This window comes from Canis lupus, chromosome 19 (genome assembly GCF_048164855.1).
Source record: "Canis lupus baileyi chromosome 19, mCanLup2.hap1, whole genome shotgun sequence".
Lineage (NCBI taxonomy): Eukaryota > Metazoa > Chordata > Mammalia > Carnivora > Canidae > Canis > Canis lupus.
The window spans coordinates 43,936,148-44,008,236 of NC_132856.1; the positions used below are offsets into that span (position 1 = coordinate 43,936,148).

Sequence of the window (72,089 nt, forward strand, 5' to 3'; positions counted from 1 at the left end):
TCTCTCTTTTTCTTTCTTTCTTTCTCTTTCTTTCTTTCTTTCTCTTTCTTTTCTTTCTTTCTTTGTTTCTTCTTTCTTTCTTTCTCTCTCTTTCTTTCTCTTTCCTTTCTTTCTTTCTTTCTTTCTTTCTTTCTTTCTTTCTTTCTTTCTTTCTTCTTTCTTTCTTTCTTTTCTTCCTATGGCAGTATAATTTAGATGCAGCTAGTGCACCAATCCTAGGTACACAACTTGGTCAAGTTTTGATATACATATACTCACATAACCAACCCCCCCACATCAAGATGATAGAGAATCATCCTGTCACCCCAGAACGTGCCCTTGCACCACACCCAGCGGTAAGGGCTGCTCTGACTTCTATCGCCACAGATCATCATGTGCCTCTCCTTTAAATTTATATACATGGGATCATAGACGCTATTCTCTTTTGTGTCTGGCTTCTTTTGTTCCATATAATACCATAACCATACCTGACAGAGTTCTGTTATTAGACATTCATGTTCTTTCCATTGATCAGGATTATGGACTGCCTATGTATTTTCAGTGCAGCGGGCAGTGCTCTGATACCACACCAAGGAGGATGCTCCCAGTGTCCCCAAAGTCATCTTTTCCAAGACAGTCAGAGAATCCCCATGGTCCACAAGAAAGAGGAAGAATCCCTCTCGACCATGAGTGTCACATTTGGTCACCTGTGTGCCTTAGCAATGATGCTAGGGGACATGGCTCCCCTTGCCTCTTAACCTTTAGCCTCAGATAGAGTTCATGGCAAGTGGGGCTGGAGACCATCATGCTGTCTTCTCTACCCCCAGTGTCTCTGTCCTCCAGGTCCTTCCTGGAATGACCTCCTTCCTGGCCTCTGCACCACAACCCCCAGGCCCTGTGCAAACCACCAAACCAAGTAGACATTTGCGAATTGTCTACCTCCTTGCTACTTAGCTGTGTCCACATGTGGTGGAAACCCTTTAACTCATCTGGAAAGTCTGTTCTATGCATTTTGGGTATTTCTTTCAAATCAGAGCCCAGACATGGAGCTTTTGCAATGCAGTGCACTGATTCAGGTGTGCAATAGGCCCATTGTGACTTCGGATTGGATCCACCTGACCTCTGTATTCAACTCTGTGCAAAACAGGATATCATGCAGGACCTTTCCTGTTGCCCTAGAACTGGCAGTTATGGCCTGAGGCTGAGGGCAGAGAGGTGTTAAGCACCTTAGAGTTCTAAGGAAAACCACTGACACCTGGGGTCACACATCTTCCTAGAGGTTTCCTAGGGTGAAAGAATCAGCTCTGTGCCCATGGTTGCCATGTCAACTTCTCCCACCCCTGTCCTATAAGGAGACAAACGTGTGCCGGAATGGGTTGTAGAAATGGGTGGGCTTGATGCGGAAGGTGGGTGGCAGGGAGTCTTCTCCTCTAATCCAAGGGCACAGAGTCTGAGACAATCAGGTGAAGGATGGGGACTTGCAAAAAGGGGAGGCCAGCATCTCCTTGCTGGGAGGGGCGTCCACTAGACAGCAAGCTGGCTGAGCAGGCGAAGAGGTTATTGGAGAGAGGAGAGAGAGGAGACAAGGCATAGCAGCAAGGCTACAAGGAGGTCCTGAGGACAGGAGAACACCCCTGGGTCAAGTCACAAACATAGTGTCAAAGTAACAATGTCTGAAGACATTTCTAGCCTCAGTCACTCACCAAACGCAGGGCCAGTCCTTCCCTAGATTCCTAGTGATCATCTTCATGCCAGCCCAGAGACTTCTTCTCTCTGACCAGCTTCCTCTTGGTGCCCATTGCTGCTGCTACTGGTAATCCACCCCGAAGCCATTTCAACTTGTTAGGGAAATCCTAATAATGTGAAAAGGCAAAGCCGAGAAGATGGGGTCTGGGTGGCTCATTCCCAGGAGGTGGCTCCACCAGAAGTCTTAAGCCACCCATCCCTGGGGATGCTTATCTTCCCTGATATCTGCTTGATTCAGCCCACTCAAACATTCACCTTGGGATAAAGAAGACCAGGCTCCCACTGCTAGAAATGGAGATAGTAGGCAGCTTTTATGTGGTGGATTCTCTGGTGGCAATAAAACCTATGGTAGCTATTACTATGGTGATGTAGGACCTTCATTGAGTTAGTGACTCTCTCCTCTGGGCTCCCCTTTCTCTGCCCCTCCTACTCTCCCTGTCCCTGCACTTAGAGGGATCTAAGAACATGGGAATTAACACAGCCATCTTTATGTACCGGACCCAGACCAGTACAGGATAGATCCTCAGGTGTGTTTGCCACACCAAATTCCATGATGGAATGACAAATGGATACTTTTCCAATTTGCATTTATGAAGCCACTATGCACTGTATGTACTAATTGGCCTCTGTGCTTCTCGGCAAGCAGCCACCACAGTGGCTTAAAAGAGCAAACATGGACCTCTTGTGTTCAGGGCTCTGGTTCTGTTCTCTGTGTCTTCTTGATGGCTCTTTATGGGACCTGGCGTTGCCTGGGGTGGACCTTCCCGTGGCTGAGCATGGAGAGTAGAGCCTCAGCCCAGTCACTTCTACTACTCTGTGTAGATGAAACAGATGGCACTTCTGCTCACTCTTTGGTGGCCGAGCCTCCCATGGATAGGGCAGGGGAGGACACCTGTAGGGCACACTGCAAGTCACACCGCAAGGACAGACATGTGTCATCACACAAGGGAAGGAGTGAAAAGTGATGAACAGTAAGACAATCTACCACACCACAGAATAACAAAATAGGCCGTTTTTATTATTATTATTATGGTTAGAATGCTTAACATGCCATTTACCCTCTTAACAGATTTTTAAGTGTACAATACAGTATTGCATCAACACGTACAACGTTGTCAGCAGGTGTTTGGAATGTTTCACCTTGTATAACTGAAATTTTATGCACATTAATAAATGTATAAACTAGATGCAGCATATACATGCAATGGAATATTTTATTTGCCCTTATAAAGAATGATGTCCTGCCATATGCAGCAACATGGGTGAGCATTGGGGACATTATGCTGGGTGAAATAAAACCATCATAGAAGGACAAAAGCTACACAATTCCACTTCTATGAGTTATCTAAAATAGAATCATGGATGTATAGAACAGAATAGTGGTTGCCAGAGCCTGTGGTGGGGGTGCAGCAGGGGGGAGTCCTAATCAGATAATTTTGTAAACAACAATGTAGTTAGGGCATTACTTTATTTTCCAAATCATAGCTTTAAAAAACCCCAAGATTGGGACCCCTGGGAGACTCAGTGGTTGAGCATCTCCCTTCAGCTCAGGGCATGTTACCGGAGTCCTGGGATGTGTCCCAAATTGGGCTCCCTGCATGGAGCCTGCTTCTCCCTCTGCCGATGTCTCTGTCTTCCTCTTTGCCTCTCATGATAAATAAATGAAATCTTTAAAAAACAACAACAAAAAACAAAAAACAAAAATAACCCCAATATTTACATTTCATCATCCAAACAAACTTTCATGCATTCATTAGGATGCTACAGATATTGGAAAGTGAAGCATGCTCTCCCTAACCCCAAAGATACACACTTCTTTCTGAAACCTCTAGCCACAAAGAAGGAAAGGGGAACCATTGTCACTTACAGTTCCCAAGCTGCCAGGTTCCAGAAGTCCTGTGTTTCCTGCTTGGGTCATATCAGAAATACACTGGGTAACATGTGTGCCCGTTCTTAACTTGGTTCAGCCAAGACAAAAGTCTTTGCTGACTTAGTGACCCAACTCCCTTCCTTTACAAATCGAGTTTAAAAGTTTGATTAGGGGTCAGTGTGATTTAGGAGTTCCCACACCCAACCAGACAGTTTGTACATGAATGGTCTGCAAAGCACTGAAGCATTTGAACATGATTAGATCCATGACTTCCTAGGCATCATAATGACACACAAGGATTGAGGCAGCAAGGCCAAGATACGACCTGTGGAGTGCGTGCTACGATCCAAATGGTCCCAGTTAGACTCTACGTCATCATAAGCTAGTAGGCAGTAGACCGCAGACACCGGACTCTCTGATCAACTATTTATGTTGAATTGGTAGTCTCCCAAACATACCACAGGCTCCAACATTTTAAGCTCACAACCAGAGTTCTCTCTAGGACTAATATGGTATTTTCAGGCTGGACATAATAGCAACTCTTAAAATGATACTCTGCCCCATTTGTAAGTTATAGTTTCAGCTTTACTTCTGTGTTTTACTTTATTATGATTTTTTTAACATATGCAAACTCTATGTCTGTATCCAAAAATGAGGGGCTCGAAGGGAGTTTGAAAAACACTTCCCCGACCCATCCAGAGTCTTTCTTGTGTAGCTTTGCCCCATCTGGTTAGATCCCGAGATTCACAGGCTGGCATATGACTTCTAAGGCAAGGACTTCTCTCACGTCTTGGCTCCTTGTCCAGCCTGGCAATACATCCCAGGGCCCCCACATATTTGCCCCCCTCTCCAGGGCCCCCTGAGGGTTCTGGCTGTACCGTTTTATACTCCCCAAGGCTACTCTTCTGGACCTCCACGAAGTGGCTCAGGTGTAGGGCAGTCCTCTGGGCAGGAGATGGGGCTGGGGGCTGGGGGTGAGGTGACAGATGGGGCCAGGGTGGCAGGAAGCAGGCAGATCCAAAGACCTGGGGCTTCTATGGTTCTGACGCATCCTTCCTGGCCTCTTCTCCTAGCTGATTCTGGAAACATTGCTGGGCTGGGCCTCACACATCCTCCTGAGCTCTCACTACAGCCCCTGCCCTCCTGAGGCAGGGTCTCATCTGCCTTCACGCCTTCTCCCCATCACTACCAGCAAACCTCTCCTTTCCCTGGGCACAGCAAACAAGAGCTTATTTTTCATCTCATCATAGCTGACACCTATTTTATAAACAAAACTGTTCATACATTTTTACATAGGGGGATGTGGCTTAAAGACGCACGTCAACAGTAGTGCCTGATACTTAACACATTTCAAATGTAGGGTGCGTGGTTGTCACAAATAAATCACCAACAAAGAAAAAATGGATCGTGTATTTACACAGAAGAGGACGATCAGACCCAAATGAAGCTGTCAGAGAGTTTTGCAGTCCCCAAGCTCTCCCTGAGCAGGTGAGGCCTTCCAAGCTAACAAGGGTGGGAGGCGGGGCTGTCTGGCTGGGCTCAGGGAAGCCCTTGCCATCCTCCTCTCCCAGGCTCACACCTTGACCACACCCCCCTCCCCCTGGCACTCAGCCCTGACCCCACATGCCCTCATGCCATCCGTCAGTGTCCAGCTGGGCCCCTGACCAAAGGTATAACATTGCCGAGCCAGAGAAGCAATCAAAGGTGAAGGCTCAGGGAAGCACAGAAGCGTTTTCCAGATGTGGTGTTTTCCAGATGTGGTGTTTTCCAGGAACTGGGAGGAGCTTGCTGGAGAAGTCAGTCTCTATCCACGGTTGTTCTGGAATATCCCCTGAGTGCGCATTGGCTACACAGCGAGGGACGAAGTCTGTAGGTGGTGCTCCATACCCTGAGGCCCCGGGGACTCACTTCAGAGACTCACAGGCCTCTCTTCAGCAATAGACCGTCGAGGCTTATTATGTACAGATTGCCATCCCCCCTTTAAAGTAAGAAACAAACTGCTACTCATTTACAAGCCAACCCAGACCTCTTGCTCCCCTGTGGAAGGCGTGTATGTGGAACTCACTCGATCTGCAGTCTCTCCATAGAAGACAGGGCACTGTTTGCAGAGGTGTTTGGCGATGTGCCTTCGGAAAAACAAGGAGAGATACCTTCTAAACTTCTCCCCGACGAAGGCGTAGATGATGGGGTTGACGCAGCAGTGGGTCATCCCGAGGGTCTCTGTAACCTGCATGATTTGGTCCAGCTGACTGGTGCTCTTACAGTTGCTCACGTTAAAGGACTCCTGGAAGGTGCTCAGGAGAAGGACGATGTTGTTGGGAGCCCAGAAAAGGAAGTAAACAATCATGATCACGAAAATGAGCTTCACGGCCTTGTGCCTCTTCTTTTCGTTTCGACAGCGGAGCAGGGTCTTGAGGATGGCCGAGTAGCAGATGACCATGACCAGCAGGGGCAGGACCAGGCCCAAGACGCTCCTCATTATTGTATGGAAATTCTTCCATGCTTGTTGAAACTGAGGACTGCAGGAGGAAAAGGAATCTTCTATCTGCACTGTAGTGAAGATGATCCTGGGCAGAGAGGCAAACACGGCCACCATCCAGGTGACCCCACTTGTCACCACCCCAAAGGTGACCGTCCTGGCCTTTAAAGCAAACACAGCGTGGACGATAGCCAGGTACCTATCTATGGTCAGGAGGATGATGAAGAAGGTCCCGCCAAAATACCCAATGTGATATAGCCCCGTGAATGACTTACACATCACCTCCCCCAAGAGCCACCCGTTCGCGGCGTAGTGGGCCCAGAATGGGATGGTGAGAAGGAAGAGCAGGTCCGAGATGGCCAAATTGAGCAAGTAGATGTCAGTCATGCTCTTCAGCTTTTTGCAGTTGATGAGGATGAGGACGACCAGCATGTTGCCCACGAAGCCAAAGATGAACACCAGTGAGTAGAGCGGAGGCAGGAGCCCGGCGGCGACCTGTCTCACGCTGCTCTTCTGGCAGGGCGCGCTGTAATCATAGTCGTAAATGGTGGTGGGTTCATCGCTGCCCTGGATGTTGGTTGTGAACAGAGAATGCGATGTGGACAGCATGTTGTGGCTGACCTGGGAGAAGGTGCCATTGTCACCCATCTTCCTCCGACCTGTAATCAGGGAACAAAATGATAACACGTCACGTAAGGGCTGCCATCCCTGACCTGCAAAATAGCCTGGCTCCGCTTCAGCGATGGCCCAGTCTTTGTCTTTGCTCTGCAGCCACAGCCTGGAAAGCTCTCATGCTGGCTGGTCACTTCCCTTTACTCCTGGGAGCAGATGCTCGTTGTCTCTCCCCACCAGCCATTTCTCAACAGGCTGGGCCTTCTTGGAGGATCCGACTTCTCATGATACAGTTCCCCCGCGCTGCACACTTGCCTCTCTGCCTCCTCTGCAGGGGGCACACAGGCCTGTGACCTGAGGAAGGGCGATCTGTGAGGGGGCCTCCAGGAATGCTCTGCTCTGACAGGAGAGATGCACCGGAAGCCCGGGCCTGACCCTTCTGCTTCTGGCGCTTGTCTAGTGAGGGCTTGGTGTTGGGGGCCCTGAACAAAAGACTCAGAGAACTGGAGCAACAACACAAGGCTGAGTCCCAACACCACCAAGTCGTAAGCCCAGCCTTGAACTGCCCATCCTCTGAGTTTTTGAAAAAAAAAAAAAAAAAAAAAGTCCTTGTTTTTAAGCTCCTGTGAATCCTGTGTTCTGTTACTTGCAGCTGAAAGCCTTCTCACTGACTCCCCTTTCAACTCTCTGCCTCCACATCCCCACCGAAGCTTTCTTTCCTGGAACGTTTGCAAACACTACCCAACTTCTGACTGCCCTGGCTCTGCTTCAGCCTCATCCTCTGCGAGACATTGGATCCTTCTGCGAAGTTCTTCCATTTAAAACTCATTTGGCTTCTAGGAGGTTAGCCCCTGCCTCTTGCCTCATTCATTTTCTCTATTGGTGTCTCCTTCACCTGCCCGCACTGAGAGAAGCCCCGGGCACCACCATCCTTTGCTGCCACCTCTTTACCTGCTACCTCTTTATTCTCGCTCTGAAGTGCTTGCTGGGTCCTGTTGTCTAATTGCAGGGTGTCAGGCCCCCTGAGTGCCAATGCAGCCCAAAGCTCTGCTTTCCGGTCCCACCTTTCAACCCCTACATCTTGAAGTTGAATTCCCCATCACTTCCTCTACAGCCTCCTGCATAGCTCCCCATTTAGCCAGTGTTACTGAGCATCTACCGTGAGCCCTACTCTGTTCTAGGTAACTAGCGATACAGCAGTGAGCAAAGTGGGTATCACACAGGTACCTCCAATTAAACCCACCCTAAACTCAACATCCCCAGAAATGTGCTTCAGCTAATGGACTCTTTATCTTGGCTAATGTCCTTGACTCCAGCGTCTAGGAAGCTAGACTGGGCATTGTCTCGGGTCCCCTCCTCTTCAGAAGGTTAGGGGCAGACTTTAGGGGCCAACAGACCCAGATGTGAACCCTCCGGCTTACAAGTTGTGGCATTTGGGGCTAATTACTTCTTTAACCCCTCCCCCCTTTTTTATGTCTAAAACATTAATTATGCTGAGTGGCCATGAAGATGGACGGAGATAAGGACTCAGTGCAGCACCTGGCATGACAACGTGCTCTGTGCTACTGTCACTAATATTGCCACATGAATTCTGACTCATAAACACCTCCAGGTTCAGCCCCTCTACATTTCTGTCAGCTGCCACTGCCTTGCCTTAAATGCTCCCCACTTTCATCTTTGCTATGGTCTTGCCTTGCTTACAGCTTATTCTTGACCATACTCCTTTCAACCTGCCTTCCCCAACACTGCAATGGGACTGTGCGGGTGCTTCTCACCTGAGAACTGCAGTGGTCCCATGCATTTGAAGTGGTGGACCTCAAAGGCAATGCCCAGACCACTCGTCCGTCTTTTCTACACTCACATCTTCCCAGCTTTATCGCCAGTCACTTCTCAAACCCCAGGTCCTGTGCTCCCACCCTGACCATCTTCTGTCTATTTTCCTGCAAACTCACCAGCTTCTGTGGTTTTTGCATACACTTGCCCGCTCTGTGTAAAATGCCTGGTGAGCTCCTAGTCATCCGCCAGTGCCTCTTGCTCAAATTCTCCTTCTCTGTGGAGACAAGCCTGCCTCCTCTAATCAATCGAATCATCTCTTAACACCGTGCATGCCTTTAAACAAGCCCTTATCACATGATCTCCCACACACTGTGTGCCCCTTGAAGTCCAGATTATGTTTCTGTCTCTGGCTCTTATGATATTATCTGGCTGAAGGAAACACCAATAAATATTCATTGAAAGAATGCATGAAAGCCTTTATACTAAGTATGACATCTAACATCATTAGGCTTGATTCTCAAGAATATTCTTTGGGGGGGGGCACCGGGGTGGCTCAGTGGTTGAACGTCTGCCTTTGGCTCAGGTCATGATCCTAAGGTCCTGGGATTGAGTTCTGCATCAGGCACCTTGCAGGGAACCTGCTTCTCCCTCTGCCTATATCTCTGCCTCTCTCTCTGTATCTCTCATGAATAAATAAATACAATCTTTTTTTAAAAAAAGAAAAAAGAATATTCTTTTTTTTCTTTCTTGTTAGTGACTGTGAATTGGTTTTTATCTTTGTACACACCTTATTCTCCTATTTTTCTTATGATTGATTCATCTCATAGATCTTGCATTTCACTGAGCCAGATTCTTGGAAATCTGCAGAAACTAAATAAGACCTCTAATCAAGGTCTGAGGGGCGGGGTAGTATCCACCTAAAGAATTACAGCAATGATCATTAATTATGTGCACCTAAAGCTCCAGGTGCTGTGCTGAATACTTTGCATACATTAATTAGTTGAATATTTGCAAAAATTTTGTGAGCAAGTGTTTATACATTTTACAAGTTAAGTAATTCAAAATTTAAACAAAGACAAGTTAAATGACTTTCCCAAACTCACAAAACAAGCAATAGCTAAGCTGGATTTTGGATCTGGGGTTTTCTGTTACAAAAGACCTCAGGAGCTCCTATCTCCAGTCTGGGAGAGCAGGGATGGATATAGAATAGATAACAATTTTGTAGATATGCTTCCATGCCCTCAACAGAACTTCTTTGGCATTTAGACTTAAAACCCACATATTCACCCATACAAGCATTCCCCACCTATGTGTGCAGAGGTGTGTGCGTGCACAGCACACACACACACACACACAAATAAGCTCCACAGGAGCCAAGACCTTTGTCTTGCAATAAGGTGTCTTGGTGCCCCAGAGTCCGATCTGGCACTTAGAGGCTGCTAAATAAATACCATTTTAGTAAGTGATTGACAGAGAACCAGCAGGCTGCAAGTTACCAAGAAACACAATGTCCCACTGTGGACTAGCCTCCCAGGTAATCCAGTGTGAGATCGTATAAAGACTAAAATTTTGGGTATCCTTGCACATATCCCCTTAAGTGCAGCACACCCTCTGGGCTGCTCTGTAACCAACCACAGGGCTAACCTCCACATCTGGACGGGAAAGTATGCACTGGACCAGTGGTTTTCAAATGCTGGGCTTCAGTATCACAGGAAGTCTGATAGTCAGAAATGCACAGCCTAGACCCTCTGGTGATTCAGATAGGGGGAGAAGGTATGGTGAGAGGGGGCGAATTGCCCTGACCACTTCCACCGTGTGTTCTCTCTGCTTTGTTGTTTACCTACACTGGTTTCTCAACCACCAGCCACCTCCTCCTCTACTACTTTTCCCCAGTCCCTCCAGCACATCTAACTCCTGGCACAGCAGACACTTGCAAGGTGTCACTTTTAAGTGTCAGAATACTTCCTTAATCAATTCAAAGCTGCCTGTCGGAAAAGTAGATTCCTCACTTCAGACCCTGTGGGCCTTCTCAATTGAGGCAAGAAGTCCATTTTGGTTTAGGGCCTGGACCATCACATATATGGACTGGAGGAGGGAGGGGGAGTATTTTGGATAGAAAGTTCCAGCTCTTTAAAGCCCTAAGGGGCTGGCAGGGATTGAGTGAGAGGAGAAACTGCTGAGAAGCCTGAGTGTCCTTACTTTCCTGACTGTCCTCTTTAGCATACTGTCCTCTCACCTGAGCCCTATGGGATGGTCTCACTCTGCTCTGCCCTTGTTCACTGCCATCAGGGCCTCTACAACATTTCTGATACAGACACCACCCTCCACCCTTTTCTACCCCCAAGAACCATCCCTCAGGGTCCGGAGCTATGCAACCTTCAGGGTGCTCCCAGTCCCTGCTTCTCCAGTATTGGGATACTTTGAGCCTGTGATTCATAAAATAATGGAAAAAGCACCCACAACTCACCAGTGGATGGCTTCTTCCAAGTGGCACTGGAAGGTCAGGCTTCACAGCAACTGAACAAACAGATCTAGAGGTAGAAACTTGGTGTGCAGAAGTAGGAAATAATGTTTCCTGCAGAAAAGAAGGCGGAGATACAACGGCAAGTAATGGTAAAGATCTGAGAAAAAAAAAAAAAGAATGATATAGTTCTTCTTTTCCAACCAGGAGCATTGTACACTAGGTTGAGGTCTCCAGAGTAATATTAATTTTGAAATCTTACTTATGCAACCGTGAGTGTGAGTCAAGCAGATGTACAGGGTACATCTGCTCCTGTGTCTAATGACTCTGGGCTTCTTTATCTTGTGAGTCCCTCTATCAGGAAATCTTCCTTTCTCTTCTACAAGTGATAATTTGCATGAGATGAGCAGAACTTGATTTTAACAAGGGGACTGTTGTGGAAAACAAGATGAGTTTTATGTGACCATGCACACTGGCTTCAGCGACATCATGGATTTGGGGTCTGATTGGAAATTTTATTTAGGCAGAGATTTTTATTGAAAAGGGAATGCAAAATGGTCTCTTGTATCAGAGATGTCCTTATTGAGAAGGGCCTCAGTTATTATAGGTCCCACTTCTCAGAAAGAAGTTTTTCTAAAAGAAAACAGCACAGAGATTCTGGGAAGGTGGTGGCATAGGAAGCATCAGAAGTCTCTCTCCCTACCCAGACAACAAATGCACTGACAGCATCTGTCTAATCTAACTATTCTGGAACTCTGGAATGTACTAAAAGCCACAGCTGTCAGGGGAAGGCTTGGATGATCAGCTGCAGTTAACTTTGGTAGATTATAGTTTTTGGCACATTAGCAGCTACCAATCCCCCAACTCCTCCCCTTGGCACACAATATATAAAGATGTGTGAGGTGAAGGCAGAGGACAGAGCTGTAAAGAGCAGAGTATTGTGTGTTGTTGACATTAAGGTGGTATAAATTTAAATTAGACTACTATTACTTTGAGTTGGTATATGCTATCCCTATGGTAATCACAAGGAAAATAGCTTTAGAATATACACAAAAGAAAATAAAAAAGAACTTAAGCATTTCACTACAAAAAAAAAATCAACCAAACACAATAGAAGACAGCAGTGCAGGAAATGAGGGACAAAAAAGCTGTAAGTATGCACATAGAAAAAAATGGCAAAATGACAGAATTAAGTCCCTCCTGAACAGTAATTACTTTAAATGTAAATGTATTAAATTCTCCAATCAAAAGATAGAGAATGGTAGAATGAATAACAACAAAACAAGACAAAACAAAACACAATCTAACTATATGTTGTCAACAAGAGACTCATTTTTGATCCAAACATACAAATATATTGGAAGTGAAAGGATGGAAAAAAATATTTACCAAAAGATGTGAAACAAAAGAGAACAAGGATAACTATACTAATATACTAATATAACTATAATAATAAAATAGATTTTAAATAAAAAAAGATTGGGGACGCCTGGGTGGCTCAGCTGTTAAGCACCTGCCTTCAGCTCAGGGTGTAATCCTGGAGTCCCGGGATCGAGTCCCACATCGCTCCCTGCATGGAGTCTGCTTCTCCCTCTGCCTGTGTGTCTGCCTCTCTCTCTGTACGTCTCTCATGAATACATAAATATAATCTTTTAAAAAATCAGTAAAAAAGATTATGAGACAAAGGCAGATATTATATATTAATAAAGAGTTCAATACAGCCAGAAGATATAACAGCTACATTTACACCTAATGACAGATCGTCAAAATATATGAAGCAAAAACTGACAGGACTGAAGGGGAGAAAAGACAGTTGCACAATAACAGTTGGAGATTTCAACACCCCATTCTTGATAACAAATAGAACACCCAGATGGAAGATAAGTCAGGAAGCAGAGGGCTTGAACAGCACAATAAGCCAGCTGGATCTGACAGACAGATACAGGATACTCTACCCAAGAACAATAGCACATGCACTCTTCTCAAATGTATGGGATATTTTTCAGGAGAGGCTGTAACTGAACAAAAACTCAATTCAAAACTAGACAAAGGACCTGCCTCGAAAATACATTTCTTCAAAGAAGATACATGCATGGCTAATAAGCACATTATGCTCAACACCAGTGATCATGAGGGAAATGCAAAACAGCGCTACAATGTGATACCACCGCACTACCTTTAAGATGGGTGCAATCCAAAAAACAGAGAATAACAAGCATTGGAGAGGATGTGGAGACACTGAAACTCTTGTGTGCTCTTGTGGAAATGTAAAATGGTACATTTGCTGTGCAAAACAGTATGGTAGTTTCCCAAAAACGTAAAAATAGAATTACTATGTGATCCAACAATTCCACTTCTGATTGTATACTCAAAAGAAATGTAAGCAGAGTCTTTTTTAAAAAGATTTTATTTATTTGAGAGAGAGAGAGCACAGAGGGAGAGTGAAAGGGAGAAGCAGACACCCTGCTGAGCAGAGAGCCCAATGCGAGACTCAATCCCAGGACTCTGAGATCATGACCTGAACTGAAGGCAGATACTTAACCAACTGAGCCACCCAGGTGCTCCAAAAGCAGAGTCTTGAAGAAATATTTATATACTCACGTTCATAGCCATATTATTATTCACAATAACTTAAACATTGAAGAAATCCACTGTCCACCCGTGGATGAATGGATGAGCAAAATGTGGTACATGCATACAATGTACAATGAATATTATTCAGCCTTACGAGAAGATTCTGACACCTGCTACAACGCAGAAGAACCTTGAGGACCTTATGCTGAGTGAAATAGCCCGTCATAAAAAGACAGGATGATTCCACTTAGAATCATATGTGAGACACTTAGTCAAAATCATAGAGATGGAAAGTAGAATGGTGGTTGCCAGGTGCCAGGGTGAGGGGTTAATGGGGAGTTAGTGCTTAATGGGTACAGAGTTTCAGTTTTACAAGATGAAACGAGTTCTGGAGATAGACGGTGATGATGGTTGGAAAAATTACAAATGTATTTAATGCCACTGAACTTTACACTTAAAAACGGTTAAAATGGTAAGATTTTATGTTATATAAACATAATATACTTTATGCTTATTTTATCACAATAAAAAAAGAAAAGAAAAAGAGAAATTGCCATTAACAGTACAAATTTTGCAGTTTAGGGAGCCACACTTAGGAATATTCCTCAGATCCTACAGGAACATTGAGTCACTTGACTTGGCTCCAAAGATTTTCTGGAACTCAGATCTTGGGTCAGGATCCTTATGCTGTGACCTTGGCAAATTTCTAAGCTTTGATTTCCCTAACTATAAAATAGATATAATAAGGCCTCTGGGGTCTGTGGGATTTAAATGGATACAAAGCAGCTAGTACAGTGTCTGGTACAAAGAAGGTATTCAACAAATAGGAATTAACAACAACAACAACAACAACAACAACAACAACAACAAAATACTCAGTGCAAACCAGGAGTCCTTTCTAGATTTCTATTTGTTGTAACCAGCTATCAAGTCTAACTTTTTTTTTTTTTTTTTGGTCACTATATTCTCACCTGGTCCATGCAGATAATCAGAAAATTGGGAACCAGGGTAAGTACACCTTAGAATTCTTTATGCACACGAAGAGAGTTAGGAACAATGCTTTCCAGCAGTTTGAAAGCTTCATGTTCACCTGTTGGCACTGAAATTCTCAGTATGGGAGAAAGGTATGATCTTTTGAGTAGAGTTGAGGGAAGGCGTGTCATCAGCCTCTTATCTCAATAGCAGGCATGGCTGTGGTCACCTTTAGGTGTCCTGGGGCAGGGATAAGGGGACACTTGTTTCTGTAAATCAAAGAAATAAAAAAAGGTCATGCTTCCTGAATGAAGAGGGAAGAACCAGACCAACACCAGTCATGAGAAGGTTAAGAGTTCTTATTTATCTGTAGTCTGAAGGTCAACAGCAAATTAGGGGTCAGACATTTGAAGCTTAAAGTTAGTCCTAAGAATCTCTTTCCCCTTGCACAGATGGCAATATTCAGCTAAAGAAAAACATGGGGAAAAGTGTGGCTGGAAAGAATTGCTGCCAGGGCAAGAAGTCAGGAAATGTTTATCATTCGCCTCAGGTTACATTGATGACTCCCCTTGTTTCTAACTCCCTTACTTATCTGTGATGGATTTGTTCAGTTGGCACCTTTAAAAGATAAATTCTTGCCTTTTTTTTTTTTAAACACAGATGCTTTGGTTGATTGTGGTTTCTATGGTTTTCATGCTTCCGGTGACCTACTAAAATAGATTAGCGTGTTCTAGGATTTTACATCTTCAGTTTTGGCTAAGAACATTAATCTCGACAAATAGGATACCCACAGAAAAAGCACATTTATACATTCCTACATGTTCTGGTCATGTTTCCTTAATAAAAAGAATATGAAATATTTCCGCTATTGTCCCAAGTGACATAGTAACACAGCAGCAAGAAAGTCCAGAAACCAAATGTTTTTGGAAAGGGAAGGTGCCAAGTAACAGAAGATGGGCACTTATTTTTCTCCTTCTCAAAGTTTGCCACCATCTCCAGTGAACCAAGAACAAACAAGGATAGATAATTTAAAAAAAAGAAAGAAAAAAGTCATAAAAACAAGTAATTTAAGTCTCCATTAACTGAAAGTGTAAAGGTAGCAGATGGGATGTTTCTATACCTTGAGAAAAAATCAACTTTGGAAAATAGAGGTGAAGTCAAGATCTTTAATACATCCAGTTGCTGAAAAGCCCTCTCACGTGACTTAAGAGGATGTTGTTTGAACCTGTAGTAGAGAGATAATCTTCTGTTCTTCTACAGCCCAGAAGAACTACTACTAAACTACTCTGTGACTAGACTCAGACCTTAGCTCTGGGGAGGAAGCCATGGCTGGGGATGAGTCAGGACATAGCATTTTGGAAGGCATTTTTAGAGACCCCCAGGACATGGCAGTAGTGGGTGGAGGGCTGGTTCTGGGGAATCAGAAACTAGAATTCACTGTCACCGCCATCACCTGCCCTCCACCCAAGATGTGGTAAGAGGAGGATGGGGTGACTGCCTACAGGATGAGGTTTCAGATATGGCATTAAGGGCTATAGTCACTCTTCTCCCACCTCTGACATCATCTACCTTCTGACTATAGCTTCTGAGGTGTCCTTGGGAGGGGCACAATGCTGTGGTCATCTGCAAAGAGCCCACATAGTGTTCTTTGAAGGTTCTGGTGTCATGACAAGAAACCCACAAATCTGGATGTGGCAGAGATTCTGATTGGAGGGCATCACTGAGGCCTCACCCTGAGTGGGCAGTGAGTGATGGAAGATAGACTCTTCCCAAGTATGGTTAGTTGAAGATGTGCCTAACTGCTGTTGGCTTTGCAGGAACCATAAATTCTTGGTAGTGGGGAAAGATAAGTTTGGGGAGGACAATTCTTGTAATGCAATGCAGGTATATTACATATATTTAAAATAATGCATGCTGAAAGCAAAGTTAGCTCTTGGAAAAGATCAACAAAATTGACACGCCTCTAGCTATGCTAACTATGAAAAAAAGAAAAGACATAAATAGCTAAAATCAGGTGAAAGGGGGATATTATTAGTGAATTTACAAAAATAAAAAAGATTAGAAGAGATTATATACAATGTTCACTAACAAATTCACTAACATGGGCAAATGAAATGAAATAGAAAAATTCCTAGGAACATAAATTACCAAAAAGTGACTCAAGAAGAAGTAGAAAATCTGAAATGGTTTATAAAAAAAAAGAGAGATTAAATTAAAAATTTTAAAATCTCCCAACAGATAGATGTCCAGGACTTGATGGCTTCATTGGTAAGTTCTACCAAACATTTGAAGAAAAATTAACATCAGTCTTTCTCAAATTCTTCCTAAAAATAGAAGAGGAGGGGGCATTTCCTAACTCATTCTATGAAACAAGAATTACCCTGATAGCAAAGCCAGACAAAGACACCACCAGAAAACTGCAGACTTATATCTTCTGAATATAGAGGCAAAACTCTCAACAAAATACAAGTAAATTGAATCCAGCAGCACTTTAAAAAAATTATACTCTGGGGATCCCTGGGTGGCTCAGCGGTTTAGCACCTGCCTTCGGCCCAGGACATGATCCTGGAGTCCTGGGATTGAGTTCCACATCAGGCTCCCTGCATGGAGCCTGCTTCTCCCTCTGCCTATCTCGCCTCTCCTTCTCCCTGTCTCTCATGAATAAATAAATAAAATCTTAAAAATAAATAAATAAAAGAGTTATACTCTATGGCTATGTAGGATTTATCCAAAGAATGCAATGGTGGTTCAATATAGGAAAAATCCCCAATGCCATACACAACATTAACAGAATGAAGAAAAAAATACGTTCATCTCAATCAACACAGAAAAAGCATTTGACAAAATTCAATCCTCTTCTGTAGCAAAAGTGCTCAAAATAGTAGAAATATGAGAAAACTGCCTCAACATCATAAAGGATTTGTAAAACTTCACAGCTAGCATCAGACTCAATGGTAAAAGACTAAAAGCCTCCCCTCTAAGAGAAATCAGGAAAGAAAAGGAACTACTGGGCATCACTGAGGCCTCACCCTGAGTGGGCAGTGAGTGATGGAAGATAGAAAACTATCTGTATTCTCAAATTGGAATGGAAGAAGTAAAACTATCTGTATTCACAGATGACATGGTCCTATATATAGAAAATCTGAAGGGATCCACAAAAAAATCTCCCAGAACCAATAAACAACTTCAGCAAAATTGCAGAAAATAAAATCAAGGCACAAAAATTAGTTGTATTTTTATATACCAGCAATGAACAATCTTAAAAGGAAATGAAAACAATTACATTTACAATAACATCAAAAAAATTAAATATCTGGAAATAAATTTAACCAACGAGGTGAAATATTTGTACTGAAACCATAAAACATTGCAGAAAGGAATTAAAGAAGACCTAAATAGATGGAAGGACAATACATGTTCACGGACTGTAAGACTTAACATTGTTGAAATGTCCGTAGTGCCCAAAACTATCTAAAAGATACAATGCAATTCCTTCCAAAATTTCAATTGCCTTTGCAAAAACAGTAAAGCTGATCCTCAAATTCATATGGAATTACAAGGAGCCCTGAATGGCCAAAACAATCCTAAAAAAAAAAAAGAATAGTCACAACAACAAAAAGACACTTTGGAGGACTTCAGTTTCCTGATTTCAAAACATACTTCAAAGCTACATTAATTAAAACAGTGTGGCACTAGCATAAGAACAGACTTATAGATCAGCAGACTATAATGGAGAGTCCAGATATAAACTCCTACTTCCAATTAATTTTCAACAGGGTGTCAAGACCACTAATTGGAGAAAGAAAATTCTCTTCAACAAATGGCATTGGGACAACAGGAGAATGAAGTCAGATCCCTTTCTCACAGCGTATATAAAAATGAACTCAAAGTGGATCAATGATGTAAATAGAAGAGCTAAAACAATAAAATTTTTAGAAGAAAATATAGCTCCAGACAATCTACCTCAAAAAATCTAGCCTCAAGCCTTCTTGTATACACACACACACACACACTGGTCTATATCAAAACAAAGATATATGTGTACATTTCAGTATTTGTTGATTAGTGAAAAACTGGAAAAACATAGTTTTCTAGAAAAAGGAGAGAGTTAAATACATGATGATATAATCCTACAAAGGAATATATGCAGCAATTAAATAAGGTAGGAGAGTTGTTATATGTATCAACATAGAATTATCCCCATGACATACTATCAGGTTGAAAACAAATTGCAAGACTGGATATACAGTAATATCCCATTTATATACACACTCCTCTTAAACATACATATGCATGTGCATGTTTGTAAATACATAAAGATTTCTAAAGATGTACATACATTAAATTGTATTTAGTTTAACAAAGAAAGTACAATGGGACAGAACGGCAACTACAATTTTTATTTATATTTTTCTGTATTGTTTGAATTTTTTAAAAATAAGTTTTGTTGTATTGCCTGGGTTAATAAAGTGTGTATTTAAAACAAAGAAGAAGAAAATATAGAGGTAAATCTTTATGACCTCTGATTTTGAATGAATTCTTAGATATGACACCAAAGGCATAACAACAACCAAAATAAAATTGGACTTCATCAAAGTTAAAAACCTTTGTGCATTAAAGATATTACCAGTAAAGTGAAAAGACAATCCATAGGATGAGAGGAAATATTCGCAAATTGTGTATCTGCTAAGTGTCTAGTTTCCAGAAAGTACAAAGAATGCCTATAGCTCCAGAACAAAAAGGCAAACAACCCCATTTAAAAATGGGTAAAGCACTTAAAGACATGGCTCACCAGAGAAGATATACGAATGGCCAGTAAGCACATGAAAAGGTGCTTAACATCATTAGTCAGCAGAGAATTACAAATCAAAACCACATTGAGACACCCATTAGGTATAGAAGTGTTCATACCCACTAAGATGGCTATAGTCCTTTATTTATTTATTTATTTATTTAATTTATTTATTTATTTTAATTTTTATTTATTTATGATAGTCACACAGAGAGAGAGAGAGGCAGAGACATAGGCAGAGGGAGAAGCAGGCTCCATGCACCAGGAGCCCAACGTGGGATTCGATCCCGGGTCTCCAGGATCGTGCCCTGGGCCAAAGGTAGGTGCCAAACCGCTGCGCCACCAAGGGATCCCTAGTCCTTTTTTTTTTTTTTTTTTTTTTTTATAAATTGCCCATCATTGCGGAGATTTTATTTTATTTTATTAATTTTTATTTATTTATTTATGATAGTCACAGAGAGAGAGAGAGAGAGGCAGAGACACAGGCAGAGGGAGAAGCAGGCTCCATGCAGGGGGAGCCTGATGTAGGATTCGATCCCGGGTCTCCAGAATCGCGCCCTGGGCCAAAGGCAGGCGCTAAACCACTGCGCCACCCAGGATCCCTAGTCCTTTAAAAAAAAAAAAAAAAAAAGAAAAGAAATAATAAGTGTTGGTGAGGATGTGGAGAAATTGGAACTCTCTTACGTTGCTTGGTGGGAATGTAAAATGGCACATCAGTTTTGGAAAACATTGTGACAGTTCCTAAAAAGAAACATAGAATTACCACATGACCCTGCAATTCCAGTCCTAGATAGATATCTCCCCCAAAATGAAAGCCAATAGCCAAATACTGATACACAAATGTTCATAGCAGTGATTGTTCACAATAACCCAAAGATGGAAACAACCCAAATGTTCATCAACAGATGAATGTATGAACGAATCATGATATATACATACAGTTACATAAAAAAGAATGAAGTATTGATAAATGGTGCAACATGGATGAGCCTGAAGGACACCATGCTAAGGGAAGTAAACCAGACATGAAAACAGAAAGCGAATTGGTAGTGTCTGGAGCTGGGGAAGGTAATGTGGGGAATAACAGCCCAATGGGTACAGGGTTTTATTTGGGGATGATGAAATGTTTTGAAGTAGATTGAGGTGGTTGCACACATTGTGAACATATACCTCTCTTGTTGTCCCCTAATATATAGGTTTGTCTTTGGTGCTATTTATATGGCATTAGAGTCACATCACATATACACCTTTGTACCTTTTAGTTTTTCCACCAAGCAGGCCAAAACGTTTTCCACTGTAAATTCTTTGTAAACATAATTTTGATGGCTGCATACCATTCAATGATAAAATAGTTCATCTGCTCATTCACTCAGTAAATAAATACTCAGACTCTATATCACTTTCTATTCCTTGTCCGCCTGAGACAGGACCACGTATATAAAAAGATGAAGCAAACATACCCTCAGGAAACTTTTGTGTCCAAATGTGGAGTTTGTCCAATGCCCAAACTTTTGTGTCCCTACCAAACAAATGTTAAATAAAAATACATACACGTACAAAATACAAATTTTAATACATGTGGGTACAAAAATGAACAGGTTCCTACGATATCTAATTTATTATGGAGATCCAGGGTAGACTTCTTTGAAAAGTAATATTTTAACTGATCTCTAAAGTATGGAAGGTAAATAGGAGTTGACTGGACAAAGAGATTTAATAATAATGGTGATATCAATGATGATGATGGTAAAGGCAGAAATTTATTAAGTGCTTATAGACACTGCTCTAGTGCTCTCCATATAGGGGCCACATTTAATCTTTGTAACTACCTTATGAGCTCAATGCTATTATTATATTCAATTTTTGGAAAAAAACGGAAGCAATGAGATTAGAATCTCTCCCTAAGTCAACTCAGCACTGGAACTCCAGTCCAGGTAGTATTTCTCAACAACCTGCTCTTCACTAAAGCCTGAAGAATCCAGGCAGAGAGAGCCATATAGGTCAGGGAGGCCAAGAAGCAGAAAAGAGCCAATTAAAAAAAATTACATGTGTGTTTTTGTTTTTAAGATTTTATTTGTTTGTTTAGAATACAAGTGGGAGGAGGGTCAGAGGAAGAGGGAGAGAGAATCTCAGGCAGACGCAAGGCAGGGCTTAATCTCAAGACCCTGAAATCATGACCTGAGCCAAAATCAAGAGTCAGACACTTAACTGATTGCACCACCTTGGCACCCCTGTATTTTTGTTTTTAAAATGGGGCGTTTAGGGGATCCCTGGGTGGCGCAGCGGTTTGGCGCCTGCCTTTGGCCCAGGGCGCGATCCTGGAGACCTGGGATCGAGTCCCACGGCCGGCTCCGGGTGCATGGAGCCTGCTTCTCCCTCTGCCTGTGTCTCTGCCTCTCTCTCTCTCTCTCTGACTATCATAAATAAAAAAATTAAAAAAATAAAATGGAGTATTTAAATGTAAATAAATATTTTTTAAAATGACAGAGTGGCCGTGTACCTACTGTCACTAGTTATAATCGCCTCTTTTTGGAAAATTGGTAAAAGTGGGAGTACTAGACCAAAGAATACGTTCACTTTAAATTTTTATGCATACTAGAGAAGCCCAGTGGTCAAACCATGGTTAGAATTGTCCTCTTGTGCAGGCTTCCATTTGGTAAAATGAAAGAACTATTACTTCATGTAATATTTCATTAGATGAACAAATCCCAATTAAAACAAGGCTCCTGCTTGTGAACATATTAACTGATTGCAATTTTTCACTATTTAAATAATGTAACCATGAACACTAGTTAGTTATTTAGTAGTATTTCTCTAGGCAATACTGCTAAAGGGGGTGGGATTGTTGGGCCAACTCAGTACTGTTTTGTGTATTATCAAACTTGAATGTATTCTTTTTGTAATTTTTAAAAATTTGAGTATAGTTGACACAAAATGTTGCATTAGCTTCAGGTGTACAACATAGTGACTGGACAAGTTTATACGTTGTGCTGCACTCAGAGCACGTGTAGTTGCCACCTGTCACCATAGCACGCTATTGCAGCATCATTGACTACATTCCCTATGCTGTGCCTTTGTGGCTTATTCATTCCAGGACTGGAGGACTCTATCTCCCACTCTCCTCCCTCCATTTGTCCATCCCCTCCTCCCTTCCCTCTGGCAGCCATCAGTTTGTTCTCTCCATTTGTAGATCTCTTTCTGCTTTTTGTATGTTTATTTATTTATTTATTTTTAGGTTCCACATATGAGTGAAACCAGACAGTATTTATCTTTCTCATCAGACTTAAATATATTTGCCAGTCTGGTGGTTAGCAGTGTTTAACCATAGTTTTGATCTGCATTTCCCTGATTACTAATGAAGCTTGCTGGAGATGGTTATAAATTCTGGATCTTTCTTTAAAACATATCATTGGCAAATATATTCTTACTGTGATTTATTTTAACTTTACTCCTGGATTATTTTGTAGACAGAACTTTTTATTTTAATGCATTTCACTAAAATATTTCTTGATGATTAATGTTTTTGTGTCTTTTTTAAAGAATCCTTTTCTTAAGGGATTACATTTTTGGGCACCTGATTCATTTGGAACTTATTTTTGAATGTAGACTGAGGGAAGGGTCTATTTTTTAAAAAGATTTTATTTATTTATTCATTAGAGACACACAGAGAGAGGCAGAGACATAGACAGAGGGAGAAGCAGGCTTCCTGTGGGGAGCCTGATGCAGGACTTGATCCCAGGACCTCAGATCACGACCTGAGCCGATTTTTAATGTTTTTTTTGAGACGTAATGCACAAACCATAAAATTCACCAATTCAAAATGCAAAATTCAATGGTTTTTTAGTATATTCACAGAGTTGTGCAACTACCATCACAAGTTAATTTTTAAATATTCTCATCATCCCAAGAAGAAACCCTCTACTCATTATCAATCACCTTTCATTATCTTTCCCACTCCCTGTCCCCCTGCCATGCCAGCACCAAGAAAACTCTTGCCTACTTTCTATATGTGTCAATTTGTCTATTATGGACATCTCATAAAAATGGAATCATGAAATATATGGTCTTCTGTGACTGGCTTCTTTCACTTAGTATCATGTTTTCAAGCTTCATCCACTTTGTAGCATGAAACAGTACTTTATCCCTTTTATGGCCAAATTACATTTTATAGTTAAACCACCTTTTATTTATTCACTGATGAATATTTGGTTTGTTGATGAATATTTGGTTTGTTTCCATTTTTTGACTATTTATTCATTGATAATGTAATACTGCTAACAATAAATATGTGTCTCATATTATTTGTACTATAATATTATAGTAATTAACATAACCTTGTATATTATATTGTTTATATTATAATTATATAGTCTTATATTTGATGCAATCATATATTATTTATATATAATATAAACTAATATGTTAATTTGTATAACATTGTCTAATATATTACATTAATATTTCTAATACAAACATTTGTATGCTAGTTTTTGTGTAAATGTATGTCTTCATTTCTCTTGGATCTGTATCTAGAAGTTGAATTGCTAGTTCATATAGTAACCATATGGCTCCCTTGTTGAGAACTGCCACACTGTCAAAGCTGCTGCTGCGTATTTTACATTCCTACCAGGAATGTGTGAGGGTTCTAGTTTCTCTACATCTTTGCCCACAATAGCTGTTACCTGTGTTTTTTTATTATAACCATCTGGGTAAGTGTGAGTTAGCATATCATTGTGGTTTCTATTTGCATTTCCTCAACCATGATGTTGCATGTTTTTTCATGTGTTTATTGGCCATTTTTATATTCTTTGGAGAAATGCCTATTCATATCCCCTGAATCCCCTAAACATAGCCCATGTTTTAATTGAGTTACTTATCTTTTTGGTGTTTAGTTGTAGACATTCTTTATGCATTCTGGATAAATCTATCTCTTTTTTAAGATTATTTATTTGTGAGAGAGAGAAAGAGAAAGAGAGAGAGCAAGAGGAAGGGCAAAGAGAGAGAAAATCTGAAGCATACTCCATGCTCAGCAACATGGGGCTTGACTTCAGGACCCATGACCACAACCTGAGTGGAAACCAAGAGACTGATGCTCAACCAACTATCCCATCCAGGCACTTCTGGAGACATGTCTCTTATTAGATATATAACATGCAAATATTTTCTCCCATTCTGTGAGTTGTCTTTTCACTTTCTTGATGGTATCCTTTACAGCACAAAAGTCCTTTTAATTTTGATAAAGTCCGATTCATCTATTCTTCTTTTGTTCTTGGTGATTTTGGTGTCATATCTAAGAAAACATTGCCTGACCCAAACTTTCTAGTAAGTTTTGAGTCAGTAAGTATGAATCTTCCAACTTTGTTCATTCTTCTTTTCAAGATTGTTTTGAATTTCCTGGGTCCCTTGCATTTCCATGTCAATTTTGTGATCACTGTGTCTGTCACTTTCTACAAGAACGTCAGCTGAATTTCACAGAGGTTGAGTTGAATCTGTAGCTCAGTGTGGGAAATACTGCTGTCTTAGCAATATTGAAATTTATTATCACTTCTCCTTTTTCTACTCCTCCACCTCCGTCCATTCTGGCACAAAGCTTTTATCCCCAGGGTCACTTGGTGGTCAAAAGTGTGCCCAGCCACCATGCTCATGTTCAAATGGCTGGAATGAGCAAGTGAGAAAGAAAAACAAAATGGCAATCTTCCCTTCATTTTTAAGGAGAATTTGCAGAAGTTCTTCATAATGCTTCTGCTCACTTCTCACTGGCCAGACTAGTGATATCTAGTAGCAAAGGAAGCTGTGAAAAGTCATCTTTTGTTTGGCTCTAATTTCCTTGCCCAGGATTTTGTTTCTAAGCAAGATGCAGTTCCTAAGGAAGGAGAGCCTTCAGAAGGCCCACAGTAGTCTCTGTTAGAGTCAGACATTTGAATGTATTTCTATCCCTCAGGAGTCCTAGAACCTTATCCCAGCTTCTGACTTTAAGAGATAAGCCTTGGCTATCTTAATAACCACTTGATTTCTTCATGAATTGTGGGATTTTGAATTGTAACCTCATTTTGAATAAAATAATATTTGGTCTTCCTTCTTTAGTGTTTGTCTTTCCCTGTCCAGCTACTTTGTGGTAGTCTTCATCTAGTTCCTCAGTGTGGAACCAGGCTTTGTCCGGTGACCTGAAGCACTGGCCCCAATAGGATATTGGGGGTATAACAGCAAGTCGCTTGGCTCAGTGCCTGGATTCCAGGTGCTGTCTGGAACTCCTGATTCCTTAATCTGCTGCTTTATACAACTGTAACCCTAGGAAAGTGTAGGCAACAAAATGTCAGCCTTCTGTCTGGAGTTAAAGAGTTTCATTCCACTTTTAATTTTAAGACTCAGCCTGGGCTCCTATTCCTATCTCAAGTAGACACTTTTAGTAACTACTACCTATCAGAAGCCACACTCCTGGCTGCCATTGCCTATTTTCGGACCTGGGCCCAACAAACTTGTGGTTTAACTCCACTCACCACATTGGTTTTTATGCTCCACTTCTGTTTCCCAGAGATGCTTGTTTTCAAGCCTGGATTTTTGTTTTGGAGGTATATTACGCATATGTATACATCTCTTTCTCTCTCTCATATATATATATTGTTATAGCAGAAAGGATATAACCAAAAAATGAATTGAAGTTTCTAAGCCATCTGGATCTGAAACCACCATTTTCAAGGAATTAAAAGGACAGTATTCCCAGAGCACAAAGTGTAATGTGAGGGTTTATGGGGTTGGAGGCACTTGAGTGTATAATGCCTTGTACAGGAATTTAAGTCTAATGTAAAAAATTGTAAAGGTTTTTGATCAGGAAAATGTACAATGGAAACAAGAGACTACATCTCCAAGAACCTCTCTTTTTGAATGGCTTTTATACAGCTTCCCTTTCCTATATGGTTAGAGGTTGCCAATTTGACTATTAATTGGAAAGCAGAAGAGAAGAAAGACCATTGTTCTCAAAAGTTCTGGCAGCCAGATACAAAGGCTTTGCAGACTTCTCTCTTAGCTCTTGCTTCACTGTCAAGAGAACCAGGAATTTTAGTGTTCAAAAGTATTATCATAGGGTCATATTTATTACCTGGGGCTCAAGGGGGATGTTGGGCTGGCTGGGCACTTTTCATTATATTTTACTATCTTTTCTTCTTTCACTCATTAACATGGCCAATATTTCACTGGCTCTAAAGTCAGGTGGATGGTATTACAATATGTAAAGATCAGCCTGTAGAATTTTTCAATAAATCGTCCTCTATATTTGTTAATGACTTGCACTGACTTTCATCATTCATTCTTTAGGTCCCTATCAGGAAAAATTAATGGTTCACTCAAAACATATGCAAATATGACTGGAAATAGAATATATGCTTCATTCATCAAATACTAGGTGAGTACTTAAAGCATTTTGGATGCTGTGGTAATGAAATACAAAGATGCATAAAGCATGATAAGGTTCTGTCTTTAAGGGAATGAAAATGTGGCAAGCTGGGGAAGTTTTAATACAAGGCAACATAGGATAATAGCCACAAATGTATATCTCCATGTTTTGCAGAGCTCAGAGAAGGGAGACCCTCCTGATGGGAGTTTTCATGAAAGACTTCATGAAAGAAAGGGTGTTTGAAATGAGCTCCAAAGAATTTAAATCTGGGTAGATGGTAAGGGAGGTACATTTCAGGTAGAGTAAATGGCATAAGCAAAGTTATGAGTAGAGAAAGAGTGATAGCATGAAGTATGTGGTGAAGACATTGGGGATGAGGCTAAAATATTAAGTTGACTCATGGTAGTTATGGAAGACTTTGAATGAAAAGTTCAGGAGTTTTAGACAATGAGGAGGAAGAGATTTGTTATCTCAAACCTGCCTTTCATGAATTAGTCTTTTGACAAGGTAAATCCGATGGCAGTGGGCAGTATGGATTGAAGCCAAACAAACCTACAGAGTAGATGAGCCAAGAGGCCATTATAAGAGTTAGTTGGCATGAAGTAACTGGAGAGAAGGCAATGGAAATAAAAGGAGAGATGGAAATAGATGAATAGCTAAAGGAAAAATGGCCCTCCTCAAATAAAAAAGAATGCATGTTAAAAGCTCTTTTGTAAGTTGTGAAACACATGCTGATTATTACTTATGCTATATTATAATGAATAAAAGGAATATTACTTCTTGGACCAGCGGTTCTCAAACCTTAGTGCATCGGGATTCCCTGGTGGGCTTTTTAGGACCATCCCTCATCCCCAGAGTTTCTGATTCCATGGGCCTAGGGTGGGGCTGAGAATGGTGCATTTCTGACAAGTTCCTAGGTGCTGCTGGTGTTGCTGAGTGAGGACCTCACTCTGAGAACCATGGTCTTGGATGTAAACCCAGCACTGAGGAAAGCTCAAGGTGAGATGTTAATTCAATGCAAGAAGTACATTATATTGATATGGGGGTCCAATGAAAAGAACACAGGACAAATGTCCAAAAGTGATCTTCCAGCCTGACCTGACCCTCATTAGCTCTGTGACCCTGGAGGAGCTTCAGAAGGCCTTCATCAGAAGTTCCTTTTCTGAGATGGAAGGGATGGACATTTTCAAGACAAGCCCTTTCAACTCTAACACAGCTGTAGTTGGAAAATTGCCTGGCTTTTCAGGTCAGGTTGCTTGAATTCTCAACTGTAATGGTGCAGACTTATTTTTCTCAGAGCTGTTTCCCATTGACTATTTTTTCCCCTTTTTTGATGGAGTACTCAGGGAAAAGGGGGAAGCTTCTGGACTTTCTTTGTAAGAAAATTCAATTTCCATTCCTCTTTTTTTTGTAACTAGAATTTTACCTTCCTCTTTTTGTTTCTGGCTCTTGAGCCCTGCCTTCTCTGAAGTGTTTCAGTTCCCTCTCATGTATTTTTAGATCAACTTTCCTTCTTTCAACAGATGTGGCAAGGGTACTTTTTGCATAGCTCTTTAGGGGCTAGAACCCCAGAAGGAAACCTGTTCTGGAATAGACATGGCCTGGGTCACTGAAGTCCTTCTTTATTCTTCCAAGGCTTCTTGTTATATATATATATATATATATATATATATTTTTTTTTTTTTGGCTTCTGGTTTTAGATGCTAGGTGTTGTTGTTTTAGCTTAAAATCGAGGCTGGAGTCTCCTTGGGAAGTTATCCACGGGGGTAAAGGAAAAGCCACTTCATTCAGTGATACTCCGTCAACTTTTAGCACTTTGCTTTATTTTTCATTCTTTTGTGATGCATTTAATACCTATGGAAAACTAGAAGTATATGCAGCACACTCAATGCATTATACTCACCAGATGCTTTCCAATCTCTTCTATTTCCTTTCTGATGTCTCCACATTATTGCTAGTTAAGCCAATAAAATGAACTCTTACTTAGCAAACCTCTGAAGTTCTTTAAATCCAAAAATAGATTAAAAAGTCTCTCAAATCATGGAAAACTGAGAGCTTTTTTCTAAGATTAGGAAAAGACAAGGATGCCTGATTTCACCACTTTTATTCAACATAGTACTGACAGTTGTTGCCGGAGCAATTAGGCAAGAAAAGGAAACCCAAGCCATCAAAAACAGTAAGAAAGGAGTAAAATTATCATACCCAGATGATATGATTTTATATATAGAAAACCCTATATATAAAGGTTCTGTAAAAATACCTGTAAGAACTAATAAATGAATCCAGCAAAGTTGCAGGATACAAAATCTGTACACAAAAACATGATCCATTTTCATATAACAACAATGAACAAACTAAAAAGGAAATTAAGAAAACAATTTAATTTATAATAGCATAAAAAGGAATAAAAAACAGTTGCACACTGAAACTACAAAACATTACTGAAAGAAATTAAAGAAGACAAAATAAATAGACATCTATGTTCATGTATTAGAAGACTTAAGATGTGAATACTAACTAAAACAATCTATAAATTCAATGCAATCCCTGTCAAAACCCTAATACCTAAGGGTATTTTTTTTTCAGAAATAGAAAAATACATTCTAAAATTCACATGGAATTTCAAAGGACTCTAAATAGCCAAAACAGTCTTGAAAGAGAACAAAATTAGAGGTCTTACTCTTCCTGATTTCAGACTCATACAAAGCTACAAAAATCGAAACAGTGGTAGTGGCATAAAGACAGACATAAAGATCAATGGAATCAATGGTCAAGTGATTTTTATTTATTTTTATTTTTAAAAAGATTTTATTTATTCATGGGAGACACACTGAGAGAGGCAGAGACACAGGTAGAGGGAGAAGCAGGCTCCCCATCTCCACGGAGAGCCCGATGCCGGACTCCATCCCCAGGCCTGGGATTATGCCCTGAGCCAAAGGCAGATACTCAGCTGCTAAGCCACCTAGGCATCCCAGTCAAATGATTTTTAACAGGAGTACCAAGACCATTCAGTGAAGAAAGGACAGTATTTTCAGTGTGGTGTTGGGAAAACTGGGTCTCTATATGCAAAATAGTAAATCTGGACTTTACCTTACATTATATACAAAAGTTAACTCATAATAGATCTAAGTGTAGAAGCTAAAACTATAAACCTCTTAGAAGAGAACATAGGGGGTGGGGAGCTTCATGATATTGGACTTGGCAGTGACTTCTTGGATCTGACACCAAAGATACAAGCAACAAAAGAAAAAATAGACAAACTGGACTTCATCAAAATTAAAAACCTTGTTCATCAAAAGAGCACCATCCACAGAATGAAAAGACAACCCACTGAATGGGAGAAAATTTGTAAATCATGTATCTGATAAGAGATTAATATCCAAAACATATGAAGAACTACAATTCAACAACAAAAACCAAACAAACCAATTTAAAACTAGGCAAAGGAATAGACATTTCTTCAAAAAAAGACGATGAATACTAGGTCCTTGAAAAGACGTTCACTTCCCTAATAAGTAGGGAAATGCAAATCAAAACCACAATGAGGTACAGAGGGTATAAAGTACAGGTGTACCCACTAGGATGGTATTACTAAAAACAAAAACAAAAACAGAAAATAGTGTGTGTCTATAAAGATGTAGGGAAGTTGGGGACACTTGGGTGGCTCAGCGATTGAGTGTCTGCCTTCGGCTCAGAGCATGATCCTGGTCCCGGGATCAAGTCCCGTATCCAGCTCTCTGCAAGGAGTCTGCTTCTCCCTCTGTCCATGTCTCTGTCTCTCTCTGTGTGTCTCTCATGAATAAATAAATGAAATATTTTTTAAAAAGCTGTAGGAAAGTTGGAACCTTTGTGCATTGTTGATGGGAATGTAAAATGCTGCAGCCACTGTGGAAAATAGTATGCTGGTTCCCCAAAAAGTTAAACATAGAATTACCATATGATCCAGTAATTCCACTTCTAGGTATATACTGAAAAGAATTGAGAGTAGGACTTGCCCCAGATGTTTGTACACCCGTCTTCATAATGGTATTATTCACAAAAGCCAAAGGTGGAAACAACCTGACTGTTCACCAACAGATGAATGAATAAGCAATATGTGGTATACACATACAGTGGAAGATCATTTGGTCTTTTTTTTTTAAGATTTTATTTATTTATTCATGAGAGACACACAGAGAGAGACAGAGACATAGGCAAAGGGAGAAGAAAGCTCCCTGCAGGGAGCCGGATTCAGGACTCTATCCCAGACCCAGGGATCATGCCCTGAACTGAAGGCAGATGCTCAACCGCTGAGCCACCCAGGCATCCTCGATCATTCAATCTTAATAAGGAAGGAAATTCTATATGATGGATGAATCTTGAAGCCTTTATACTGATGAAATAAGCCAGTCATAGTAGGACAAACAAATACTATATGATTCCACTTAATACGAGGGTCCTAGAGAAGTCAAATTCATAGAGACAGAAAGCAGAACGGTGGGTGCCAGGGGCAGGGGATGAGGGGATGAGGGTTGCATGCCTAATGGGAAGAGAGTTTCATTTTGAGAAGATGAAGAAGTTCTGGAGATGGATGGTGGTGATGGCCACACAATAATGTGAATGTGCTTAATGCCATTGAACTGTGTACTTAAAAATGGATAAAATGCTAAATTTTATGTGTATTTTCCCACAATTAAAAAAATGTCTCTCAGACTAAATTTCACCACATTATGGGCTAGTAGAGCTGGGAGTGATCTTTCTGGTTACATGATATAATCTGCCCATGTTATAGCTAAAGAGACTGAGCCCTGAGAAGGTGCTACTAGACCAAGGCTGCATAGCCACTAGTGGCAGAGCCAAGTCCTGACGGCTTCCCTTCTCTTCTACTACACTAAACTCATATGTGGCTTCTCCAATTAGCCTTCTCCAATTTGACTCCCCTGCTACCTGCTCCCAGCCCCCATATTATGCATGTCCTCTGTAAAACCTCCAGACTGCTCATTTGATGATATTACAGTTCAGATCCACAGTCCATTCCCCAGATTAAATCTTCCACGCTGCTTTCCCAGGCCCCATTATGTTTTTAAAATCACTAGAGAAGTGGCATAGCAGACCTGAGATCTGGCCCTCTCCCTCCCCACCCCCTCTTCCTGCCACTACCCCACATGAGCCCCAGCCATACCAAACCCATTCCAGGACCCTGAAGTTATTATGCAGCCTCATACCACATCTTCTGCCTAAATGTCTTTCCTCCTCTCATCTACCTACAAAACACCATTTCAGACATCCTCTCCTCTGGGCAGCTTCTTGGAGGACCCGTCCAGGGTCAGCCCCACCCCTGCTGATGTCAACCTGTGGTGAGTAACACCTTTCCCACCTTCTTGTATCATTGCTAGACCACGAATATCTAAAAGACAAAGGTCAAGTCTCTGATCTTGTTAACAAGCAATTCTGTGTCATGGCTGTGGGTTAGCCCCAGGCAAGGAATAGTACAGAAATAACATGCTCAGGCCTCTCCTTAGACTCAGCTCAATCAGATTGCAGCAACAGTGTGCTCAACACACTTGGGGGACAGTGAATGACCAACTTCTGGGACTGATAGGTCTATATAGGAACATGCTAGGAGATAGGCCATAAAATAACAAATGTTGGTGCCATGGGAGGATCTGGTCCAGAGGAGTGACACAATGAAATATGAATTTTAAGACAGTTAGTGTGGTGCACTATGTGATATGAATCGGGAGGATGAGAAGTTAAGGGCAGAAAGTTGAGTGAGGATCTGTGTTGTTTCACATTTGTATTTCTGGTGCCTAGTATACATTTTGCCTGGTACAGAATAGATGCTCAATGAATGAATGAGTGGATGAATGAACTGAAGTCATGGTAGCAGGAATGGAACAGAAAATTTTGTCCTGAGTCTCAACTGCAGACAGAGACCTTAAGGGTCAATGTGAAATTTTCTTCAGCATCTTTTAGCATTTTGACTTTTTTTAAACATCTAAGACTGTACTCATTACACTCTGGCTCAATAGTGCCCTGACAGGAATGGAACATATGCATGCATGTGCATACACACACATACACACAACCTCAAGTGTGAATAGTGGTTGTAGCTGAGCTCAGCAGATTTCGGCCCCACTTCCCTTGTGTCTGTGAGTCAACTATAGGGAGGAAGGAGTCATGCCTTTTCCTGGACATACATAAGTTTTGTTTAGGTCAGAGAAGAGTTAGACTTTCAGGGTTACGGGTGTCAAGGCACGTGCTTCTCAATCTCGGATATGCACATGAATCCACAGGAGATCTTGTTAGAAGGCTAATTCTGCTTCAGCAGGTTTGGGGGAGAGACTGAGATTCACATTTGAAACAAGCTCCTGACTGAAGCTGCTGGTTCCCAACCACTGTTTGATTATCAAGGTCAGGCAGAACTTTCCAATTGGTATTCTCAGTAAGCCACAGGATCCTGCGTGGGCCAAGAGGCTGAGTCCTCTGGCTGCAAGTAGCTTCCCCTTGTTTACTATGCTGAATAAGCATCATTTTCTACACTGATATGGCATGGAAAGGTTGAGAAGTATGACACAAAAGCATTGGTTTTCTACTTTGCATAGATTGGAATCACCTGGGGAACTTGGTAAAACTACAAAGGCTTAGGACTTATTCTACTTCAAAGAACCTGGGCCTCTAGATGGTTCTGAAACAGCAAAGTTTGAGAGCCACTGTACTGCTAGATCACTTTAGATGCCCCAGGTGCTGAGCTTTCGCCTGTAAGAAAATAGCAAAACAACTAATCTTCTGGTCAGAAACAAGGAGGCTCATTTTCCCAGCTTTATTTTTTTATTTTTATTTTTTAAAGATTTTACTTATTTATGAGAGAGAAAGAGAGAGAGAGAGAGAGAAGCAGAGACACAGACAGAGGGAGAAGCAGGCTCCATGCAGGGAGCCGGATGTGGGACTCGATCCCGGGACTCCAGGAAGGCAGACGCTCAACCGCTGAGCCACCCAGGGATCCCCTCCCCCCAGCTTTATTGAGGTATGATTGACAAATCAAATTTAGGGAGGGTCGTTAAGGTTCATTCATCTACTCATGCATTCAGTCCTTCAACAAATACATACTGAGTACTTACCATGTATTAGGCATTATTTTTTTTAAAAGATTTTATTTTATTTACTCATGAGAGGCACAGAGAGAGAAAGAGAGGCAGAGACACAGGCAGAGGGAGAAGCAGGCTCCAAGCAGGGAGCCCGACGCGGGACTTGATCCTGAGTCTCCAGGGTCAAGCCTGGGCCGAAGGCGGCACTAAACTGGTGGGCCACCGGGACTGACCCCATTAGGCATGATTTTGACTCCTGCCCTCTAGAAACACCTAGACTATTGGCAGGAAAAAAAAAAAAAAGGAATATGAAAAGGTTCATATGCTGGGCTTCCCTGGAGTCCCAGGTGATAGAGAAGACAAGGACTCTTCTGACCCATGGATTCTTAGAATTGATGCTTAGTGAGTCACCATGGAAACAGGATGGTTTCTTATTCAAAGAAGCTAGCTCTCACAAATATTTTGAAACACCTACTTAATAATATTTTCTCCAATTCCATCCCAGGTATGTCAGTCTATGGCCATAATCCACATCCCCCAGGAAAGTGAAGGGGAGAGTTTTGATATTTAATCTTTATGGGGTTTCACTTTCTTGTGACATTCCATGGCCCATGATGCCACCAGTGTTGTTCCCAATCACTCCAGCTCCAATGCTTGATTATGGATTTCAAATCCAGATAGATCCTAAGTCCTAAATTATATGGACTTTACACACCAGAGCTAGAAGATGTGCATCTTGCCTTTCCTCATTAGAAGGCTTCAACTTACTTCAAGCAGAAATGAGTCACTTCCTCTGGCTTTTGTCTGCTTTGATGTTAAGGACCAGAGCTATATGGCCAAAGTCAGGGTTATAAGAAAAGTTCTGTTAAACTTCTAACTGAAAAGTTCTGGCACCTTCAAGTGTAATTCACCTTGTGATAAGCCCAGTTGTAAGGTCATGCACCTGAAATAGAATGTGTTTAAATCTCAGCCTTTGAATTGTTTCACCAAATATAATCAAATGAAAAGAGGAAGTTATCATCTCCAACCTCAGGGATGAGGAACCAGTGTATATTACACATTCAATAAAGATTTAGCACCAAGCACTGATATATTTGTAATTTTCAAAAAAAAGAGTGAAATCATTTTATATGTGAGATACCAAGGACACCATTTTACACATTCTTTCTTTTCACATCTATAATTTTCCCTTGGCTCTATCTGTACAAAACCACAAGGAAAAAAAAAAAAACACAAGGATTTACTCCCTCTTCTCCCATACAAAATTCTTTTTCTCCTCTTATTTTTTCCCTAAAATAATTCATGAAATTATTCTATGTTTTATCCTTGTAGTGATAGGTCAGCAAGTGCTGAGGACTGAGGAAGGAGTTGTAAGGAGGGAAATATTGATATGTGTCCTTAAGAAGGATGCCTTCAAGTGAAAGAGGCAGGATTTAACACAACTGGAAGGACACTCAACAATGCTGGATTGCTTGTATTTGTAGAAGAGTAAAGTGTCAATTTATGCATGGGGCTAGATTGATTTTATTTACATTCATGAGAAAATATTTATGTGTAGTTTTCTTAGATTTTCTTTGTATGATTTTGGTATCAGGGTAATGCTAATCTCATAGAATGGGTTAGGAAGTATTCCTTCCTCTTCAATTTTATGAAGAAGTTTGTTAAGAATTTTTTTTCTTTAAATATCTAGTGGAATTGAAGCCATCTGGATCTAGAGTTTTCATTATGGGGTGGGGGCTAAGTGCAGTTTCAATTCTTTTAATAGCTATGTAGCTGTTCAGTTTATCTGTTTCTTTGTAGGTGATCTTTGTATCTTTCAGATAATTTGTTATTATTTAAGTTGTTTAACTTACTCATAAAATTGTTCATAATAGTCCCTCATTATCTGTGAGGTCTGTAGTGATGCTCCCTCTCTTTTTTGATATTGTGTCTTCTTTCTTTTAACTTGTGTTTTTTTTTTTTTCTCAATGAATCTGGCCAGAGTTGTATTAATCTTTCTCTTCTCAAAGAACTAGCTTGTCAATTTTTCTCTATTTTTTTGCTTTCTAGTGCATTGATCTATACTTTTATCTTATTTTCTTTCTTTTGCTTGCTTTGGGTTTAATTTGTTCAACTTTTTCTAGTTTTCTAAGGTGTAGGCTGAGGTCATTGATTTGAGACCTTTTTTTTCTATTATTTTCTATATCTTCTATATTGTTTTATGTTATTCATTTCCCTTTAAGCACTATTTTAGCTGCATCCCACAGATAGATCACAACATAGAGTAAAACAAAAAACTAATTAAAAGCAAAGAAATACTACCCTTGAAAATCCTCAGGAAGACTAAAAGAAAAGGATTTTTTTTGTCTCTGCTCACACTTCAAATAAAGGAAAACCCTGTTTCCTCTTCCCATGGAATACTTCTCACACCAAATGTATGGGAGTTTTTCCCACACCAACCAATTCTCCAGTACTCTCTGGATATCTTGGTGTCCTACAACCCAGTTCTGATGCTACCTGGAATTAGCGTAGACCCCACAGGTTAAGGGCTCAGTCCATTAGACTGCTTCCACTTCAGATACTAACTGCAAATTGTGTTGAATAATTTGCTAGTACAGCTCATACAACTTTGGAAAATGAATTACTTGCTAGATTACTGGTTAATTATAAAAGGATACAACCCAGGAGCAGCCAGATGACAGAAATGCATGGAGCAAGGTATGGGGGGAGGGATGTGGAGATTCCATGTCCTCTCGGGATGTGCCATCCTCCCAGCAGCTCAATGTATTCACCAATTTGGAAGCTCTCCAAACTCCTTTGGTTAGGGTTTTTAAGGAGACTTTCTTATATAGGCATGGTTGATTAGAACATTGGCTATTGGTGATTGAAATCAATCTCCAGCCCCTCTCTGATCCCAGGAGTTGAGGTGTGAAGGAGAACAGAGAGGATATGTAGAGGGTTGGACAAAAAGTTCCAACCTTCTAATCTAGGGAATCATGATTGGTTCCCTGGCAACCATCACCTCATCCTTAGAGGTTTTTCCAAAAGTCACCTCATTACCATGTGCGGTAAACTCAGGTGCGGTTGAAAGGAGTTTGTTATGAATAACAAAAATATTCCTTTCAGCTTTCTCATTCCTGTGCTATTTCAGGAACTGGGAACAAAAATCAAATGTTATAATGAAAGATATCTTCTTATCTTTCTTATCACTTAGGAAATTACAAGGGGTTTAGGATCCCTGGCCAGAAGCCAGGAAGAAGATCAAACATCTATATTCTTATTATATCACAATATGACTGAGGGCAAACTGAACAATTTGTTGGGAAATGCAACATTCAGGAACTCTGAGAATGATTGTGTGGTTGGGGTGCTACTGGAAGTTGAAATACAGCCCTGCCTCTGCTCATCAAGCTGAATGCCAACTGTGGCTCATTAGAAGAAATAGCTTTTTCTAATTTGCCTGAAGGTGCTAGCTAGCTGCTCCACCAATATTTTCCTTCACTATTGGAACAGATCTTTTTTATTTTTATTTTTATTTTTATTTTTATTTTTATTTTCAGCTTTGCTCAAAATGAAGCAGTTGGTTTGCTTTGAGGATCCATGTGGGACAAATTAAAGAGGCATCTTTATGTTGAGGTGTTCTTATCATATGAGGCTGGATAATAATCTTCAGTCTATTAAACGAATATTTTCTTCTGCTCTATTGCCTTTTAAATGGATTTATTGTGTCTGACTGTTTTCCTTTATTACTATGATTTTATGTTTTTGTTAGTAAGGCCTTCTGTACCCTAAAGGAATAAAAATATTCTATATTTTTTCAAGTACTTACAGAGTTTTATTTCATACATTTCTATATTTAAGCTGTCTATATTTTTTCTTTTTCTTCTTAAAGATTGTATTTATTTATTTATGAGAGACACAGAGAGGCAGAGACATAGGCAGAGGGAGAAGCAGGCTCCCTGTAGGGATCCCGGTGGGGGACTCCATCCCAGGACTCTGGGATCACACCCTGAGCCAAAGGCAGAGAGGCTTAACTGCTTAGCCACCCAGGCATCCCTGGAATTTGTTTCTTATATATTGTATGGAGAGTTGAACTATTTCTTTCCAATGTATAACAAGTTTTCCCAACACCACTTATTAAATAACCCATCTCTTCTTGACTAATTTGAAATACTCCTCTTAGTATATATTAAATCTCTATATACATGTAAGTTTGTTTTGACTATTTCATTTCATTTGTTTGCCTACTTCTGCACCGGTATCCCCCATTTTCATTATTTGTCACGAGCACACTAGAAAGGTGCCTACACAAGTTGTGACTTTACAACATCAGCTTTATTCACTCATAAAGTAAGTTTAGCTTAACTGTTAAGCAGGTTCAGGATTGTCATTTCAAGCTCAATGACATTTCACTAGGCATTTAACTTGGCTTCATACATGTCACACAAAAGAAAGTACACTACAAAGTCACACAACAAACAAGGTACAACAGTAAGTAAGAACTTCATGAGCAAACTTGAAGTCAGCCCCTGAAGGCCCTATGATAGGGAGGCCTTGGTCTAGTCCAGGTCGGCTCTCACTCTAGGTGCCTACAGCTTATGATGTTCAAGCAATGGAGGGTCTCTTATGTTTGGAGATCAGTCAGAGCCTTTGGTGTGATTGCCTATTTATTTATTTATTTATTTATTTATTTATTTATTTATTTTTGAGAGAAAGAGAGCATGAGCAAGTGATAAAGCACGAGGTGAGTGAGAGGCAGAGAGAGAGGAAGAAGCAGACTTCTGATTGAGCAGGGAGCTAATATGGGGCTTGATCCCGGGACCCTGGGCACACAACTTGAGCCAAAGGCAGACACTTAACTGACTGAGCTGCCCAGGCACCCGGTATTCTCATTTTAAACATAAGAAACTTAAGGCTCAGATAGTTTTGTAGTTTGTCTGAGGCAAATACTACAAGAAGTAAGCTCTATCAGATATCAATACCTTTTCTATTATACCTCGTTATCAGTCTTTTGTTCTTCATATTAAAAATATTGATCAGATACTTTACTGAATAGCCTAACACAGATTGCTTTCATTTTTCTGTTTTTGTGCAATTCTTGTTTATAATTCTCATTCAAAATATACATAAGCACATCTAACTTTGCAACTGAACACACAGAATAGGAAATAATTAATCTTATGTTTTTATCGTGTACTGTAAGATCTTTTCCTGTTGCTATATTGTCTTTAGAATAACACCCCTTCCTTTTAAAACTTCCTTTTTAAAAGCTGCACAATGTGGTTGACATACATATCAAATTACTAAATATTATCATTGTTGTTGAACCTTCATCTCCTGGTTTTTCCTATTATAAATAGTGCTGTCATAAGTCTTTTTGTATTTAACATTTTCCTCTTTTTAGATATTTTTATGAAATTCATACTCATAAACTATTTTTTGCAGGATAAAGTCCTAGGAATGGAGTTACTGTGTCAAAGAGGAAAAATAGTTTGTGAGTATTGAAACATTTGTTCAGTAACTTTCCAATGATGTTTATGAATTTTCAGTGAAATATGAATTTCATAAAAATTTATGAAATATGAATGGGTCATGTTTACTACAAACTCATAAACATTAGCTATTATTACATTTGATGTTTTGAGAGGTTAGTTCTTATGCCTCTAAAACCAGATTTTACATTTATTTATTCCAATTACAGTTTATCCTCTTAGTTTTAACTAGTTATTTCAGGCTGTCAAGATGTTTTTTGAAATCTGTTTCTGTTACTTATTAGCTATCATTCCCAACTGTGCCAATTGTCACTCCAATAAGGCACAGCTTTAGTGTCCTCATTCAAGTAACTGACAAATCACTGACTAGGAAATAGTTCAATATGATGCATTTTAACTTACCCTTAAAGACCTTCTTTGAGGGTAAGATTAGCCCATTAATCAACTACTATTAGAGACCAGTGTCGAACCAGTCAGTCTTCATTCACCTTTAAGCTATCCCATAGGCTCTACTCAATCCAATCCAATGCAATTAAATTTATTTTGTCAAGATTTAAGCCTCAAATGCCAAAATACATACTAAGCAGCAGGAAGTCTGCCAAATAACTTGTTGGCACTGAGGTTCATCAGGCATTCCTGGATTTACCAATTGAGTAACTTCGTTAAAAAAGGGAAATGTGGTTGGTGTGGTGTGAACTGTTGTTAGGGGATTTATGTTGTCTTATGGTGGAGGAGCTGGTTGCTCTGCCAAAGGAGGGGAGTGGCAATAGGCCAAGGGATTAAGCAACAACAAAACCAGAGGTGGGCAAGTGGGGTGGAACTGAGAAGCTATTGCTTAAGCACGTACAAGAGGGGCTAAACCAGAGAGTTCATAAGAATGGTGGAATCATTGCAAGGAAGTTTAGGCCAGAGATTGGAGGTGGAAATTAAAAAATGATATCCAAGTTATGATATTCACAAACTTACAGTCTGGTCTTACAGTCTAGCTGTGGGAAAAAGACATAAAAGTATACAAACAGAAACTTCCAAGGAGTTGAAGCAAGAGTATTTTTTCCCTATTCCTCACACTAAGTATGACTAAACCCCAATGATCATCATATAAAAAACAAACATAAGGAAACTCTCAAAGGTGGAGAGAAAGCAGACCAGCTTGAGACCTCAGGATTTGCAAGGAACAATACAGTGGTGAGTTCTCTGGCTTTTTCTTGTGTCTCATATATCCCCAGGTGCTGGAGAAGCTAGAAACCTGGAAATGATAACAGACACAGACAAAAAATAACTCCAACAAAAGCTGACTCTCTCTAGCCAAAGGACTACAAAGACAAAAAAATTTTAGGCATTAAATGCTCTACTCCAGCCAAACACCACATAAAAAGCTATGTCCCAACCCCACCCATGCTATTAAAGGCCACTGGGGACCAGAGACTTTCATCTTCCACAGGGTATAAGGAGACTGCCCAAACCTCCCCTCCTCCCATGGTGGTATTGTGTCAGAGAAGGCCAGCTAAAAAGCAAGGACTTTCATCCCAGCCAGGTGGTAATGAGGTTCATCTCCTCCTTCCTGCAGGGTCAGCAGAGACTGTGTGAGGAGCCTGGACTTCAACTCCCACCCAGCAGTAAAATAAAACCATTTGGGATCCCTGGGTGGCGCAGCGGTTTGGCGCCTGCCTTTGGCCCAGGGCGCGATCCTGGAGACCCGGGATCGAGTCCCACGTCGGGCTCCCGGTGCATGGAGCCTGCTTCTCCCTCTGCCTGAGTCTCTGCCTGAGTCTCTGCCTCTCTCTCTCTCTCTGTGACTATCATAAATAAATAAAAATTAAAAAATAAAAAATAAAACCATTCCTCTCACTCCCCATTGGGGTGGTGTCAGAGGATAGCTAGTGGGAAGGCAGGACTTTTATCACCACTCATCAGTAACAAGGTCCGGTGGTAATGTGGTGTCAGCAGAGACTGCATGGGAGAACAGTAATGAGCCACACCCAACCCTCCCATCCAGAATGGTATTAACTGAAACCCAGTAGGAACTCCCAGTTCCACCTAGCAATACAAGAGCCCCTCTTCCGCCTTGGGTGTCAATGGAAACCAGAAAAATCTCCTACCCCTACCTGACAGTAACAAAGCAGCACTCTTTGCCACTAGACTAGTGTCAAAGGAAAACAGCTAAAACGGAGGGTTTAAATAAGATTCATTCTTATATTATGCTACTCAAAATGTCCAGCTTTCATTAGATGGTCATTTGTCATACCACAAACCAGTAAAATCTCAACTTGAATGAAAAAAAGATAATCAATGGCTTCCAACACCAAAATGGAAGTGGTGTTAGAAATACAAATATTTATAAGTAGCCATCATATAAAGCCTTCAAAGAGCACTTATGAACACACTTGAAGCATATGAATAAATCAAATAACTCAGCAAAGAAACAGAAAGTCTCAGCAAAGAAGGGCACCTGGGTGGTTCAGTTGGTTAAGTGTCTGCCTTTGGCTCTGGCTCAGGTCAATATCTCAGGGTCCTGGAATAGAGCCCTGCATCGGGTTCCTTGCTGAGCAGGAAGCCTGCTTCTCCCTCCCCACCACCCATCTCCCTTGCTTATGCTCTCTTTCTCAAATAAATAAAATCCTTTTTGAAAAATCCTTCAGCAAAGAAATAGAATATATAGAGAAGAATCACAGGATAATTACAGAATTCAAAATTACAACAAAAATCTTGCTAGAAGGACTCAACAGCATAAAGATAGTAACAAAGAAAATAAAGTGAACCTGAAGAATGAACAATGAAATGACCTATGTTGAACAACAAAGAGAAAAAAGATTGAGAAAAAAAGAACAGACCTTCATGACTTGGCAGCAGATCTAACATTCACAGCATTAAAGTCCCAAAAGAAGATAAAGAGGAGGAGGCTGAAAAAGGTACTCAAAGAAATAACAGGTGAAAGTTTTATAAACTTAGCAAAAAACCTAGTTTGAAACTCACAGATTCAAGAAGCTGAGAAAATTACAACAAGATATACCCCCCAAAATCCACACCAAGACACATCATTGTCAAACTTCTGAAAATTAAAGATGAAGAAAATATTTTGAAAGCAACTTTATCTATAGGGGCAAACAATTAGGATGATAGTAAATTTCTCATCAGAAATCATAAAGGTCCAAGTGAGTGGCACAACATTTTCAAGTGCTAAATACAAAAACAAACAAATAAATAAACCGGAGAATCCCTGGGTGGCTCAGCGGTTTAGCGCCTGCCTTTGGCCCAGGACGTGATCCTGGAGTCCTAGGATCGAGTCCCACATCAGGCTCCCTGCATGGAGCCTGCTTCTCCCTCTGCCTGTGTCTCTGCCTCTCTCTCTCTCTCTCTCTCTCTCTCTCTCTCTCTGTCTTTCATGAATAAATAAATAAATAAAATCTTTTTTTAAAGAAAAGTATAAAAATAAAATAAAAACAAATAAACTCCCCTATTAATCTGGAATCCTATGTCCAGTGGAAATATCCTTCAGGGGTGAAGAAAAAAATCAAGACATCAGATGAGAGAAAAGAGAGAAAAGAGAGAGAAAAGAAAAGAAAAGGTCTGTTACCAGCAGACCACCATAAGAGGATGACTAAAGGAAATTCTCTAAACATAAAGGAAATAATGAAATAAGAAATCTTAGAACATTAAAAAGGGGGTGGGAACAATGAAAAGAGTGAAAATATGGGTCAAAACAATACATTTTCCTTCTGAGTTTCCTAAATGATGTTTGACACTCACAGCAGAAATGGTAACACTATTTGATGTGGTTTGAAATAATATGTAGAGGAAATATTTAAGATAATTTAAATATAAATAGGGAAGGATAAAGGGAAGTAAAAGGAAGTTTCTACATGTCATTTGAACTGGTGAAATGTCAGTACCAGTAAGCTGTGCTGTTATGCATATATCATGTAGTAACTGGAATGACCACCAAAAACAAAACAAAACAAAACAAAACACCCTATACAAAAAGAAATGCTTTCAAAAACACTGTAGTGAAATTCGAGAAAAATGTACAAAGGCCTCACAGAAAGGCAGAATAAGAAAATAAAGAAATGAAAAAAAAAAGAAAATAAAGAAATGAGAGGCAGATTGAGAAAAAAACAGGAAAAAAATAAATTGCATGCATAACACGCTAATAATTACATTAAATGTCAATGGTGTAAATATACCTATTAAAGCACAAAGATTGGCATGATGGATTAAAAATATGACCCAACTATCTGGTCTTCTAAGAATCTCACTTCAAATATAACAATATGTGTAGATTGAAAATAAAGGGATGGAAAAAATATATGGCATGCAAACATCAGTCAAAAGAAGTAATAATGGGCTATCTTAATATCAGTTGAAGCAAAGTTCAGAGAAAGAAAATTAACAAGGACCGAGAGGGACAGAGAGGACAGAATGAGAAAAGGGACACTTCACCAAGAAGACACAGAAATCCTAAAGATGTATGTACCAAATCAGTGCCACAAAATAAATGAAGCAAAGACAGAAAGAACTGAAAGGAGAAATAGATCTATCCACAATTATAGCTGGACACTTCAACATCCTTCTCTCAACAATGGATAGAACAACCAGACCAAAAATCAGCAAGTTTACAGAAGGACTTAATAACAGCCTCACAGGGTGCCTGGAGGGCTCAGCAGTTGAGCATCTGCCTTCAGCTCAGGGCATGATCCTGGGACCCTGAGATCCTGCATTGGGCTCCTATAGGGAGCCTGCTTCTCCCTCTGCCTATGTCTCTGCCTCCAACTCTGTATCTCTCATGAATAAATAAATAAAGAAAATCTTTTTAAAAAAATCCTTTATAAAAAAAATCCTTTATAAAAAAAATAAATAAAAAAAATAAAATAAAATAAAAAATCCTTTATAAAAATACTATTCATTATCAGGATCTAATTTCGTTTAAAGTACACTCTACTGAACAACTGTAGGTACATATTTTTTTTTAAAGCATCCACAGGGCACATGTGAAGGTTGACTATGTCCTGGGCCATAAAACAAACCTCGACAAATTTAAAAGAGTTGAAATAATACAGAATGTGTTCTCAGACTACAGTGGAATCAAAATAGGAAGATAACAGGAAAATCAACAAATATATGGACCCTAAGCAATCTACTTTCAGAAAGTCCATGCATCAAAAAGGAAGACTCAAAGAAAATAAAAAAATACATTAAACAGAATGAAAAAGGGAACACAACATATCAAAATCTTTGGGACACTGCTTAAGGAGTGCCAAGAGGGAAATCTACAGCACTAAATGTTTATATTAGAAGAGAAATCTCCTATCAATTATCTAAGCATCCACCACAAGAAGCTAGAAAAAGAAGAGCTAAAAAACTCAAAACAAGAAGAGATAAGTAAAAATAAAAGTAGATATCAAGGAAATTGAAAAGAGAAAAACATAAAATCATCAAGACAAAAAAAATCAAGACAAAAGCTAGTTCTGAAAGATCAATAATATTGACAACCTCCAGGAAGACTAACAAAGAGCAAAATAGTACAGACAATTCTACAAACATCAATTTCATAGCATAGATAAAATGAACCAATTCTTTCAAAATCACAAACTATCACAATTCGCCCAATATGAAATTGATAATTTAAATATCCATATTACTATTAAGGAAATTAATTTAGTTTAAATTAATTTAAAATTTGAAAACTTCCCCAGGGGGGTAACTGGATGGCTCAGCGGGTTAAGTGTCTGCCTTCAGCTCAGGTTATGATCCCAGGGTTCTGGGATCAAACCCACATCAGGCTTCCTGATGAGCAGGGAGCCTGCTTCTCTCTTTCCTCCCCTGCTCACGCTCTCTTTTGCTATCTCTGTTGCTATCTCTGTCTTTCTCTTTCAAGTAAATAAATAAAATATTTATTATTTTTACAAAGTTTTTATTTATTTATTCATGAGAGATACAGAGAGTCAGAAACATAGGCAGAGGGAGAAGCAGGCTTCCTGCAGGGAGCCTGATGTGGGACTTGACCCGGATCATGACCTGAGCCAAAGGCAGATCTTCAACCACTTAGCCATCCAGGTGCCCCTAAATAAAATCTTAAAAATAAGTAAATTAAAAAAAAATAATTCCCCCTGAAAGAAATTTTCAGGTCCACATGATTTCAGTGGAGAATTAAACCAATTCTATGCACTTTCTGTCAAAAAATAGGAAAGGTGGAAACAGCTATAATCTTATATTGCTAGAATTACCTTTATAAAAAAAACAGAAAAAAATCAATATAATTAAAGATAACTATAGACCAATATCTCTATGGATTATGGAATTCAAAAAACCCTTTAAAAATATTAACAAATAGAATTCAATAATATTTGAAAACAATTATACATCATGAGTACGTGGTTTATTCCAGGGATGCAAAATTAATCAATGTAACCCATTATATTAACAGGATAAAAAATAAAAATCACATGACTATATCAATAGATTCAGAAAAGCATTTAACAAAATTCAAAATGCACATGTGGAAAAAATCTCAGAAAACCAGAAATAGGGCAAAACTTCCTCAACTGATGAAGAGCTACTGCAAAAAAACCCTAAAACTAGCATCATATTTAACAGTAAATGGGTTAATGCTTTTCCAATAAAGTCAGGAACAAAGGCAAGAATGTCAACTTTTTCCACTCTTATTCAGCATTGCACTGGATCTTTTACCTAATGAATAAGACAAGAAAAAGAAATTTTTAAAACTGTGGATCTGAAAGTAAGAAATAAACTGTCCTTATTTGCTGATGATTTGATTGTCTACATAAGAAATCTGAAAAAATATACAAGAGAACACATAGAAGTAATAAGTGAGTTCAACAAGGTTGCAGGATACCAGATAAACAAATAAAATTCAACTCTGTTTCTATATACTAACCATGAACATGTGGACACAAAAACTGAAAGTTCAATACAATTTTACAATTCTTCAAAAATGAAATATTTAAGTATAAGTATCCTAAAACATGCATAGGATGCATATATTAATACTATAAAATGCTGATGAAGAGATCAAAAAAAGATCTTCATAAATGAAAAGACTTACTAGGTTCATGGATTAAAGGCTCAATGTAGTAATGATCTCAATTATCTCCAAAATTATACACAAGCTTAATGCAATTACATTCAAAATCCCAGTCGGATTATTTGTAGATATGAGCAAGATAAAGGAACTAGAATAGCTATAATGATTTTGAAAATGAAGAATAAAATGGGAGGAATTAGTCTACTAGATTTCAAGACTTACTATATTACTACAGTATCAATGTTGTATGGAATTAGCAGAGAAATAGATATCTAAGGTATAGATAAATGACATGGACTACAGAATCCAGAAATAGACCCATTACAAATATAAAGACATAAATATAACCAACTGATTATTGACAAAGGCACAAAAACAATTCAATGGAGGAAGAATTAACTTTTTAAGAAATAATAGTCAAATAGTCCCCCTCAAAAAAGATCCTTACACCTTATACAAAAATCAACTCAAAATGGATTATAGACTTAAACATTAAACATAAAACAATATAGCTTTTATATATATATAAAAATCTTATATTTATATAAGATTTTATATAAAATATATATTTATATATAAATATATCTTATCTTATATCTTATATATATCTTATATATTATATATAAATATAAATATATATATATATATATATATCTTTGGGATCTAGGGTTAAGTGGAGTTCTTAGACTTGACATTGAAAGCATGATCCATAAAAGGAAAAAATGGATAAATTGAACTTTATGTAAATGAAAAACTTTTGGTCTGCAAATGATTCTCTTAAGAGGATGAAAAGATAAGTTACAGAGTGGAGAAAATATTTGCAACTTACATACCTGACAAAGGCCTAGCATCTAAAATATACAAAGAATTCTCAAAACTTGACAGTAGAAAACCAAACAATCCAATTTTTAAAAGAACAAAAGACATTAACAGGCATTTCACCCAAGAGGATATATAGATGGCAAAAAAAGCTCATGAAAAGATGTTCAGTGTTGCTTCCTGTTAAGCCATGATGAACTATATCACTAAATACCTATCAAATTGGCCAAAATCAAATGCTGGTGACAATGCAGGAAAAGTGCTCATACCCTGCATTGCTGGTGAGAATGTAAAATCTCACAGCCATCCTGAAAAAACAGTTTGGAAGTTTCTTTAAAAATTAAACATGTGCAATTGCTGGGTCGTAAGGCAGGTATATTTTTAACTGTTTGAGGAACCTCCACACAGTTTTCCAGAGTGGCTGCACCAGTTCACATTCCCACCAACAGTGTATGAGGGTTCCCTTTTCTCCATATCCTCTCCAGCATTTGTTGTTTCCTGCCTGGTTAATTTTCCCCATTCTCACTGGTGTGAGGTGGTATCTCATTGTGGTTTTGATTTGTATTTCCCTGATGGCAAGTGATGCAGAGCATTTTCTACCCACCATTTGCTTCAACGTGGATGGAACTGGAGGGTATTATGCTGAGTGAAGTAAGTCAGTCGGAGAAGGACAAACATTATATGTTCTCATTCATTTGGGGAATATAAATAATAGTGAAAGGGAATATAAGGGAAGGGAGAAGAAATGTGTGGGAAATATCAGAAAGGGAGACAGAACGTAAAGACTGCTAACTCTGGGAAACGAACTAGGGGTGGTAGAAGGGGAGGAGGGCGGGGGGTGGGAGTGAATGGGTGACGGGCACTGGGGGTTATTCTGTATGTTAGTAAATTGAACACCAATAAAAATAAAAATAAAAAAAAAATTAAACATGTAAGGATCTCTGGGTGGCGCAGCTTTGGCGCCTGCCTTTGGCCCAGGGAGCAATCCTGGAAACCCGGAATCGAATCCCACATCGGGCTCCCGGTGCGTGGAGCCTGCTTCTCCCTCTGCCTGTGTCTCTGCGCCTCTCTCTCTCTCTGTGACTATCATAAATAAATAAAAATTTTAAAAAAATCTTTTAAAAAAAATTAAACATGTAAATACCATGTGTTGCAGCTTTGAAGACAAATGAAAACTTATCTTCATACTAAAACCTGTACATAAATATTCTTAGTAGCTTTATTCATAAGAGCAAAAAACTGGAAGCCATTCAGATGGCCTTCAGTGGTTGAATGGGGAAACACACTGTTGTTCTGTACCTTGACTGTATCCAAGTCAATATCCTGGCTGTAATACTGTATTTGACTTTCCTAGATGTTACCATAAAGGAAATGAGGTAAAGGGCACGTAAAATCTTTCTGCATTATTTCTTATAACTGCCTGTGAATCTACAATTATCTTGAAATAAAAAACTCTAATTTTAAAAAACCACACAAATGAATGAGTGATTGCACTGTGTGATTGAGGGTATGTAAATAAAGAAGTGTGTTTTATTAGAATAGCAACTGACACAAAGTTGGGAATGATAGCTGGTGATTTAAAAAACAAGATCAAAATTCAAACGCACATAATAGGCTGGAATAATGGGCCAAAACCAATGGGATAAAATATAGTGGATTTTAAGGTAAAGCCCTCTTTTTAGTCACATAAAGACTGTGTGCTCAGAAATTGAAGTAATGATAGGCCTGTCCTTAACCTTGAGAATTTAGGTCCTTTTAGTTATCAATTCCAAGTTTCGTTATCAATTCTGAAAATTGTCCAAGAAAAATTAGACTTAAGGAAGTCCTTCTCCCTTTCTCTTTCTCTACCAACCCCACTGTTCAGCAGCTGTAGAAGGCAAAGTTCTGAACCATAAAGATAGTTCAAGAGTCAGTTCTAAGTAATGTATTAAGTTGGAAACATTCACAAGAATATTGGTCCTACTCCTTTGTCTGTTAAGAAATAGAAAATTCGTTAACTTCGATCACCTTTTACACCTATCATAAAAAGTCATTCTTACTTTGCACTTCTAACAGATATTCAAGACATCTAGACATAACCATTGACATTACAATAGACAGTAGACATTATACTATTATCACTATCACTATCAAATGCAGCTTTAAGTATCTAAATGTCTGATTTGTGAATTGATTCTTTGCTTGATCATTTGTTGCCCTTGGTAATAATATTCATGGCTCTTATGATTTTGTAAAGTATAAATACTTATAATGAAAAAGGCATGTATAATTTCTTTATGAAGTAGAAGAATGTAGAAGGTAAAAGAAACTAATGATACAGGTAGATTTATCTTAAAGCATTGTGCATGGTTGGTTACTGTCAGGTCATTATCTTAGCTCTGGACCTCTAAAAGTATGAAATAATAACCCTCCTTATTGTTGAAGCTGTTATTTTGGTTGGCTTTTCTGTTAGTTGTGTCTAAAATTATGCTGCTTCAAATGTACTCTGGATGAAATTATTAATTAATTGAAAAAGACTTTAAAATAACTATATTTAGTAATTTACAGCAATATGTCTAGGCACATCTTGAATGGAACCAAAATATGTCCAATCATATTATTATGAAAGTGTAGCACATCAAGAGTCCAGAGGAACTCTTCCAAGGTGTCAGAGAGAAAAGATGGGTTTTAAGCCAGATGACAAAAGAATAATAACATCCAAGTGTTTACAGAAAATGACTGTCAACCTAGAGGTTTGATACCCTGCTAATTTATCATTCAAGACAAATTTAAAAGATCCCAAGACATACAAGGATTAAGGAATTTTACTATCTACAAACAATAAAAGGACTATCCGATAAAAATCTATCAGCAAATTTAAATTCTGATGGAAGAAAATTTGGTTGTTGTTTATAAATGAAAAACAAACATAGAAACAACACTCAAGGCAGTGATGATTACATAGTACAGAGGGGATAGATACTTGGTGAGTGAAAAGATTGTACAAAAACTATGTTGTGTTTAGGAGGAAGATAAAAATATTAAATAACTTTAGAATCTGTTGGAAAAATCTATAATTAAATATGCACGTTTAGGGGTACCTGGATGGCTCAGTCTGTTGGGCATCTATCTGCCTTTCAGCTGTCATGATCTTGGAGTCCTGGGATGGAGCCCCTGCTTTGGGCTTCTTGCTCAGTGGGGAGTCTGCTTCTCTCTCTTCCTTTGTCCTTCCTTCCTGTTCATGCTCTCTCTGTCTCTCTCAAATAAATAAAATCTTTTAAAAAACTATGCATATTTAAAAACATAAAAGGAACTTCAAAGAGAATTGAGTATGATCTCTAGCTTCCAAAATAACACAAGAGAAACAAACACTAAAGATGGGGAAAGAGATTTAAGGATGAGCTAAAAGGGAAAAGCTGGTAAACAAACAAAATAAGATGGCTTTGGTCAGTCTGATTATATTGGTAATCACAAAAAAAGATAAAAAGTAAATGAATTGACATCATTTGTCAAATGTCATAAATCATCAGGCACTGCTTACACAGAACTATAAGAAAACTACATAAGTTGAAAATAGAAGGAAAGAGATATTCTGGGATCCCTGGGTGGCTCAGCTGTTTAGTGCCTGCCTTCCGCCCAGGGCGTGATCCTGGAGATCTGGAATCGAGTCCCGTGTGGGGCTCCCTACAAGGAGCCTGCTTCTCCCTCTGCCTGTGTCTCTGCCTCTCTCTCTCTCTCTGTGTCTCTCACGAATAAATAAATTAAATCTTTAAATAAAAAAAAAAAGGAAAGAGACATTCTGGAAAAAATTTAACCAAAAAACTCCACAAATGCTGAGGTAGAATGTTAAAATAGAACTTAAAGCAAAATCTTTAAGAAAAGCATAAAATTATATAATATTAAAAGAATGATCTATTAGGAAAGTAATACTCAATTTGTTAATATTGTAGTTATAAACAATGTAAAATTCACAATTATCATCTAATTAATTAGAAATTATTGTAACTTTATCTTCTTTTATAATTTTATTTGACTTTTAAATTTATTTTTATAACTGTATTATAAATATTATAAAATATAAAATATTGACTTTTTATCAGTTTTACAAATAGGGTATTTTCCCATTTTTAAACAAGAAATGAGGTTGCCCCTACAGACATAAGCCTTAATCATATTTTATGCTTGAGATTGGTGGACACATTGCAGATCAAGACTTTTTTTTTTTTTTTTTTTTTGCAGATCAAGACTTTTGATGAAATAATTTCAAATCCTTGATCATCAGCATCAATGAGAAATTCTATTCACTTAAGCAAGTGATAAAAATTAAAGCAAAATGGTTATAACCATACAAACTTTTGCAACAATTGAAATTATATTTGAGAAATCTGGTAGTTCTTTCACTTTCATTAACACATGTAATGTTGAAATTTCTTGTAATACTGAAATACAATGACTATCAGAGGCAACCAAATGTCATATACTAAGAGTTTGAAAAATGCTGCAGCTCTACTTTACAAATCATACATACATGGTGAGAACAGTCACCCCTGTGGCCAGTTTGGATGCCAGTAAAACAGCACATCAGCCACAAATGAGCAGAAGTGACCGAAAAAACGTAAAACAGAGAGTTGGTGCTATTGCCTAAAGCTGTGTCTGCCAGGGGCCCCAGCAAAGACTCTCTTGCCCCCTGACCTCTACCAACCATGAGGCTTTGGCTGTGCTCCACCTCCTGGGCACCTGGAACATGAATGAACTCTCCTATAATTCTGTAGACCCTTTGTCTTTGATGGGCAGCCATGAGCTCTGCAGCTGGCGGGCGATGTGGATGTCCACCGAGGGATGCCTCCTTGCCCAGGCTCAGCTCCTGACCTTAGAGTACAAAGGCTGCAGGGAGGTCGTGTGCTTGCTGCCCACGCGGGGCTGCCAGGTGAGCTTCTAGACGAGAGGCTGCCTGCCAGGAACCCCAGATGAGATTGCTTAGAATAAGGCCCCACCCATCTGTCCCCAGTGCTGAAGAAATCCATATGTTGCGACACACCCATAGCCCGTTCATGGCTCACTGGCTGGGAAGTTCTGAAACAGAATATATATGGAATTTTGATAAAAGCTGACCTTTTGCAAGTTCATAATAGACTTATTAGCAAATATGAACAAAATGGTATCACACAGACTGCATTCCCTGACTGTAATTTATTAAATTAAAAACCCTCCTTATATAAATCCTAAAAAAACCACATGTTTTTGAAAACGGGAAAATACATTTTTAAATGCATTATGAGTTCAAAATAAAAGCAGAACAAAAATCACCAAGAAATGAGAGCTGAATGAAAATGAAAGCAAAGATCTGTAATCCATGCAGTCTGCAATTTTGAAATCCAAAAGATTCTGAAAACTGAAACTTTAGTTCATAACTCGCCTGGTGGCAAAATCTGACCTGAGCCTACTCAGTCTTCATTTTCTCACCTCTAGCAAGACAATGAAGGGAAAAAAATAGAATAGGTACAAATAAGCCATATTAGCAACTACAACAACAAAATACATAACTACATAGGAGAGAGAATAGTTACCTTACGAGAATACCTGGCATGACTTTACGCCAAAACATTTGGAAATTCAGACAAAATGAGCAATTGTCTAGAAAATTATACATTGTCAGAATTAACCCCTGAAAATAGAAAAACAGAATAAACTTTTAAGAAACTGAATTGTTAAAATTTCCTCCCTACCCCAGCAGATTTCCAGAGTATTTGCTATCAACGGTCAGTAAACATGAAAATACACTAAACTTCCATCATAATGAAGAAAATATAAATTGAAACAGTATTGAGCTAACATTTCCCACCCATGTGATTAGTAAAATCTTTAATACCAAGTGCTACAGATGATGTGGAGAGCCAGTTCCCTCGATAACTTGGGTAAGAGAGCAATTTGGTAATATCTAGAAAATGTACAGATGCTCTGATTCGGCACTTCCATTTTTAGGTATGCCTCTGGCCTGGAGAAATGCAACACTGGTCCACAAGAAACAGCCAGGAGACCAGGGTAGCTGGAGCAGAGGGGAGCAAGGGGGAGCGTGGGGGGATCCACATTGGCAGAAGGGGAGGTGGAAGCTAGGTCAAGAGGAGCTGTTGGGCCCTGCGTGGGCGCTTTGCCCTTTACTGGGCACCAGCTGGGGGGCTACTGGAGGCGCTGGGTAGAGGAGGGACTGATGTTGTTACGGGATTGCTCTGGAAGCAGCACTGGACATAGCCTGATCAAGCACACAGAGAAACAAGTCCTACCCACGGTGGCAGTGGGGGCGTGGTGGCTTGGCAATGGAGGTGGGGGAGACGGGGTCAGATCCTGGATGACTGATGCTGAGCACATGCAAATCCCTGGCCTCACTCCCACGCACTGTCCAGTTGGGTGGGTGAGAAATTTTCAAACAGCCAACAAGCCTCCTCCCTTCAGTATGTCCTTGTGGGAAGCCAGTTTCTCCCAAGGGGAGCAGCCTTCCCCTCCCACTCCCTGTGGAAGTGAGGAGGCCACTACTATTTCTGTTTGCTGGATTTCGATCACGGAGAGGGGACGTTCAAGAAGGATTTCCAAGAGTTGAAATGGTCTGACAACTCCTAGTCGCGTAAAGCATGGAGATGTCCTGGAAAGACATAAGAAAGCAAGTCCCCAAATCATCAAAATCCCTGAGATCTTGAAAATATTAGTTGCAGAAATAAACAAGATGACATTTTAAAAAATAATAATAATAGTAAGGAGAGTTTTGACTCTGGCTCCAGAAGCAGAAGGGCACCATCCTGTAGTTGGTGCCCCTTCCCTAGAGCAGATCTGGTCACTCACAGTGTTCTATCATTTTGTTCCGGCCCCAAGATATTGACTTGCTTAAATGGTTGCTTATATCTCCTGAGTTTGGGACTTTATAAAGAAAATACAGGTATTCTATGAAAAGAACCCAAATCATGTTTTGTTTATTTGTTCTTAGGTGAATGGGTTGCCGAGCAGTCACTTTGAACATACATACATCAAATTACAAATCTCAAAAAGGCAACCCAGCAGTGTTCAGGGTGCAACCTGCACAACTGTCCTTGCCCACCCCTCCTCTAGTCTGCATCTTGGTAAAACCCATTGCTAAGAGCTAACAGATATTTCTTGGTTTGGATTCAGTCTGCTTCCTCTTTTATCCTTGTTAAATTTTTTTTTCTTTTGTCTGCTCCTGTCTTTCTGCATCCCACACATGCCACACTGACCTACTGTAATTCGGACTGGACTTGCCACTTCCTTTTATTAAAGATGACACAATAACTGTCAAGAGTATTTTTCTTCTTATAGTTTCCCAAAGGTCAGATTTTTAAAGTAGATCATTTTCACTGCTCTGTCCACTGTGTTTCAGCTACTTGCCCCTGTGGAATATTTCCCAGATCCATTTAAATCTGAGAACTTAAAAATAATAATAATAATAACTCTGAGAACTTAGAAGCTTAGTTTTCTTTTGCTCTGCAAAATGCCTCTTCCTTTCTCTCTTTCCTCTCCTCTTCTCCTTCCCGTTCTTATAAAAGCTTTATGAATATTCTAATTTCGAGGTAGCCCTGGGTTTAGGCTTGCCCAATTTATGAAAAACTCTTAAACACAATGGTGGGATCTGAGGCTTGATAATGGATGTTGGTTGATCGCTTTGGCTAGGGATTCTACAAAATGACACTGTAGATGCAACCCTTACGCCAGCTCCACTGGCTGGTTCTGCGTGGCTCTTCATTATTCATGAAGGTCTCACGGGATTCTGTTCTGATCTACTTTCTCCGTGACTTTTCTCTCTGACCAAGAAAAATTCCATTGTTCATCATGATAAGTTGAAGCCAAGAGGCCTGAGCTTCAGTCCTCCTCTGTCGATGAATGAGAGACGTAGGGCGTGGCCTGTGACCTCTTAGAACCTCAGTTTCCCCAACAGTGCTGAAAGAACATCAGGCTCCATCCCAGCCCTGCCGGGTCCGTGGCATTGAGAAGCCAGCTCGGGCGATGCACGCTGCATTGGAGCAAGAAAAGTAAGGGGAAGCCTCCCCCGCCCCTGCCAGATGGTTTTTTTCTTCTGATGTCCTTTCTGCCTATTTCACTATGACTTTAAGGAAGTGGGGTGAGAGACAGATGAGGTTATAGATAGAGGTGATTCGTCCCTCTGATCAAATAGGGTTTTTGCACCCTTTCTGAGCCTGCCCTGAGAGTGGTTCTCTGACTCGTCCTTGCTAAGCACAGACTTTCAAGCCCACTGGAAAGTTTCTGGTTCCGTAGGTCTGGGGTGGTGGCTGACACCATTGCTCTGTTGGACTGAGCCCAAAGCTTGTAACTCTTAAATTTCATTCCCTCACCTTGACCTCTTTCCCACGCATGTGGCTGGCATTCCAAGCACAGGAGACTCACACTCCTTTCCATCCACTTAGGGGGGCTGGCGGTGGGGAGGTAACTGTGCTCAGATCAAGTGACTCAGTCTATCTCTGGCAGGGCCAGTGAGTCGCTTCCAAAATGACTTGTGTAAGAGTGGAGCCTCCTGGTCTGGCCACTCTGTGGCAGAAACCCCCGGCCTGTGGAAGGAGACTCAGAGGAAGCTCCTCTGTAGCTGCAGGAAGAGTGGGGCCCGAGGGTAAGAGAAGGGAGAGGAGGCTCCTGTTGCCTTGGGCTCCCATCTTGGCCGTCCATCTTTGAGGTCCTGTTGCATTTCTGTCCTTGGATCCCCTGACAAGCCCCCATATCCTTCAAATATATTCCTCTGTTGGCTGAAACCAGCAGTGCTGAGTTTTAATGCACCTCGGCTTCCCCAGAGGGCTGGTGAAGAGCATACTATGGGGTGCTGCCTCCAGAATTTCTGGTTGAATAGGGTGAAGGTGGGACCCTGAGAATCTGTCTCTCTAACCAGCTCCCAGGTAACAAGGTGCTGCTGGTCTGGAAACCTAACTTTGAGAACCCCTAGTTTAAATAGCCATGTCCTTAGTATTTCTTCTTGTGTGACAGTCAGTTTAGTCTCATGCTATTTCAGGCATCTCTGCAGTGCTTTACATATTGTAACTGCTTGACACGCCCCCCCAAACCCCTTGGGAAAAGGGGACGTGTCACTGCTGTTTTACAAAGTCCTGGTTGTGAATTAGAAACGACAAATACCCACCATTTGCTTCGACGTGGATGGAGCTGGAGGGTATTATGCTGAGCGAAATAAGTCATCAGAGAAGGACAAACATTCTATGGTCTCATTCATTTGGGGAATATAAAAAATAGTGAAAGGGAATAAAGGGGAAATAAGAGAAAATGAGTGGGAAATATCAGAGAGGGAGACAGAACATGAGACTCCTAACTCTGGGAAACGAACAAGGGGTGGTGGAAAGGGAGGTGGGCGGCAGGTGGGGGTGACTGGGTGACGGGCGCTGAGAGGGGCACTTGATGGGATGAGCACTGGGTGTTATGCTATATGTTGGCAAATTGAACTCCAATAAAATAAAAAAAAAAATTTAAAAAAACCAAGTCCACTCTTAGAGGACACAGAGCTGGGAGGCAAGCCCCCAGCTGTCTGACTCACTTGGAGCCTGGTGTTCTTAACTAGTACTCAATTTCACTTCCCACTCTGGCCAAACTGGATGTGTTGCTACCCTCTGGGCAGGGCCCTGCCTGGAGTGCTGCTTTGCCCTGTCATCCTCAGAGGCCATTTCAAAGGCTCCCTCTCCCGGGACGCTCCTCTGGATTTCCTAATCTCTGCCGATTTACGGTCCAAACTTGATAGCAACATCTGCAATTTAATTAGTTAACATATAGTGTCTTATTAGTTTCAGAGGTAGACTTCAGTGATTCATCAGTTGCACATAACACCCAGTGCTCATCACATCGTGTGCCCTCCTTATTGCCTGTCACCCAGCAACACCCATCCCTCTACCCAACCTCCCCCCCACCCCAGTAACCCTCAGTTTGTGTCCTATGGTTATGAGTCTTATGGTTTGTCTCTCCCTATTTTCCCCTCCCTTCCCCACCACCTCTTACCAGTCAGAAAGGCTAAAATTAACAAGTCAGGAAATGACAGATGTTGACGAGGATGCAGAGAAAGGGGAACTCTCCTACACTGTTGGTGGGAGTGCAAACCGGACAGCCACTCTGGAAAACAGTATGGAGGTTCCTCAAAAAAATAAAAAATAGAGCTACCCTATCCTATGACCCAGTAACTGCACTACTAGGTGTTTACCCAAAGGATATAAACCTAGTGATCCCAAGGAGCTCCTGCACCCCAATGTTTATAGCAGCAATATCCACAATAGCCAAACTATGGAGAGAGCCTAGATGTCCACCGACAGATGAACGGATAAAGGAGACGTGGTATCTTTACACAGTGGAATATGACTCAGCCATCAACAAGGATGAAATCTTATCATCTGCAACGACATGGATGGAACTAGAGGGTATTATGCTTATGCAAAATAAGTCAACCAAAGAAAGACAAGCATCATATGATTTCATCCTCTGCACCTTACATTCGTCTTACGGTATTTTGTCTTGTGTCTTAGTTGCTTGTTTTCCCAGCTCCGTTGCATGAGCTTGAGCCTGTGAGCTCCTTGAAGAGGGCTGGTGGTGATGCTTCTTCAAGTTTGTGTTCACGGGTGCCTGCACTCCCAGCCCCGGCTCCAGGCTTCAGACATACCCTGCCTTCAGCAGATGTCTGTTAGGTGAACTAGAGAAAGAAAGAAGTGGCTCGTCCTTAGTGTGGGCTGTGCCCCTGCAGGTGTTTATCAGGAAAGCCTGGGGATGACCCTGGGGGTGGAGGAAGGGCCGGAGGCAGGACTGGGAAGAGGGAGCGGCCACAGAATCTGGGACTCTCGGCAAACCGCAGAGACTCAGCTGGAGCTGGCAGGCCTGGCAAAACCATGAAGCTCCAAGGCAGTGGAGGAGTGTTGTCCTGGGAAGAGGGTGGGACTCCTTTCAGCCAAGGATGTGCCAAGAAGTCTGACAGCTGAGCCTGCATTGGTAGAACTCCCCACAACAGGGGGCACGAGTCTTTCAGCTCTGCAGGGAGCTCGGGAAGCAGCATCCCCGTAGGTGACTCTGCCACCTTCTGGACCCTGGTGCTCTCCTTCCAGTCCCTGCCACCTGCTTTCTGTGTCTTGGACTCATCACAGGCATTTGAAGTGGTCTCAATTGGGGGGTGATCTCAAGTGTGCAGAGCACCCCACCTGACTGCCCCAACCCACCTCTCCTTCTTCCTTGCGAACTGTGATTATGTTCAGGACAGCCTCCCTTGCAGCTAGAGGTGGCTCCGGGCAGATTCCTGGCCCATGAGGCCAAAGTGGAGTCTTCTGGGGACCCCCTCCTGGGAAACTCATCTGTCCTCATGTTGTCACTGCCCAGTCCTTCTCTTGTAGCTGATTTCTTCTTCTTCCCTCCTGCTCAGAATGCAAATATGAGGCTGCCAGTGGACCGGCCATCTGCAGCCCATGTGGCAGCCAGGGCATGAAAACACTCCAGCGGTGCAGAGAGGAGAGCTGGCTGCAGCAGCTAGGGGGCCTGAATGAGTAAGACAAGACCATAACCAGCCAAGCTACCTGTGTGGCTGGGATTCTGTTGTGTGCAATTGGGAGAGACTCATTGGAATACACTGGAATGTTCTTCCTTGTTATGACCTGTGTCTGTGCTGAATGCTCAACACATTGGTACATCCGGTTATCCAGAAACACAAGGGCTGGATCTGTGGGGTCACAGATTATGGGTCTTGGACTTGGGGAGCTGATGAAAAGTTTTGGAAGATAGGGAAGGGGTTCTACAGGGTGGCTGTGGAGAGGGCTAGGCAGTGTGAAAGGAGCTAGGGAGAGGGAACGATTAAGTTCAGTCATTGTGGTTCAATCATGGTTGTTTCCAAGGGCTCCAGACAGGACTAGGGAGGAGGCATGGGAGAGTGTGGGCCTCACAGATGGGCAGAGCTGAGTCTGAATCTTGGATTCCTCACTGGCGAGCTGTGTGACCTTGGACAAGTCACATGGTCTCTCCGAGTCTTTGCTTGGAAAAAAGATTTAAGGTGATTTGCAGACAGAAGTAAAGCCCAGAAAAATACCTCAAGTAAATGAACAAGGAAATGGAGGGGAACAAGTAGATATCAGTGAGTCAGGCCACAGAGGGTGTACTCTGATGCACCACATGCTTGCTAGAGGACCGGCAAGCTGGGTCTCAGTCCAGCAGCCAATTAAAAGAGCCAAATGCATGTAGTTGCAGATTCGTTGCAGATTCTCAGGACTCACAAAATCGATCAAGGTGATACTGGATTCAAGGAGGGAAATGTCTCCATGGGGCTTCTTTGAGAAGATGTGGGCACTGGGGAAGCCTGTTCTGAAGTATTTTACACAAGAGCATCTTTAAAAAAGTGGCCAAGTAAGTTTGGAAAGCCCCATCTATCAGCCCTCCTCTTTGGAGAGTCCCACATCAATGTATTAAAGGCCCTGTAAATCTCACAGCAAACAAACTAGCTTCCAGAGCTTCTACAGCACAGGAGGGTGCCTTTGTCTTCTTTGTCCTGTCCTTGTTTTTCTGCAGCACCTGCTAACTGGGGCATCATAGCGCACACCACAGCAATGACTGGGGCAATGTAATCAACATCCTTAACAAAACCTACTGAGTACATATGGCAACGTACTGGAAGGAGCTATTTTAAAATGAGATGCTCCCCAGTGTAGGTCAGCGATGATGACATGCAGCAGCACGATTTAGGACTAGATGTTCCAAGTCGGGGAGATAGGGATGAAGGGCAGCACCTGCCTCACATCTGCCTCGTTATATGTATGCAGATTAATTTCCTCTTTCTGGGCCCAGAGGACAGGCCCCTGCTAAGGGATTAGGGCCATTCTTAGTGTATGAGCTATTCCTCTCTTTCTGTATTACGTGAGTTGAAATTTGTCTTTTATAGGTTTTCTCAAAGCAAAAGTAACAGTCTGGGACTCCTTAATGAAGAGGAAGTGTACCACTTACAACTACATATGGTTTTACCCTACAGGAAGATCACTCAATTAGGAGAAAGAGGCCTGGTGTGGCGGGCTCATGGCTGGGGCCTCCTGCAGGGACCCTGGGCACACTTCAGGAGTGTGGCTAGTGTGGAATGGCAGTCTGAAGCCTTAACCTTGGCAGCCCAGGCTGGTTTCTTTGGGTGGATCAGTTTGGGAGCTTCCACAGATGCAAGAGGCTGTCTCTCAAGCCTATTGTCTTACCGGGCTGGGGCTAACCAAGGCTCTTCTTCCCTTCAATCCCCAGAGGGTGAGGATGGAGTGCAAGTCATGTGGCCCTCAGGTAGGAGAGAAGCCTGGCAGGCATCTCCTGGGGGAAGGCGGGCGCTTGGTGAGGCACTCGATGCCCTGTCTCATCCAAGGAATGAACCAAAGGTTTAAAACAGTGGTGCCCAAAAGTATGAAACTCAGCGGTTGACAAAAAGTCAGATGTCCAGGCTTCACGTCAAACCTCTCTGAATCTGAATTTTCAGAGGGAAGATCCTGGGTATCTGTATTTTTGCAAGTCCCAGGCAGTTCTTGCTGACTGGGCAGGGCTGGGGCCTCGTAGCTATCCAGCCCCTCATCTCTGCTGTGAAGATGGATCCCCATTATTGCCTCACATATGATAACCAGAGTCATTTCCTGGCTGAAAACATCCCAGGGAAGTTTGCTGGGTGGGGCGAGGGCAGGTGTCCTCCTGAGCTCTTACGTGTGCAGCGCTACCTCCACTCTTCCATCCCAGCCCTTCTCAGTTTATTCGACCATCTGCATCTGAGGTCTGCCCAGACCCAACGTGTCCACAGACCTTTCAGTAGGACCTGGACCCCAGGCACCCTCTCCCTTCCGCCTTACTGCCTAGCAGTGTGTCAAACTTGATCGGGACTTCCTGCCATCTGGGGATCTTGCTAGAATGCAGATTCTAATTCAGTCGGTGTGGGGTGGGGTTTGACAGTCAGCCTTTCTGATTAGCTCCCAGGCGATGTGGATGATGTGGGTCCACCGACCTCAAGACCTCACGCTCAAGAGGGAGACCCTGGCCAGGTAGCACTGTTGTTTATTGCCTTCTGGTTGTGCCCTGTGAGAGTAGGTCTTCCATTACCCCCTCTTCCCGTGCCCCCCCAACCCCCCGGCACATCCCATATGCTTAGCTCGGTACTGCCTCCTTGGACATCTTCCTCGAGTTGATGGGAACCTGGGAAGCTATCAGAAAATCATAAACCCGCCTCAGTTGATCTTCAGGGTTCAATGGCCCAGAGTCAGGGCAGAGGGGAATTAGACGAAAGCTTCTTTGCTCCTATCTCAGCCCTAGGCTGCCTCAATTTTGATTCCTGTCTCTAAATCCCACGCCCCAGTCACGTATTCTTGGCCTTCCTGTCTTAACTTCTATAGAAGGATTGAAACTAACAATCTTCAATTTTCACTGCTTCATTTCCTTCTTGCAGGTTTTGAATTATCTATGCGATTCATCTCTCTCCCTCTGCTTTTTGAAAGTCTACCTCTCCCTGTCCCCTGCCCATGCCCACGCCCACTCAATCCCAGGTTGTGTCACCTTGCTTTGTCATGTCAACCTCTTCTCCAGAACACAGAGGCTGCTGTTGCTTCCCACACTCACCCCTTGTTAAACCCCACTCTGGGCTGTTTCCATGCCTGGCCTCAGCTGTCACTTTTCTGTCACTTGCTGTGCTTTCTGCAGAAGACCCACACAACCTCAGGAGAAAGGGGACAGAGGGTCCCCACACGGGCTGGGACCAGAATGCAGCTTAGAAACCCATGGATTCTTACCATTTTGTTGCTATTCACCTCACCTCATGTCACCGGGCAATGTCCAGGTCATCCTAACTGGCATCTGTGGATCAGCCCATAATGGGAGGAAGTGGGGACTGGCCCGGAGCAGGGGTCTAGGAAGTGGCTGTGCTGCCCAACTGCACCTGGAGAAAGGTCATGTGAAGTATCCTACCCAATGTCCATGAGAATGTCCTGACCTTGGTTCTGGATTCCACCCAAACAGCGCAGTGCAATGGTTGGTACCTGGTGGCTAAAGTCACAGACACCACCTAAATATGTATCCCAAACCCAGAGGATCTGTCCTGTAGGGCCACACTGTGGATCAGGAGCGTGAAGAAGGCTGGGGCATCCAGGGCAAGGGGAAAACACCTCCATAGCTCAGCAGGATTTCACATAGATGAACTACATAGATGAACTAGAATTTACAAGGTGTACTCTCAAGCCAGAGCCAGAAAACACTGCTCCAGAGACTTAAGGAGTAGAGGCCAGTGTTTCTCTTTTCTCTGCAGTGAAGACAGCCTGGTGCAGGATATGCGACTAGCATTTGAGGGCACACTATTTCAGGTGGTGTTGGTTGAATTTGAAAGGAGGTACATATGCTTTCCCCTTTATGTTATTATTTCCAGTATTATTTATTTACTATTTATGATATTATTATTTTTTTCTTATATTATTATTTTTTAAGTGTGTTAAAAGCAGAGTTGTAATCTGACTGATGATCTAGCACAGTTTGCTTTGCGAGAAGCCACCATCTGGGGGGAACCTGCTGTCTGTGGTGGAAAGACAAGCTCCTTATCTCATCAAGGTGTGACTTTCAGCACATGTTTCTGTTGGGGTGTTTATGCTTTTCTTGCAAATTTTTTAGACCACTCTACATTGTAGATTTCAACACTTTATTGGCATGTTAATGCATGTTTTTTTCCAATTATTTTTACACTGAGTTTGCTATGGCCTATGGTTTTCTGTAAAAATTTGAAAAACTTATACCATCAGATATGTTTATCTTTCTTCTATAGCTTCTGAATTCCTGGGCCACTATGGGTTGTCTAAGGAAAAGCTATTGATTTTTATGTGTTCCAGAAATTGCTTTCTCTTGGATTTTCTAGGTATCTCAACATGCAAAGTTTTATCAATGTTTTTACTTGTTGTACTCATAATATTTGTTACTCTCTAAGATAATATTAATTATAATGATGGTGGCAGGCATCTATATGTGGTTTCTGAACCTAATTGGCTTAGTTTTAATATTTTACCATTTGGAGGGATATTTTTGAGGATTTTTGGTAACAGATTTCATCACAAATAGTTTCATGATTTCCCCTATTTTGGAACTAGTTGCTACACTTTTATCAAATAATTTCTCAATTATTACAATCATTTGGGTCTTGCTCTTTAATTGTTTTTAAGTTTTTACTTATTTATTCCTTAATGCAATCTCTACATCCAATGTGGGGCTTGAACTCACAACCTCAAGGTCAAGGGTAACATGCTCTCCCGACTGAGCCAGCCAGGCACCCCTTGTTTTGATTCTTTAATTTGTCAAATACCTTAATACCTTGTCAAAGGTATTAAGAAAATGGAGCTCCTAATTTGTACCACTTTTCCATGTTTACGTAATATTACTTGATCTAGATTATTATTATTTAAAGATTTTATTTTATTATTTATTTTATTTTATTTTTAGTATTTAAAGATTTTATTTGTTTATTCTTGAGAGACACAGAGAGAGAGGCAGAGACACAGGCAGAGGGAGAAGCAGGCTCCTCGCAGGGAACCTGATGTGGGACTCCATCCCGGAACAGGATCATGCCCTGAGCTGAAGGCAGATAGATGCTCAACTGGTGAGCCACTCAGGAGCTCCATTGACCATAGATTATTATTCTTTTGACGAACTGCTGAATTTTATTCAATCATGTTTGGATTTCTACAAACTTAAAAGTAACATCGATATATAGTTGATTTTATCTGTACAACAGATTTACCCAGGGCAGCCCGGGTGGCTCAGTGGTTTAGCGCCGCCTTAACCCCAGGATGTGATCCTGGGGTCCCAGGACTGAGTCCCACGTCGGGCTCCCTGCATGGAGCCTGCTTCTCCCTCTGCCTGTGTCTCTGTCTCTCTCTCTCTCTTTCTCTCTGTGTCTGTCATGAATAAATAAATAAAATCTTAAGAACAAACAAACAAACAACAGACTGACCTCACAAAACTAAGTAGGAAGTCTTCTATCTTTTTCTATGGCTGCAAATATTGAAATATCATAAAAAATCTATTTTTTAAAGGTTAGGTTGAACTTGGCTGTGAAACCATCTGGTTCTTGTAGATTTTTTTAAAGTAGATATTACTTTACCTTCCAAATTTTCTATCATTAATTGATCTATTCATATTTCCCTCTTCTTGGCTGAATTTTGATAATTTAAAACTTTCTAGGTAGTTTTTCTACATCCTCAAGATTTTCAAATGTGTTACCATGGTGCTGTATATAGAATTCACCTGTAACTGTGCAATCCCCTTCCCAATTGTGGGTGTGTCTCTTTTCTTAGCACAGAACGGCAAATTCAAATGGCTAAAAATAAATACTGAAACATGTGCAAACACACAAAACGTTACATTAAAAGCAAAACACCATTTTATACCTATCAGCCTAAACACACTGGAAGGGGTAGAAATGTCTGGGGTAAGGAGAGTATGAAAGGGAGTCAGAAGTGGGAGCTTTCCTCATACACCATCGGTAGAAAAAGTAAATTATTGCAATGGTTTCAGAAAATAATGGGGCAGGGTCTTTCAAATTTAGAACACATATCCTGTGTCCTTTCCCCACCCCCAATCCCACTCCTGGAATTGATGCCACAGAAATAAAAGTACCAGTAATTTGTGTAAGGTTAGTTAAGTAGGGAAAAAAAAAAAAAGCCTGGAAAGTGATTAATTCTAAATTCTAGAAAGGTTTAATAAATTATGGCCCATCCACCCCAGAAGTATTATTATGCCATTAAAAAGAAGGAATTCAAGCTAAACCAGATGATTTGGAAAAATTTTCTGCAAGGTATTATTGGATGAAGAAGTTAGTTGCAAATAACTATGTATTATGGTTTTAAACAATGGCAACAAAACAAAACAAACAACCCTGTGTATGGAAGTGGGGCATTGAGACAGAGAACGTGGTCCTCCGTGAGACGTGAGGACTCTAGGTGCAAAGATAGGGGATGGAGAAACTGGTAGGAAAAAGAGAGAAGCAAAAACTATGCTTAAAAGGAAAACACACCCTCACTCTGCATGTATAATGTGAAACCATAAATGTAAAATTACATGTGCAAACGTGTATTTTTTTTTTTACAAAGAAACTAGGAGAAAGATGGAGAGTTAAATATCTATCTGTTGAATGGAGAGATCCCCGTAATTTACAATAAAGTGAAAAATTAGAAAGTTGAAGCAAAATAAGTACCATACAATGGTATATCCGTGAAAGCAGGCAAAGAGAATGCTGTATGTGTGCATATGGTTGTGCCTTTTTTTGTATGAGCAAGGGGAGGGCAGAAGGAGAGATGATCACCTTTGCTATTATTGTCCTTATACATCATTATATATTAAGATTTCACTTGCTACAGCATGTATGTATTATTTTTGTGATCTGTAAACCATCAAAAATGGAAAAGAAAAGCACAAAAAGAGAAAGAAAAATTAATCTGTAATTATTATTAATATTTTAAAATATACGCTTCTGGTCCTTTATTATAAAAGACTGTTGGATACTTTTTGATAGGAGTAGGTTGTCCCTCTTCTTGTGATGTTAGCAGCCACTGATGATTATTGCCTGCATGTACTGATTCATTATGGGTTACAAAGTGGTGAGATTATCATCCTATTGTTTCTTCTTTATCTATTAGCTGGACTAATAAATAGAAAGAGAAATGCCCTCTCCTCTACTATTTGATTGCAATAGTAATTTTAAGGACTCTACTGGTTAGGTCATCTTGCTGTGGCAGAAATCAGTATTTGTTTCTTTTTAATTTATTTATTCATAGAGACACAGCTAGAGAGAGAGGCAGAGACACAGGCAGAGGGAGAAGCAGGCACCATGCAGGGAGCCTGATGTGGGACTCGATCCCGGGTCTCCAGGATCATGCCCTTGGCTGCAGGCGGCGCTAAACCGCTACGCCATCGGGGCTGCCCCAGAAGTCAGTATTTAGTCTTTACACACACACACACACACACACACAAACATAAGCACACACAAACATACAAACATGCAAACACTCATGAACAAACATGCAAACATACACATAAATACACCCAAATATACAAACACGCATAAACATACAAACACACTTACAAACATACATATGCACACATACTGGGAAACATGCACAAACACACAGAGACACACACAAACACACCATGGCAGGTAAGGTAGCTGCAGATTCTTTGGCATTTTTCCCACTGAGACGTGAGTTCTATGTCCCCCCCCCCCCCCCCGAGTCTGAATGGGCTCTGTCATTGCCTTGACCATTATTCTATGGCAGAAGTAATGCCGTGCCAGTTCCTGGGCCTCGGCCTCAGGAACTGGAGGCTTATCTCTTGGAACATTTGCTCTCAGAGCTGTGGGAAGTTATATAAGAAGTCTGGCTGCCCCGCTGAAGATGCCATGCACAGAAGCCCAGGAAACTGCCTGGGAAGAGAAAGCCCAGCTGAACCTGGCCTCTTGGCCATCCCTACTAAGAGGCCAGGCTAGGAGTGAAACTATCCTGGGTCCTCCAGACCAGCCTCACCACCAGCTGAACATCACCAGGTAATCCCAGTCAGTGCCACATGGGGAAGAATTGCTCAGCCAAGACTTTACCAAATTCCTGACCCACAAAATTGTGAGATACGACAGTGTTCGTTGTCTTAATCCACTCAGGAAAAAAAATCCACTCAGGTTTGGAGTTTTGTTGTGGAGCCCTGAAACACATCACAGACACACACACACACACACACACACACACACACACCCCACTCAACACTTGTTCCTCAGAAGTTACATGTCCTGAAATCACTCTAGTCTGAGCACCATGCTTGACCACGTCCTTGTTTCTTATCCTACAAAAACTCTACAGTTTCTCTGAATCTACTACCGCCAGTCCAATCTGGTATCCTCTGTTATCAGCTCAAACTTCCTGAAATAACTCGCATCAGTTAAGTGTCTTCAGAAACCTACTGATACTGACATTTCTCCTCCAAATGGATTTGTTGGAAGAATGCACAGGAAGTTTACAGCATGGAAGCATGAGCTGAGCAGCCTGGTGTTGGGAAGAACAGCAACTGGGAAAACTCTGGAGTCCTCAGTAGCTGGAGTTCATGGACATGCTCTCCAGAGCCTTGAGATCACTCACTTCTACCCGCTTATGGTAAACCAGAATGGTTTCATTTGAAGGTTTAAAACAATTTTGTTTGTAATTCTCAAATCTGGTCATGCAGCATGGGTCAGTTCCATGGCCAGCAAGTAGAGTTGGCTGGCATGCCCACAGTCACTGTGGGAATTTTTTGTGAGCTGACTGACCCCTCTCTGGGAGGTCTTTATAGTCCACTCATTGGCTACATGCAGACACACACTTGGCCTTTCTTCCTGATTATCCAGAGGTGACCCTGGGTGATAGGTCAACCTCAAAAGCACTCAGCTCCTCCATGGCGGTGGCAGGGTACTGCCCAAAGTTGCCACCCACTACTGTACTTAGAAATACGTTCTTGAGTTCACTGTCCGTGCTGTCCCAGTGATGCCAGTTTCTACTGGAGTTTCACTGTGATCCTGTTGATAATCTGCAGCCTGGAAAACAGGTGTTAACCATAACCAACATAACTGATATACAATACAGTGAGTAGTAAAGAAAGAAGAGGAGCATAGGCAGAAACAAGACTTATTTTTGAAGCCGGTATTTAAGACCCTCCTCCACAAATGCTTCATGTTCCCCTTTCCTTTGGCCACCACCTCTTCCTTTGGAGTGGCCTAATGTGCCATTCCTCAGTCAGGGAGGATCTGAGACATCCCTAGACTGTGTATAGAACTATAGTAGTTTTGGTTAACTCTTTTTGGGGGATATAATAATGCAAGATACATAAAATGTTCCCCCAGATTTCGCAAATATAATCTTCCAGAATGCATATCTTTTTAGGGGGTGGGGCATTTTTCTAATTGTGCAAGGAAATGATGACAAGGTCAGGTGGCATTCTCAGTTTCCAATGAAGGGGAACTTTTTTGGGTCATTTGGGCACTAACACCTTGAGACCAGCAGGGCCTGGAGGTGTGAGGACAGGAAGTCACATTTATGAGTGGATCATTAGGTGAAAACATGAGATGTGTCACCATCTCCCACCTCTCTCCACCCATCTCCACCTTGTGGTTCCTGGACCTCTGCCTTCTGGCTTTGGTTCTGAGGTTAGACTATCTCAATCATCAAGATATTGTCTCAGCTGCGAACTCAGTTGAATGTTTATCCAAGTTTTAAAAATCTAGTGATTTTTCAGGCATAGTGAGGAAAAGAAAGGCATTCTACCAATGCATCTTTTAGGACTTCCTGATACATCTATAGTTCTTGAAATAACCACACAGATGGTACTCTCCTTTTTTCTATTTTAACTCCTTCTGAGTCACAAGAAACAAAACAGCACATAGAGATTTTTGACGAGTACCCAGGATGGATATGGTTTAGGTGAGAATTCAATGCCATTCAAAAATGTAGTTGAGGTACTACAGGGTGGGTAAAAAGCCTGGTTAAAAGAACCTAATTTTGACTTCAACTTTGACCTTAGTTACCGGAAGGGCAAAAATCTGGATGCCTGCCTCAGTGTCATTTTGGGGATTTCTGAACTTATGGCTGCTTAGTGGCCATGTGATCATGCCAGTTCCCATTGGAGCAATAAATGCAGTAGAAACACAAGTTCATTGTAAATAATAGGACATTCACTTCCAATATAAGGGAGCATTTGGGTGTCACTGACAGTGAAAAATCTCATCTGCTTTATGTGTTGAAGTCCTATTAACCAATTGAAATATGGACGTATGTTGACTATTGCAAGAGTAAAATGTGGCAAAAACTAATGATAATACCAGCTGTCAATTTTAAGTAAAAAATTAAGATGTTTCAAATGGTTAAACAAATGGGCACTGGGGGGGACACTTGACGGGATGAGCACTGGGTGTTATGCTATATGTTGGCAAATCGAACTTCAATAAAAAAAATACAAAAATAAATAAATAAACACCTGGGTTCTAGAGTAAAAAAAAAAAAAACCCCAAATAGGCAAAATAAAATGCAGTTAAAACAAGTAATGAGTATATGTCCTTTGGACAATATAGTAAGCACACTGTCAGCTTTAGGCAGAGAGATATTTATTAGCATACAAATAACATTAAAAGGCAGATGAGAAAGAATGGAAGTCATGGAGATTCAGTGGAATCACGCTGAAGTCTCTTATGCTTTTATTTTGTTTGCTTGTCAAGAGATTTCCGGGTCTTGTACAGATAATAAAAAAGTGAATCTGAAGGAAAAAGTACATATTTAATGGAAAACTTTTATTGATGCCAAGTGTTAAGTAACTGTCAGTGGTAACAAAACATGAGGTAGTGCTATGAGTGGTTTAGGGATCACAAGCATATCATGTTTTGTTCACACCTTTCACCGAGTAACCACAACGCAGCATAATGCAGCAGAATCCTGGGCATAAACAAAATGATAGAAGACTGCTTGTATTATTCAGTTTTTTTAAAAAGATTTTATTTATTCATTCATGAAAGACACATAGAGGCAGAGACATAGGCAAAGGGAGAAGCAGGCTCCCTGTGGGGAACCTGATGCAGAACTCAATCCCAGGACCCCAGGATCATGACCTAAGTCAAAGGCAGACACTCAACTACTGAGCCACCCAGGCATCCCATATTATTCAGTTTTTAGCCAAAAGTAAATTATATGGCATCTCCAAAACAGTGAAATTGCTTTGATACACATTTATCCCAAATGCTCAAACAAATAGCATAGCATCCATAACGTGTTAGAAAGGCTGCTTGATCAAAAGACGTGTAATCAGGGGGTGTCTGGATGGCTCAGTCCATTAAGTGTCTGATTCTTGATTTTGGCCCAGGTCATGATCTTGGGACTGTGAGATTGAGGCCCACACTGGGCTCCTTGATGGGCATGGAGTCTGCTTAGGATTCTCTCTCTCAAAAAAAGAAAAAAAAGTGTAATCATATACTTGACAGATAACAGTACCGACATAGTAGAACTTGCTAACAATCAGTTGCTTGTGGAAAAATAACTGATTTACTGGAAGCCACTGAAGAAGTCATCTTGAAAGCACGAGTATTTTGGACTCAACATGTTGTAAAGTCCTATCCTTCCACTCCAGAGCTGTGTTTGCAAATGAGAGCTGAGATGCAAATAGAATCTGAGACAATTTTTTAAAATATTGAATAGTGGTCACATCGTTTCAGGGCACATTATTAGATTCAAGATTTAAGAACAAAGTCTTCTCAAGTGCTCATATGTAACTCCAAGTGCATGGGAAAATATTAGAAACTTAAAAATGAAAGTGAAGGTAATCACAATCCTGTGTCTTCACTTGGGTTCGCCAGAAGGCAGAGCCCGAGGTCCAGGCTTTTGAGCCAGAACTTCATCAGAGTACATGATCTCAGGTGACAGAGGTGAGGGACAGAGGTAAAGCAGGGAGGGAGCAATTAGTACAAGGATGCACCGTGGCCACTGCCATGGGTGCTGGAATTCAAGGTGCTTCTCAGGATTGTCCATCTGGGGGATAGAAGCAGACACATTTCTCTACCAAATTCTTTCTCCCATTGTTCAAAGCTCTTCCTGCTGGACCCCAAGTCCCCTACACTTCCAGCTTGCACGTGTGTGGGTGCCTTGTGTGATGGACATGTCCTGGGATAGGTGGGGAGAGGCATGGCCTTGGCCTGGACCAGGTGCCACCAGGCTGCACCTGTTGTGAGGTAGACTGGAGCCCCCAGCAGAAAAAGCTGAGAAGATTGGAATTGGTTCTTACAAGGTATTCAGGTAGTCGGCTTCTGAGAATACTGTTCCAAAGGCATCTTCTTCAAACAGTGCTTGATGAAATTACATTATCACCAGTGATGGTATCTTTAATTCCAGGAATTGAAGAAGAGATAAACCTTGGTTGATAACCACGAGAGATAAAGAAAGGAAAGCTTAGTAATTTGGTGATGACGGCACTTCCATGGGCACTTCCCCCAAATGGAACAGCAAACACAAAATCTTGCTCCTCTACAAACCTCAGTTGGAGGCGGTAACTGTGTAGTACATGTGCCACATATTGACCACAGGGGCCATGGAACACTGATGGTGCAGAGGAGTGATTATCTCTGAACCATGATGTCAAACTTTAAGAATTAGAGCACTCACTTTGAAGAATACAACTGCAGTTATAATTACATGTTTCAATTAGTTCTTCAATCTCAGCAACTTTTTTCCTTCAGTGGTGCCCATCTACTTGGGCCTTGGATGTGGCTAACGCTTGGAATCTTAGCTAACATTGGACAGTTTGTTTGGTATTTGGGTTACTGAGAAGCATGTGGTCAAGTTTGTGTTCATATCTGTCAGTTGTCAGGGCCTTACAGTGCGCAATAAGGAATTTTGTTATGGTTTAATCTCCCTCTCCTGCTTTTATTTTCTTTTTGCTCTTATTTCCTCATCTAATAACATGAAATATTTTTAAGATACTTTTCTTGAAAGTTGGAACAAATAGTTACAGAAATAACCTCTATCTACCCCTGCACATGTCTCCGAGGTGACCACTGACATTCCTACTGGCCATTTCTCCTGGAGCTTACTTATGTCATGTATCATGCTCTATCAATTTTAGACATTTTTTTATCAATTTCCTGTTCTTGTAGGTGAGTTTCGCTCCCTTGCACTTCCTTTCCCTCCCTGTGTCTTCTCAGTAGGGTTATTTTCCAGTTTCTGGTTGAGTCGATACTTAATGTTCAAGTTATTATGACTACATTAATATTATTCACTATGGAGCCAATGTGTTGTATTCCTGGAATTGATAGCAGATTCTTTCCTACTCCTCCTTGAGCTGCTTGGGTTTTTTTTTTTTTTTTTTTTGTACCTATCACCAATTTTCCACAATGCTCCAATTTGATCTGTTGATTATTGCCTAACAATAATTTTTCAGAATGCTCAAACCCCACAAATTCTACATTCTTTCTCAAGGCCGATCCAGATTGATTGCTCTGGGGGTCCTGAAGTTCTCTTTGCTGCTCTCCTATGTCGAATCTTGTTTCCAGGATCTG

The 72,089-nt window shown here is 40.8% G+C and overlaps 1 protein-coding gene and 2 long non-coding RNA genes across 5 annotated transcripts in view; 1 reads left to right on the forward strand and 2 right to left on the reverse strand.

The window, feature by feature from the left end:
* Window positions 1–2,722: 2,722 nt before the first annotated feature.
* LOC140610428 (C-C chemokine receptor type 2-like) lies at window positions 2,723–11,302 on the reverse strand. Of its 3 annotated transcripts, none has more exons than XM_072786508.1 (3): window positions 11,186–11,302; window positions 10,930–11,037; window positions 2,723–6,733 (listed from the first exon to the last, which is right to left on the reverse strand). In XM_072786508.1, exon 3 carries the CDS (start codon window positions 6,720–6,722, stop codon window positions 5,604–5,606), a length of 1,119 nt encoding a protein of 372 aa, XP_072642609.1. In that variant the 5' UTR covers window positions 6,723–6,733; window positions 10,930–11,037; window positions 11,186–11,302; the 3' UTR covers window positions 2,723–5,603. The 3 variants fall into 3 exon arrangements, with proteins under 3 accessions (XP_072642609.1, XP_072642608.1, XP_072642610.1); XM_072786507.1 differs by having other exon boundaries at window positions 10,930–11,083; window positions 11,186–11,273; XM_072786509.1 differs by lacking the exons at window positions 10,930–11,037; window positions 11,186–11,302 and adding an exon at window positions 8,639–8,768 and having other exon boundaries at window positions 5,345–6,733.
* Window positions 11,303–34,126: 22,824 nt separating this feature from the next.
* On the forward strand, window positions 34,127–40,975 carry LOC140611332 (uncharacterized). Its single transcript, XR_012012602.1, has 3 exons — window positions 34,127–34,223; window positions 39,143–39,191; window positions 40,757–40,975. It is a non-coding gene; the product is annotated as an uncharacterized lncRNA (long non-coding RNA).
* Window positions 40,976–69,510: 28,535 nt separating this feature from the next.
* LOC140610429 (uncharacterized) overlaps window positions 69,511–72,089 on the reverse strand; it is a 6,707-nt gene continuing 4,128 nt past the window's right edge. Inside the window, exon 2 of the long non-coding RNA XR_012012084.1 lies at window positions 69,511–70,946. This is a non-coding gene — a long non-coding RNA (uncharacterized lncRNA). The remainder of the gene's footprint in view (window positions 70,947–72,089) is intronic.

What these genes read in the sequence shown, in the direction of transcription:
- LOC140610428 (XM_072786508.1), bottom strand. Translation starts at nt 6,722, where the DNA reads ATGGGTGACAATGGCACCTTCTCCCAGGTCAGCCACAACATGCTGTCC.